General features: G+C 36.9%; 1 pseudogene across 1 annotated transcript; it reads right to left on the bottom strand.

Annotated features, from left to right (window-relative positions):
• Positions 1-12232: 12232 nt before the first annotated feature.
• LOC143598560 (naringenin,2-oxoglutarate 3-dioxygenase pseudogene) lies at positions 12233-56020 on the bottom strand (annotated as a pseudogene). The gene is made up of 3 exons (XR_013147132.1): positions 55664-56020; positions 13619-14047; positions 12233-12550 (listed from the first exon to the last, which is right to left on the bottom strand). The product of XR_013147132.1 is annotated as a naringenin,2-oxoglutarate 3-dioxygenase pseudogene (transcript).
• Between the last annotated feature and the right edge of the window lie 16069 nt (positions 56021-72089).

Genomic DNA, 72089 nt, shown 5'->3' with positions numbered 1-72089 from the left:
TCTTGCCACTTCTAACACACTCTACCTCTACTTGCCTATATCACACTTCATATCAGTTCAGTATTTACGTAATAATCAAGTCACATCATAACATTCATACACACTATCAACCACTTGGAATTTACTATCCTTGGCGATACGTGCAATATCCGAAGATCGTTCACGTACCGACAAGCATTATAAAATATATACCTCATATGACATCTATAGCATACACTTACCACTTAAGGTAAGTGTATTCACACTTCACATCGAGTATGCACACAGCCCCGAAAACATAACAAGGAAATGGGGCTAGAAACTCACCTGGATCCTGTTACGCTCGCCGTTGATCGTAATTCCTTTCTTTAACTGGGCTCGGCTAACTGTATAATATTTACACATATCAATTACTACTACTACTATTACTACTACTCATTTTCGATAACCGCCTTAACACATTTTCCATTAGGTTTTTAATTTATTTCATAAACGAACTTCACTTCAGGCGAATCTTGGAAACAACTTGGTTCTGGCTTGATTCGATCGAATAGGAACACGTTCGATCGAATAGGAACACGTTCGATCGAATAGGAACACGTTCGATCGAATAGACACACGTTCGATCAAATACAACACTCATTCGATCGAATACAAAACTCATTCGATCGAATGAGTTGGAGACCATTCGGTTGCTTCCCTATTCGGTCGACTGGACTTGTTCGATCTACACATTCGATCGAATGGACTGATTCGATCGACTGGTTCGATCGAATGAGTCTGATTCGACTCCTTCAAGCTGGGCGACGGAGAAAACTACGGGTTTTCCAGATTTTCCAGATTTTTTGACCCAAAATCGAAGTTTTTGACATGGAAATGCTCGGGATTGAAAGGGCTATCGATTCCTAGTACTTTTAAACACAAAAGCTTGCATTTTGACACCAAAACAAGGCGGTTTTTGACCCGAAAACTCAAGTTACGTTTTTGCTCGATTTGAGGCCGAAATGGTTATGAAAACGGATGATTTTCGAGAGGGACTTACCAAAAACGACTAGGAACAAGATTGTGAACTCGGATTTGTGATTTGAGAACTTTCTCTCTCTAGTTTCTCTCTCTAGAATTGAGAGTGTTTGGGTGTGGGTGTGAAAGGGAGTTGGTGAAAAATGGTGGAAGAGTCTTGGTTCTCGATTATATACTACGGGAATTAATCCAAGTCCAAGACCCATACCAACTCCTATTCTTTTATTTATTTCCTGATAACCCGAGTAAACTTTCCATCTAATAATAAGTAATATAATTAATATTACCTTTGAAATTTCGGGATGTTACAAAATCATAAGTCAAGTAGTTATCTTTATGAGTGCAACTGTGTTGTTCATAAACACATACTCTACTTCATTAGGTAAGCACACACCCAAACTTTGATAAGTCTATCAAAGTAAACTACTAGATCTCACCTCTAGTTTTAAACACTTGTTATTTGAGGTTAATTTTGTCTCTGACATGACGAGGAATTTCTCTTGTCGATGCTTGTATCCATATTTACCATCCTTCTAAGGTAGTCATTTAGAACGATGTTAGCCAGTCTTTAGACGGACTACGACAACTTTGTGCATTTAGCATCTTGAAAGAATATTTATGCAAACACCTTCTCTTTATATTGCTTCTTTCTATGATGAGTAGTAAAGAGTGTCATTATCTCTTTGAGTCTAAGGGATCTATTACACTTTAAGCATAAGCATTCATTCAGTAGGACATAAATGTAAAATGTCATTATACAGAAGAACCTAAACGTTTAGTATTTCTTTACCATGAATGGTGGGTACATGACGTATGATGGAATCAAATAGAATGACAACAATTACATCACAACATGATCAATAAATTTTAGACGAAGCTACAACGATACTTAAAGATCTTAGAATATTCCGGTTGCAAACACTGCACAGTATTCGAAGAATATGAAGTTGATAAATATACAAAGGATAACACCTTAACACTATCTTTGATTGACAAGAAGTTGTTACTCATTAACGTTTTTCAAGAATGCAATCGGGATCAATTATGGAAGGTAAGTCTCACACACAGTTCAACATCACTATATACAATTCGGCGTGACTATATATAGTTTGGCGTGACTGTGTTTATGAACATGGTTTGTATATATACTTTACCAAGGAATGGTATACGTGATCAACTGATTACATGAAGTTGTGTGTGAACTACTATCACACTTTGTTATAGCATAAGTACTAGGTATAACTTAATATGACTTCACAATACTAGCATCCGATTAAGATTTAATCTCTAGTGTCAAAAGTATTGTATAATACCCTTTAACATATGATTGGTTGTGCTTAAATATATATATATATATTATTTCTATCTAAGCACATCAAGCACGCATTTTCATTAGAGTGCTCAAATTTTCACAATGTTGATTTGTTAGTACAAAATACTTTGGAGTATGAGTCTTCGATTACGTAGCTTCCTAAGAAGTATATCACAATATAACTTTGAAAATTGTACTGATAACACATTCGTTCCATATTACTTAATGTTTCTCTAGCTAAGGAATATGTCGACCTACCATTGAACATTAGTAAATTAGACTTATTTTTTTGTGTTTGAGCCTAAGTCTTATGAGACTATACTCATCTTTAATTGCAAGCAAGCGTAGACAAAATAAGACGTTGATCCTCTACTGTCAACAACAACCATCATTATTTGTTGAAGTGGCAACATTATGAATGACAAAATTTTGTGTATATACGCAATACAACTGAAAAAGTAAATTCAATGGTGGTTAATAGGAACAAGGATGAGATCTCTTTACATTAGACCAATTTATTCATTGAAAGATACCAAATTAATGAGTGTTCAATTCTTTAAACAACACAGAGTTAGTGTATCATACAGATATACTGAGCATTAGTATGAATGCGCACGATTCATGTCACGTAATAATGATTTAATTTGAAGTTATGATAGATTCGAGATAACTAGGTAAGCTCAAATGATTCTTATTGAGAAGCTCGAGTGCTGTGAGCACCAATGATGTTCAATTCAATTTAACGAAAGGAAGGGTTAGTTATGATCCTATGTTGCGGAATTTTGTTACCAAGTAACGATATTAGTACTAACTGCGTGTTAGTTATCATTACTAAAGGAGGAAAATAATGAAATCATTGGCCATAAATCTAGATGAAAAAAATCATATATTTATTGCTCGTGGCAATTAATAAATCGACTGAAATTTCGGGTTGCGGGTAAGGTCTAAAAGTACAGGGTGAACAACAGTATAACTTGAAATGTATTACTACCAAGGATTAGTAAAACGATCACGTGTCATTTCAAATCCAGTAGCATGCAACACAATACGGTAATTATCCTACAAGATTGTTATCATATGCATTTAGAATAAACATTATTCCGATAACTTGGTTCTCTAGTCCCATCAATTTTTATTTGATCTTAAAGATGTCAAGGGTATCGAAATTTTCTTTTAAAGAAAATTGAAGATGGATACATTTTTCTTGAAGGCTTAATCTCACAAAATCTTTATTTTACTTCGAATTGGGGTCGACGTTTCTACTATGAGAACTGAGTTACAAATTGTTACTAGATGATGATCCTGAGTTTTTTTGGTATTAGGTTCGAGAGTTTGGAGTTTTAACGGTGTGATTATATTCATCATCATTACCGGTAGTGAGGGGTATACCGATTTGAGAAAATCACACTTTTCTTATTTCCGTCAAGAAATTTTTAAGACGACAATATATTCCATTTAATACAAATAGCATTACCATTATATAATATTTTATGGACAATTGATTTGTTGACGATAACTTATCTTTTGTCCATTAACAGAGAATTTGAAACATCAGGGTCGACAAAATTTTGCATATATGTGTAACTTTGGAGCTTAGTGAAAAACAATGAATATGCGAGACATGATAGTACACTCAAAATCTCCAAAGTGCCTCCAATCATAAAGGTGGTTTAGTGTTTGCTGAGGTAGTTACGCAGCTTGTTCTCTCTATATAGATTTGAGGTCACGTGTTTATAATAGGTGTATTAGAATTTTGACAAGAGCTACGATGCCGACTTGTCTTTGGTCTAGTCTTTACACCACATTTAGGTATCACACGTATATAAAGATAACGTTTCTTATTATACAAGAGGCGCATAAATGAAGTGTCAAATTGGAATAATAAGCGAAGAAGTCATTATGATTTCGCAAAGAAATAACTCATTCAAGCGTAATGTCAATCTCGGGTATGACAAATAGGAATATCATACTCACGCCTAAATTCCAACGAAGACAATTTCTTTAACAAAGATATGATATTGTCCTTTATGCTCAAAATCCTTTGATGCATCTATCAGAGTCGACTGCAATATCCAAAATCCGCAAAGTAATTTGTACATAATTGATCCTAATGACATGATCATCAAGATTTTAGATACAGAGCATAACTTGTTCAGGAAAAGAATTAACATGTAAGTCATCACAAAATCAATATAGTCATGACGTATGAACGCAATCATGGAGCAAGGATCATCGCAAAATATACATGCCTAAGCCCAAAGATGATAGAATGATCATGGGGGATCGAAAGAAAGGGTTCGCCGAAATCTTAAACTAGATCATTGTCTCAATAAACTCCTGATTAGAGAATCCATTTTTTTCACACTATTATACGAATGGATGGGTGACTTGATGATTACAATCGCTTCGTCAATAGTAATTAACTATCATATTATACTCATAGGTCATCACAATAGAATTTCCTAGAATTCTCTCGTATCTGTAAATTCAAAATTATGTGATATCAAGTGTAATTGTCAATTTACGTTACATGATCATTCTAGTATTCTTCTATTATGATCATAATTATAGACAACACAGGTTTACACATAGATACATCCATTAAATACTAATCACATATTCCACCCACTCAATTTTAGAATCCATACAAGAACTTTAATTTGTGTAACCGTGTACACTAAAGTCGACCAAGTTTTCACACCACATTTGGAATATTTATACTGAAATATTTGGCATTGGCTTTTTTTTCACTATTCTAAAACAATGTTAACGTGTCGAGAGATTAGTTGAGATAATCCTTCAGAGTATGTCGGTAATCCATATCTTCTACTAGAAAAATTATTTCTTGTTTTCAGTGGCATTTATCGTTTATGTTATTCTCGGATAACATCGATAAAACAACATTCATTATTAATTATTATGTGGGTGACTAAATATAGGAAATAATCAGTTTGCACAATAATCAATAAATCAGCCAAAGGATCATTGTGACATTTTAACTTGGAACATTATAATACTTGTTTAAAAATTAATAAAATAACTACTAAAATAGGTGTGAATACGCATCAGAACCAATCACAAGTTTTTAAATTTTCCACACCAAAATATCCAAGGCATGCGATGCCTATCTAGATCAACAAGAAAAAAAATTATTGGAGGTCCAAGTACTCCATCAATGGTTCTAACACTTGAAACGAAACAGCTATAGCACCCATGACTAAGTTACAAAAGCTCCAGAATCCATAGAGGTAGGGTCACATTGTCATCCTCAATCTGCTTATTACATGAGTTAGCTATAGAATAGCCAACAATAACAAATGCAAATTGACCTGTGTAGAAAGATGACATGTAGCCTAAAGCTAGTAAGGGAGTAGGTTATAGAAGTGCGTGCACGATTTCCAGCATAACAGAGGTAGGTGAAGGCGGTCCCCCGACTCGCTATTAATGCTGTGCATTTCGCTAATAGTGTGTGAATCAGACCTTTTTGACATAATCCGTACAAGGTAATCCTAATAACATTAATGTTTAAACAACATATAGAAATTTATCAATTTAATTTCACATTATACATAAACAAATTAAATGCACCATTTTCTTTTGCATTACTAATGAAAATTTTGTTTATAAAATCTTTCAGCTTCGTGAAGTGGGAAATGTTTGTTTCGAATACTTGGGTTATAGTCTAGAAAATATTTCATCAAATATTTCTAGTTCGCTATAACCATTGGCTCTGATACTATCTTCTGCCACACCCCAAAAATCGTTAACTTAGCAACGAAAGACTTAATTTTGTTAATTTGGGCGGTGACAGACGCTGTTCAGCCAATCATATTCAAAAATAATGAACCGTTAGTTGGACTTTATTAAATATCAGAGTTTTACACGTGTCATACATGCACGGTTCTATTTTAAATTACAAGTCCAACTATCATTCATTCAAATGCACAACTCCATTTTCCCGAATCCTTCACGAATCATCCATTTTCTTCATTTACCTAAAAAGAATGTTAAAATAATTTTGTCAACACGAATGTTGGTGAGTTTCTCAATTAAAAATAGGGATGTAACAGTTCTCGACTTTACAACCTTTTATACATCATTCCTTTCAATGATAAATTCTACTAAAAGTATGTTAAAATAATTTTGTCAACACGAATGTTGGTGAGTTTCTCAATTAAAAACCGCGATGTAACAGTCTCGACTTTACACCCATTAATTCAGCACTCTTATCAATGATAATTTTCATTATTCACCATTCTTATCAATGGGAATTTAATTTTCCACTTTTCCAAACATAGTTATATATTTCTTAAACAAAACGTGTTAGTTGTAAAAGAGCAAAGAGTACAACACATGTATGACTATCATTTATGATAAACCTGATACATACCAAAATCAATATATTCTCACCTTTTCAACCAGAGCAACTGGAAGAGTGGGGGCGTCGCCCCGATAGATCTACCAATATTTTTAGGCCATTTCTCTCTAGGTTAAAGGTTTTTCCTTTCATAATAACTCATCTCATTTAACACAATTTGTAAAATAAATAGCCCTTTTCTTTACATACTTCTCCCCCCCAAAAACATTTATAAATTATTAAAATATTTAAAGTGGGGATTTACGAGAAAACTCACCTTTGCCTCAGCTTAAATAACATTCAAGTGTGATAATATGTCAATCAACGTCAAGATCTTATTAATAGTCGTCCAAATGATAGCCGGATTCCTATGTTTAATACCAAGTATATTGACACATAAACATAGATACAAATGGAATCCTATCATAACTTAATTTATTTATCCTCACGCGTCTTATTTATTATAATTTTAATAACTAAATTACAAACTTTTATTGTTTAGGAAAAATCGTAACTAAATTGAATGTTTTAAAATATCTTATAAATATATTGAAACACCGTAATTTCAAATAATCGTTGTAAAACTAATATATGATTTCGAAACTACACTTGGACGTTATTTAATAAAAGTATATATATTTATTTTAAAATATAATATTCTTTTATTAATAGATACGTGTTTGAATTCTGACAAATATATTATATATCATTTTCTTAACAAAACATAATATAATTGTTATTATTATTTATACTGAAACGTGTTATATTAATATTCTTAATATGAAAACTTTGTTTTCATATTTTACATAAACATTTACATTTTCTAAAAGTATATTTTTGTTATACTAATATTAATTGTGTGCACTATCCGGATAAACTATTTCAGTCCAAATATCGTGTGTATAAATATATACAAACGCACGAAATCGTCCAAGTCTCAATTGTACCATTTTTATCACTCGATATTATCTAGAGGTTTTTTAAATAATTATTAACAACACTTTGTCCAAGTAATGTCCGATAACAATATTTATATTAATCTCTTGTAATTTATCTTTTTCAACACTTAAAGATATACCTCTTCGCGTATGGTTCGAGACTATAAATCTGCTCAAAACCCGCATGCAATGCGATCCGGATATACCAACGCGTTCGTTTTTGCGGAACGGACGTTTCTATGGTCTTGGATCGTCCGTACGACACCTCAAAACCTACATGCAACTCGTTTTAAGAAACTATTTTCGTTCTATAATCTAACCAGTAACTTACGAAGCTTATAACTCACCATCTAAACATCGGATCATCGATTCCTTCAGTGGAATCAAATATCTATATGTTAGGAAGTTTCACCGAAATTTTCAGCTCGATCTGATTGTCAGATCTCCGGGAATCCACATTTCTTTAGAGCTGCGTTTTTCAAAATCCGCCCAGCGAACTGAACACTAAAATGGGTTTAGAAACCCCACTTAAGCAACTCAAATCGTCATCTCCACCGTTCAAAATGATTATCTATGGGTTATAAACCCTTTATAAAAATATCAAGATGATCGGATCGTTAGATCTTTAGTTATAGACCGATCTTTGCGAACATGCAAAACTATTACAATCTGTCCAGATTTTAAAATGACCTTTTTAACAAGCTTAAGCTCAGATTTAGGACAAACGGAGCTTACCGTCGCGTTCGGAACGTTGAAAAATGGTTCCGGGTAGAAGACGGGCTTCGGCCGCCACCGAACCACCGCCGACCACCTTGCCGGAATCCTCTAGCCTCTTTCTCTCTAAAAATGCATAAATGTGTGTTAATAATGAGTGAATGGTGGGGTAACCCTCCTTATATAGGTGCCGGTTTTAAGCTAGTTTTTCGATAGCGTTTCGGTTTCTCGCTCCAATGATCCTGCTACTTCGAGTGACGTATTTTCCAAATACGTTTCGTCAAAATACTTATTCTTATTCCGTTCTCGAATGTCTCGTTAACTTATTATTTCCGTTAATAAGTTATTGACGATTGTTACCCCGGTGTCGGTTCCGTGTTACTCCGAACTTAATTGAACTAGTGTAGTTGTTTTTCCTGAAAACAACTTATCCAAACTTATGGTGTATATTTGATTTATTTTATCTAAATGCTAAACCTCAAATACGGAGATAATATGAACTTTTACACACCCATCAATGCATGTGCTTTAACGACCGTGTTCGAAAATACTAATTTGCATTTTCCCGCTTCGTTATAACTCTGATTTGAGCCACGTTTTTTCCTGTGTTCCCGGTTTTTTTATCCTCTAAAATATTCAAGTGGATTCACCCCTGGAAAATTTCTCGAATGTCGGGTTGAATTTTCACACGTTTAACCGAATACGTTCGTTTCTCCGTCAATCATCACCGGAATTTCTTTATTCTGTCTCACTTATCACATGTTTTACAATGTATATATTCCCTTCATTCGTAGCTTAAAATACTATATTTAACTTATGGGTCTTAGTCTTCACTTAATCCAGCCTGAACATGTTCTATTCTCGTTTATGGAATATAATAATACTTTTTATTTTCCGGGTATCACATCATACGTGTCTACGCCGATGCCGGAGGAGGATAATGAGGATGTGGATTTCGATTTATATATTCTTGCGGAGACCTATTTTATAGGATGGTTGCTCAAGTTTTATTGTACAAAACCTGCAAGAAAGCTTGGTGGCTATGGTGGTTTGTGAGGTGACTGTGTAGGTAGAGAAGATGAAATGAAACCATAAATTTTTTTAATTATATATTTATTATATATGATAAAAATCTTTTAATTCATTGTTTTATTTATATATAATAATAATATTTATGCTAAATTAGAAAAAATAGGTTATCAAAGGTCATATTCACAATTATATTCAAAAATAACAAGTTAAGGGACTTTAATATGCATAAAATAAATGAAGGGACTTTTGTAAGAAAAAATAAAAGTATATTAGTTTTTCATGGTATTTTCCCTTATTTTATCATCAAAATACGATTTGATAATAAAACGAATTGGGTAAAATATATTCATTTATTTTATCATTGAAATATGTAGTTAGCAAAGCAACTTATTTCACAATCAAAGAAAAAAAATTAATGTAAATGATATAATATTTGTAATTTTAATTATAACACATACTTCAAACAACCACAACGAATATATCAAATAAACCATAAGTCGTGAACTAGCATTATTGACATGACTCAAAACAACATCATTATTATTTAACCCTAGAGCATCAAATAAGAACAAGAAAATACACAAGCTTTTAAACAAATATATCTTCGATCGATTTCACTTTCTTCAGGATTGGTTGTGTGTTGTAACATCCTAAATATTATAATGTTAAATAAAGAAAGTTACGTTTAGTGATTTCGCGTTATTAATTAAATTAATATCGAGTAAAGAACGGATCATGGACTTAGATTAATTAAGATGGGTTAAATGAGAATGGGTCTTAGGTCCATGGGCTTTAAGGGATATAAATATCCCCTAAACCACCATAAAACCCTAAACCTCATTTCATTCCATCTTAATCTCTACACACTCAAAAACACACACATACACTTACACCTATATACGGCCGAGAGCGAGAGTGAGATCCAAGGCCAAGTAAACGAGATTCTTGATAGATCCTTCATTTCGCAAGATAAACACAAGATCTATGGTCCGTGACTAAGCCAAACAAACACGAAAAGGTACGTTTTGATCTTAAAGTTTACGTTTTTATAAACGTTTAGCATTGAAACTTAGAACGAGAGTGTATCGGGTATAAACGAAACATAAAGTTGTAAACTTGATGATAAATACGAGTGTAATGAACCCGAAAATGGAAACGGCTCGGTTAATGAACCCTTAACACTAGTATTGAACGTTTTTGAACTTAAAGGTCCAAACTTTACGTGTTTTCGTGTCAAACCATATCCAAAAACGACTATAGGATTGATCGCGAGTTGGTTAAATATCGTATCCAGGAGTTTCACGTTAAAACGATGATGATTTTAGGGATTAAGGATGAACAGCGGGGCTGCTGCACAACTTCGCCTACAAGCGAACTTCGCCTGCAAGCAAGTTCGCTTGCAAGCAAGTTCGCCTAACTGGACAACTTCGCCTGGCATAAGTTCGCTTAAGGTGTAACTTCGCCAAGTTAACTTCGCCTGGCATAAGTTCGCCCTTGACAACTTCGCCTGGCATAAGTTCGCTTAAGGTGTAACTTCGCCAAGTTAACTTCGCCTGGTGTTAAGTTCGCTTAATGTTAAGTTCGCTTATTGTTAAGTTCGCTTAATGATAAGTTCGCTTGAGTTATAGAAAATAAATGAAAAACCTAATGAAAAATGTGTTAAGACAGTTACTGGAAATAAAATTTTTCCAAGCTGACCTGGGGCTCTGGCCAGGGGCTCTGCCCCTTGGACCCTGCCAGCTCGACCCCAGCCAGGGGCTCTGCCCCTTGGACCCTGCTAGGGGCTGCCGCCTCTAGACCCCGCTGCCAGAGGCGCTGCCCCCGGACCCCCGTTCGTTGTGGGTTATATAAAGATAGAAATACAACATGAGTAGTAGTAGTTAATTGATACATGTAAATATTATACAGTTAGCCGTGCACAGCTCAAGAAGGGAATAACGATTAACGGAGAGCGTAACAGGATTCAGGTGAGTTTCTAGCCCCATTTATGTGTTATGTTTTCGGGGCTGTGTGCATACTCAATATGTTTGTTAATACGCTTATCCTAAGAGATAAGTGTATGCCTTATGTGAATAATGTGAAATGTATGAATGATTGCCTGATGGTACGTGAACGATCTTCGGATATTGCACGTACTGTCAGGTTGTGACGCTATGTATAAGGTAAGTATGATATGTATGCTTATGTGTATGAATGTGATAAAGTTAATAAAAGAAGGAAAGGATGGTTGTATGGTTGTATGGTTACGAAGAGGGTACCGGGCCCTAATAATACTCGAGGTATGATGTATGGTTGTATGGTAACGAAGAGGGAATCGAACCCTGCTAATATTCGAGAACTAGGGAACCGAACCCTACTAATATTCGAGGAAAGAGGGTACCGATCCCTAATAATACTCGAGGAAAGAGGGTACCGAGCCCTAATAATACTCGAGAAAGGAGGGTACCGAGCCCTAATAATACTCGAGGAAGGAGGGTACCGAGCCCTAATAATACTCGAGGAATGTAGGGCGTAATGCTCTTTATAATGTAAGATATGAAAGCAAGTTAGTACAAAAGAAAGTATGAAAGTATGAAAGTATGAATGAAAGAGTATAAGTTTGTGTGTATTGTATAATGTATGATTAACTAGAACTCACTCAGCGTAGCTAACTTTTAGTATGCACGCAGCTGAGTAGGATGAGGCAGCTCGCTTGAGGAGACATGTGGCACTGAATAAGAGGCTGGCATCGGAAGACTCAAGACGTTTAAGTTTAATGTTTCGTTTATTTTGAAAGACAAAATGATGTTTTAAGACAAGACGTATTTTGTTATGAAATGTTTTATGAAAGTTTTTATATTCCGCGAATGTTTTAATTAACTCTGATATTTAGAACTGCGTTTATGAGTAAATCCAACACGAAAGTAGGGCTACCGGTAACGGGGCCTTACATGTGTCCACTTCCTCCAAGGATTGTTGTGTCTCCTTGGCTAGCTTCTTGAGCCGAGCCAACTCTAGATCGGTACTCATCTTCTTCTTGTACAATTCCATGAATGTTATAGGTTTTTCCATGATTGGCTTCTCTCCTTCATTCACCTTCAATGGATACACTATTGCTTGTGGTGCAGGGTTTTGAAACGTTGCTATGGATAGCCGACTCATGTTTGAGTTGGCCACGGCTTGATGGTCTGCGTTCTTGAACCGACCATTGCTCAAATACTATCTCAATACCAAATTTTGTTAATATTTCAAGTCAAAATGTGATGAGAATAGCTATCATTAAAGAAACAATAATAGGTAAATAACAATTTAACTTGTATCGGTGGTTACTAGTATTTTGAAAAGCATATCTAAAAAGGGTTAGGCTAAACGTACCCCCCTTTTATGCTTGTCATGCCCACTCCCCTAGATTTCCATTTCCTTCAACAATTTTATTTTGACATATTATTACCCTATAATATTTTTAGTCATTTCAAGTCTCTCTTTAGACTATCAAATCAAATACTATAAAGTTTATTTTTTATTATTTGTTTTTTCTCTCTTTGTGTTTATTGTTCTTTATAATAATAATAATAGTTATTATCATTATAAATTTTTTTAAAGAATAATGATATAACGCCTTTATAAACTCGATAAAACATTATGCATATATTTATCTTATCATATGTCTCACACCCGACAAAAAAAGATCATTTAAATATTTTTTTGATAAGTTCGAAAGCATGAAATTAATGTCACATGAGAAACGAACCAACTTTTCGATAAGTCGTATGTTGTTTAATCTGTTTTATTAATAAAAAAATTTGTTTCTTTTTTAAAGTAAGCTATCTCTAAAAATCATTAAAAAGAAAAACACACCCTAAAAGTATTAAAACACTTGTAGAAAAAAATTTGTTTTATTCTTTTTAATTTTAAAAAACGTTTTTTACGTAAACAATTTTTTTGTTGTTTATAAAAAAATAAAAAAAATGTTTTATAATATACCATAAAAAAAGATTAAAGAAAAAGAAAACTCTTTAAATAATAAAAAAAAACTTTTTTGCACTTAATAATGATAATAAAAGATTACAAAATGACAAAGAATAAACATAAAGGTTTAAATGGTATTAATATAAAACTTGAGCGAGGGGGTATGTTTGATAAAAATGAAAGCCCCATCCAAAAAATATGTTTTGTAAAACCGGTGAAAAGATATAAGTAAATTGTTTCAACTAATTTTCAATGTTACCATAATTATAAAATGCGTGACAACATAATTGCATAACTACCCAGATAATAAACACTTACATGTCCATGATCACCAAGATTAACAACAAATGCACCTTCAACAGGCTCGACCGTGATCCAACTCTTTCCACCATCACGTGTTTCTTGAAGCCCGCCGACCTGGTCCTGAAGCAACATTGTGATTGTTCCTGGATCTGTATGTCGCTTCAAGCCTAATGTCAGGTCGGGTTGGGGACACTTCGGGTAATAATTCACCACCACTTTTTGGTCCATATCAACACAGGCTTTTGTCAGGGCCTCTTTTTCAAGGCCCATTGCCTCAGACAACACCTCTAGGAGCTTGCAGGCCAGATCCATTAACTCCTTGCTGTACTCTTCGGTAACAACCCTCCACTCTTTGGGCTTATCGGGTCACCGTGAGTAATCTCTGGCTTTTATCGGGTATGAGAAATAGGTTACAATCTCCCTCCAATCTTGCACAGTTTCACCCTATAGCATGCATCAAACGACTCGTAAATTAAATACGATTATTTGAGTTAGCATAGTCCAATACAACGGTGGGCTTAGGCCCAATATTTTTTATTGTCTTCCATAATTCTAGATTAAATTAAATACGGTTACTTGAGTTGGCATAGTCCAATACAACGGTGGGCTTAGGCCCAATATTTTTCTATTGTATTCTATAATTCTAGATTTCTATCTATTCAATATATATATATATATATATATATATATATATATATATATATATATGGTAGAGTTAATGTAAAAAACAATATTTTTGTAAGAAGAATAAGAGTAGATTTAGTCCCTTGGATCTATAATCAAGTGGTTGAGATTGGTAGTTTCTAAATAATTGTATTGTTTCGTATTCACATCGTATAATGTGGTATAGTGTCATATTTAGGTGGTTTGTTTTATTTTAAAACTCTTCTCACCCTTCTTACAAAACAATTGTTTTTTATTTGAATTCTTTTCTATATATATATATATATATGTGTGTGTGTAGTTGCCTATCATTGACTTTTACTTTTATAGCTATCCATAAGGCTATCCGTAATGGGTTGACAAAAATGAGCGATTTGGGGCTTTTTTTTTGTAAACACAGCCACCAGGTGATATTGGGGCAAAAGGGGGGGAGGGCGATGACTATTTGCCGTCTGGTGTGTGTTTGTGTTTGTTAATATATATATATATATGGCTACAACACCATTACACCCCTAAAAAAACTCACTATTTACTAACTGGGCATCACATGCCGCAAGACACCCCATTTTATAGCCATTCCACTACACATAGTTTAACAGAAATCAAATCTTACACCAATTTTATTGCAGTATTAAAATATTATCATTATTATTAAAGTAAAGTAAATATGGGGCTGTTAAACATCTAATCTTATATGTGAAACCCAAAGCAACCCAAAGCTACATAGTTTTGATAAAAAAAATAAACTAATTAGAACTTAATTTAAATTCCATTTTTTATCTCCAACAAATAGCACATACTGTTTTTAGAAACTAGATTCCATGAAATCAAATTCCCAATTTTCTATTCGATCTTAAATTTGCTAGAAACTTCTCTAGGGAATCAATTGTTATTGAACTCACATGTAGCAATTGAAATGATTAGATGTGAGCGCTAAATAATGTTTGATATCAATATTTCATTTTCCTAAGGTGCCGAACAAAACTATTTCTAAAATCATGTGAGCGCTCTCTTGGAATAACATGCATATGTAATAGATAGGATTTGTCAAATAAAAAAAAACTAATAAAGTCAACTATTTGAAATAAAATTACAAAACACAAAATAAAAGGCAAAAAAAGTAAATATATTATACAAATAATAAAAAGTACATAATCTGACATTTATATTCACATAAAAAACATAAAAAATGATAAAATATTGTTATAAGTTCAATACTATGGGTTGAAAGAAGCAGTAAAACGAATTCAAACAGACTCTAAACAATAATAAAATAAAAAATTATACGTACATAGAATGATTTGGTACGTGCCATATGAAAGTAACTGCCCTCAATAATTATCTTTGTATATGATCCTATTTCTTTTGTTGAAATTAAGTATGTGATAAATAGTTATGAAATAAAAAAATACGAAACTAATGGTTTCCAAAAAAAACAAACAACTTGTATTATAATTTTTCAGGGAAAAAACATGAATTGCGGGATTATAAAATTGTTAGAATTAACAAGCCCTTGTTGTTAAAAAATGATTTTTTTAATAAAAAGTAATGTACATAATTAGCATAATTATATTTTAAGTATTAAATTGTTGTAAATGATTATTAATGTGTGCGCAATATCTTGAAATATATTGAAATGAACTCATGGATCAAACTATTTTCACCCGTGATCCATGGCTATCATTGTTTAAGAAGAGGAGATATTAAAATATTAAAAGAGAATTTTATATTATAATTAAATATGACTAGAACAACTAAGCATCGTTATATTTGTACACTGCCATTGCCATTAGTATAGTAAGCTTTCTTTTTCTCTAGAGAAGGATATACAAAATGTATATAAAAAATTGATATGATAATTAGAATTTTGAAAGAATTGACTCCGGCACTGAACTTACGTATCAACACATACATAGATAGAATAGAAAAGGGGGGATTTGATTTCATGGAATCTAGTTTCTAAAACCGTACTATTTTGTTGGAGATAAAAAAAATGAAATTTAAATTAAGTTTTAATTAGTTTTTTTTATCAAAATTGCGTAGTTTTAAGATTTTCATATTTAAGTTTAGATGCTTAACGTCCTTATATTCACATTTTTCACATATTAGACCATTCGTAATGGAGAGTTATGGGGCGGTGCTATGGCCCATAACGCCGGGGAACACCGCCCCCCCACCCCCTGTGACATTCGTCAAATTCGGGCCTCGATTTATTTTCGTGTTGTAAACTTTTTTTATGTGAAACCGACTCAGCATTTTAGAAACTTACTTTATTATTACATAATATTATTATATATCTCGATCATCAATAAATCGACGCTCTGTCATATTATAGTGTCGTTAAGAAAAACATAAGAGGTTCAAACTAATTTTCGTTAAGTTGTTATAAGCTTTTAGAACCTTTAAACTCATTTTAAACGATGTCTGAAACTAGGAGGGCCTGTTATGAAAATATGCATACATATATAAACACACAAAACCCTAAACCTAACACACAAACAACACCACCGCCCACTTTCTTCTTCCTTTTCGTTTTCCGACGCTGATTTCCGGCGCCCAACGTCCACCGGCGATCCCCGGCGCAAAATACGGCCACCACCTACCGTCCCCGTGACTCCAACACCACCCCTCACCTTCTCTACCTCGGATTCAGGTAACTTCCGCACCCAAACCTCCTTCTTTCCTCTTCGGTTTCGTTTTCCGGCGACCTGAAAACCGGCCGCCGTGGCCCTCAACCTCTCTCTGTTTCTCCGTCTCTCTCTCTCACCGGTGTATCTCCGTCTATCCTCTCTCTGTCGCCATTTCTCTCTAACTCTCTTACTCTCTCTCACAATAACTCTCTCTCTCTCTCTCTCTCTCTCTCTCTCTCTCTCTCCGTCTCTCTCTCTCTCCGTCTCTCTCTCTCTCTCTCTCCGCCCGTCGCTCTCTCCGACTCTCTCTGGATCATTTTTCGGTGCACCTCCGGCGGCCGGAATCGGTCTCCGACGACCCCTGTTTCGTTTCTCAGCAACCTTTTTCCGGAAAGCCCATAGCTGTGGTAATCGGAAGCGAGTAGGTATTGTTAATTTACAGATTTTTGCTTGGCTTAACATAATACTTGATGTTTGATTATAAGATTTCATTATCGAGTTCGTTTTCGGATTCAATTAAACAGATTAAGGAAAAGGGTTATTGGGTGTTTATGTTGTGGGAAAGAGTTTGGTTTTAATTTGTTATATAAAATATGGAATTAGATTATTAACAGATTGTGTTTCGAGATTAGATTGTTGAGTCGTCTTGTCAAGACCCGAGTTCGAGTCCCACGTTAAAACCGATTTTGTGTTATCGTTGTTAAAAGTTGTATAATTAGTATAAAACTATTTAAATATATAAAACTCATTATTTTTAACGATTATTATTATTATTATTAACAAATTTATTATTATTATTATAATTATTATTATTATTATTCTGAATATTATTTCAAACGATTATTATAAGTATTATTATTATAATTAATATGATTATCATTTTATTTGGTATTACCATTATTATCATATTATAATATCGTTAAAATCGTTCTACAAACCAAACTCGTTAATATAGATTTAAACGCGGTTAGTTTCTATTTAATATTTGTAATCATTTAAAACTTATTAATAAGATATCATTTTATTTGATTATCAACTAGATATAAGTTCAAGCATGTAAACAAGTTATCCGGTAACTATTATAAAACTGAATTCCTCGATAAGGATTTTATTTACAATTTCAACTATAGTTTCATTTTGATTTCAAATTCATTAATATATATTATATTATTTATTTTAGTTAAGGTGTTTATCGTTTCAAGTCGGATCTGTTCGTTTACCGTTCGAGCTTCATTTATTTATGTATTTATTTCTCGGTTCATCAATCGAGGTGAGTACTTTCATACCCCTTTTTCCATCTTTCGTTTTGGGGTGACATTTCATACTTATCAAACTAAATGCTTTATTTGCTTGAAACTTTAAACCCACAAACGTGATTGTATACTTTACTTGAATAATTGCTCGATTTGGTGTTCTATGCTTACATGCTTATATGCTTATGTGTTTATCGCTTTTGGATGGTGGAACTATAAATCCTAGACCATTTGGCAACCCCTCATGGCAAGGTGTCGTTAACGTAATGCAGTTAACGATAACTATAAAATCCTAGACTATTTGGCAACCCCTTGTAACTAGGTGGTGCTAATGTGTTTAGCAATTGTCAATAAAACCCTAGACTATTTGGCATCCCCTTATAGCTAAGTGTCGCTAACTTGTTTAGCGATAACTATTGTATCCAAGTTGATGCTTTTATTTATTGTTTTGTATACAAGTTTTGTAGGTTTTTATTACTAGATACTTATATGCTCAAACTTATGAATTGCTCACCAACCTTTGTGTTGACAAACTTTATTTTATGAAATGTTACAGGTTTGAATTTTGTTGACTCGAGGACTTGATGAAAACGTTACCAAGACTATTAGGATATTAGTAAAACGAACAATATAATTGTTACTTGTATTGAAATTGTTTGTGTGAACGAGATGTGTTGATTATTGATTTATGGAATAAATGAGCTGATTAAATATTGTCACTTTAAATAGTGTCTTGTTTATTTGTCCTATCACGTTGCACCCCGACATGTTCCGCCGCCTTTGGTCGGGGTGTGACAGATTGGTATCAAAGCCAGAAGACCATAGGATAGGTGGTTAGACGTGACGACCTAGTATCGTCTTTACATTAGGGTCCTTATACGTGTTGCCTATACGTGTTTACCCTACTTGATTGTTCAATGCACTTGTTTATTTATATACTTATTTATTTTATCAAGTCATAAACATACACACACTTTCATAGTACTCCAAGGTATCCTTAACTTAAAACGCAAAAACATTAGTTTTTATTGTGTTTTTATGGATCACGAGCTTAACTTGGATCCCGTGGTTTAAAATCTCCTTACATATTGTCTCATATGAGATGACCATTTTAAGTAGTCGAATGCGAGCGTTCCGCTAGCCATCCTAATTTCCGGTGTCAAAACAATAGAACTGCGGTGGTACGTGGACTAGCGTTTTGACATGACGTTGTATTCTGATTTATTATTTTGTTACAATCGTTATTTGAGTCGAACACATCAAAAAGACGCGGTGGTACGTGCACACGTTTAGAATCCAACATGGTATTTTTGTAATAAAGGTTTTTAGTGTCGGAATATCAAGTCATGGTGGTTCATGCACGATTTTTCCGCCTTTAAATCTTAAAACATTATTATTACGTTTCAAGAATTTTAACCATTTGTGACACTCGTCAATTTCAGGTTAACTCCGTTAATCCAAACTTCGTCAATTCAAACTTAAGATCACTTGATCTATAACGCGCATCTCATTACATTTAAACTAGGGTTTTAATTGACGCTTGACAATCACTACACATGTAGTCTTTCGGGAATGCACCGAAACGCAAACGAGTTGACGTAAACCATTGGTGAATTAACGACAAACATCCAAACAATAATTAATAATTATGTGTTAGGCATATGTGTTATGTGATAATATTGTGTAGAACATTAAACTCAAGATGCAAAAAGCTACTTTATGCTAGAAAAGTAATAACTAAAAGTTGAGGGGCCTTTGTGTAACATATTTTTATTAATAATAATAAAAACCCTAATCCCCACCCCTCCCTCCTCAAACCCAATCGGCCCTCACCCCCCCCTTGCGACGGCAGCCACCACCAACACCATATTACTTCCGTTTTGGCCTTGTTTTTCATAATCGGAGCATCCCGCACTTGTTTCTAGGCATCTCTCACTTTCCTCTTGCTCGTTTCTGCGTTTTTAAGGTATAAACATAAAACCCTAATTTTGTAAATCATGTGTTAAGTGTTCATATGCTTTGTTTTGATTAGATGATGCTTGATTATGCTTCGGTTATTGATTTAGATGATCATGTGTGATTTTGAACGGTGAAAGATTGTTAGATCATTGATTTTTCGTAAACCCTAGAGGGTTTACTACTGATTTTTATGGATAATTATGTTTATTGCATGATTGGAGATATGTCGTATGCTTAGGATGCATGCTAGACGATTGTGTGTGCTTGCTGATTTTTGACAGCAGTGATAGTTAAACTTGAACGAGGCGTAACTTGTTAAATATAAAACCAAACTGGAATATTTATGAGTCTAAAAGGTAGTTCTCTGAGTATAGTTTTCAGAAAACCCAACCACGCCTGATTTGGAGGTGTTTTGGTTGCTCAAACGATTTAAATGTGATCAAAGGTCAAAACTGGTACTGGACAGATTGTAAGTTATATTTAGACAACTGTAACTGAATGTTAATGTGGTAATTGGTCGATATTGTTAAAACTACAGTGTACTAGGTTGAGTCTAGTTTCTATAAAGTCCAAGTTTGTAATTTTTGGACGAGTAAAAGTTAACTTTTATTATTTTACAAAACTGAAGTGCAAGTCTGAATTGTGAGACCTGCTGTTAGGCTGTTTTGTAATTATCATATCTCATGAACTACAAGAGCAAATGGGTTGGTTTCACTTCTGGAAGTTAACATGTTGAGTTAAGAACCTAACCCAATTGGTCTTGCATTAATTGGAATTACCATTTAACAGGAAAAACAAATATCATTCTGTTGCGCATGATTCTGACTGCTGTGAGTTTACTGTAATGTTTTGACCATTGTGAGAAATCTATGTGGAATAAAAATACAATAAAAACAGTTCTGGAAACCTAACTCATGTGTGCTTTTGTGTCGATTTTTGGTGAATTAATTGATATGTTATGATCTGTTGAAAAGAGTAATTTTTCAAGTAGAAATCTGTCTTGATAGAACTAGCTGCTGAACTATATGAAAATACATGAAACGTGCTTGTTGCTAGATAATTGCTATGTTTTTGACTAAATTGCCCTTGTGGGTAATGATTGCTAGTAATGTACAATATTAATACTTGACACGTAAGTAGTTGTTCACACATGTAACGTATCACCAATGTGTTTGTTGAGTCACACACAATTCACAAACGAAACACGAAACGTATCTCACGCATAGGTATTATGTGCCGAGTCTAGAGACTCAATAATAGTTCCAACACTTAGAAAATCTCATTCTTGTTTTAGAACGCTAGTGAGGATTTTCTGTGACGCGCATCTCTTGGTTGACTTGTTTTTGAATTCTTCGCAAACAGTGAGTTTCACGTTCCCCTTTTACTCTTTTAAACGCTTTTACTTGGAGGAGATAACATACTCCAAAACGCTTTAGATTTTGTTATTAGTTATATATCACTTGTAAAGGCTAAGTGGCAAACAAAACAACTAAAGTCCTTCATAACATCGAACCGTTTAGTATTTGTATAATAGCGAGTCATTGTTGAGTAGTACTACTGGGTTTAACAAACCCCACCCAACGCTAAACTCGACTGGAGGTCGAGTGGGTGTAATATTGGCTAACACATTTTCCATGGTCGGGATAGATATGGTGGCAAGGCAATTGATAAACATTCAGCTTCGGTGTCGAACACTTAGTAATACTTGTTGTATAGGCTAGCTACCTATCGATATATAATTGACTTAACATTATCTGGTAACGCAAAACGCAAACGCATAACGCAAACACTTAAACGCAAACATTTTCTTTATTTATATATGTGAACTCACCAACCCCGTGTTGACACTTTTAGTATGTTATTCTCAGGTGGCCGAGGCGGGCGCGCGGTATAGAAACATGCATTACATTGAACTCTATCGTTTTTGCAAACTCGTTTTTAAACTGTTATTAATTGGGTTTTAAGTCGTCCTGCGTGACGCAACACTTGGTTTATGATTTTACGCTTCCGCACTTATTTACACTTAAATGTTTCGTGGTTTGAAAACTTTACTTATGATGTTTGATTATAACTAATGATTCCGATCCCGTTAGTTCACACCCTCTGACGGTAAAACTCCTTTAGTGGATTTTGAGGGTGTGACACCATTTTTCTTCCATTTTGTTATAAATTCTTATCACAAGTCTTCATTTATAAATGTTATATTTATTTTATTTTTATTTGTTAATAATTCTTGTATATCTCGATTTTATATGGTAAAGTTTTACACCAATTTTTCCATTTTGATTTCACAATGATTTTTATTACAAATTTCGTTCATTATGATCTCTTTGATATAAGTTAAAAATATATGTATGTATGTATATATATATATAGCTAGTTTGATCTATTCATAATGATTTTAATATGCCATTTATTTTCATTAAAACGATTTACAAACAAGAATCTTATTATATAAATTTCATCATATTAAGAAGGTTTTATAATAAATTTCACCTTAACTTTTCAAGTAAATTTCCTATGGCATAAACTTTAAATTGCCTTTAAAGTCCTTGTGCAAAATTTTTATAAAAAATTTTATTTTTATTACTATTCTGTTTATTTGGACGATCACTTCAAAATTTTAATTATTTAAATTTCTCACGACATTTTTAATTATATTACATTATATAATACACGTGGTAAAAATTTCGTTACCCAAATTTATTTACATAACAACTTTCATCATGTAATCTTTGGTTCATTATAAATTTTCACAAAATAAGAATTTACATCATACGATTTTTCCGCATTTAAAATATTATATATATATACACTTGTGATAGTTTTGCCATGATTTTTCAAGAAATTCACAAACTTATAGCTTGTAATCTTCTTGAAACTCTCATGCACAACTTCATAGAAATTTTACTTTAAAGACCAAAAATCGTTTACTCGTGATTTCTCGATTTACAATGCCGGTCATTCTAACTTACCGTGATATTTTCGTTACACGATATTAAATAATGAACTTGGTAAAAAAAATTTACGCAACTTTGTATTCCCAAAACGACATTTATCTTTCAATACAGAGACCTCATAACAAATTTTAACATTCAATTTACGTATTTTAAATTTCCTAAGCAAAAAATAAATAAATTTATTTTAATCTTTATAAAAAAATTTGTGTGATTCACACGCTCGGATCTCAAAAATTTTATTTATATAATATAATGTATATATTTATATATATTAACTTGCAATTTCAATCATCAAAATTTTAATGGACATTTCAAACATTATTTATAAATTATGATATTTCCACTTTAATAGCTAATATTAGTCAAAATCTCCCTAAACGCAACCACAAGTTCCCAAACCCCCGTACCCCATCTCAAACTACCGCCTTAAAGCAAACCATCCTTACACTTCAAATTTTTTCCCGCTCACTCAAATCCTCCCTCGGTATGAACGAAACCTAACACATCAACGTTATATCCTCACCTACCCAAACCCCATGCAAGTCCAAGATATATATATATATATATATATATAGGGGATGGATCTTACGAGTAGTGATATTACAGCGAGAAGTGCGAGAAATGAATGTATAACTCCATTAATCCTTAATTTCACTCATTTTCATTTGATGTTACATACATATATGTAGGTTGGTTGTATTTATGTCTTAATTACATTTTCAAACCAACCTACAAACATATAAATCTATCGAGCCACATTCCAACCTATGTACCTACACACATACAAACATACATACACATATACAAACATACGTACACATATACAAACATATGCACCTACACACATACATATGCACATACACAACGCACCTACACATAAGAAAAGGTGTGAAATCAGGATTAATGGAGTTACACATTCACTTCTCGCACTTCTCGCTGTAAAATAACTTCTGAAATGATCCAATACCTATATATATAAATATATAGAAAATGGTTTAAATAAGAATAAGGAGTTTCCTAAGAATGGTAAGAACCAACAAATTTTTGACATTTGGCATTACAAATGATGGTGAAAGAACAATTCTAGGAAACTATGTCAGTTATAATGCTTAAAGAGTAATTCTAGGAAACTATGTCGGTTATTGGTGATTTTAAATCTCAACCACTGATTAACATGATTCAATGGCTATGATTTATTCTTAGTCTTCCTAGGAAACTACTTATTTTTAGGATAACCCTCCCCTATATATATATATATATATATAATCAACCCAACAAAATGCCCTAACTACCGCCACTTCTACGCCACGAAAACCTATCAAACTCACCATCCTAATACTTCAAGAACACCGACAAACGCACTCACGAATGCCTTGAACATATACAAACCAAATCTTACCCAACTATGACTCAAATTCTTCGACCCATGCTATGTCAATTCACCGAACCATATCGCCGCACCGTTTCCATCCAACCATAGAGTTGATGTCAAAATAGTAACCCAAACACTCCCTACAAAATACATGTATAAACCAAATCTCAACCAAAACTAACCAAGATCAAAATTATCCAACCCATCAACTTAACCCGAGCTCAAATAAGCCAAACCTCACCTATTAGCCCAACCGCTACTCATACTAATCATCCAAGCCTAACTCACTCAAAAGACCTAGACTCAACAAACCCCATCGATTCAACTCAAGAAAACTCAACTACCCAAGCCGACCTAAACACTCCCACTTACTACTACATTTCCAAACCATTCACCGTACGAAGCCAAAAACCCCTCCCTACGCATGCAAGCTTCACTGTTCCCTATATATATATATATACAACTAGTGTATTTATAACAACCTCATATGTTCAAATAATCACTTTTAAATTATAAACCCTTTCAAGGTTAACGATTTACGTATTTTTCTCATATTTTATAAATCACCTTTGTAGAAAATAAATATTGTCATGACAAATAAATTTGATTATGAGGATTCGTTTTCAAAGAGATTATTTAACGGTTATATGTATGATTTCAAGATTTTAAATATTGTCACCTAAAGTGATAAGCCTCTTAAGAACTTTATAAATACGAGGTTTCATTCTGAATGTTGAATGTAAGTTTTATTCAATAACAAATTACAACTTTCATCATTTTGCATAAACTCAATGACATTGGCTACGAAACTTTTTGGGACGCATTTATAAATACTTTATGCTTCATATTGTGACCTGAATCTTGTTTAATAACGAATTACGCGACTATTACCTCTTATTATCGCAAACATCATCACTTTATATAATTTATTTTCATCACAATAACTTTATGTATACAAACTCTTTTAACAATTTGGGTTACAAGATTTACATTTAATAATGATTTAAATATTTTCCCTAACAATGCGTTACCGCGATGCTTTGATATTATGTACATTTCTTAGAAACAATAAAAAGGCCTTACTTAAGACCTCATTCTCAGTTTTTGTCTATTATACGCTACGCGATTTATATTTTTCGACATTAAATTCGAGTCTCACAATTATTGCGATTTTATTTTCATTTGATGATATGTTTCGATGACAATATTATGTACATGAGATTTCATTTTTGTGTTTTGATTTTCTTGACCGAATGCAAACTATTCAATAACAATTTGTGTAATACTTTCAAAACCTTAACTTCGCCAAAAATCTCGTTTATCTTTTAAACTATATTTTCATGACTATGTTATTTATATTTGAGCATTTATGTTAACACGATTTTATATCTTATTCTATATCATTTCATCTAATCTATTAACGGCCTATGTGTGGCTGTCTACAAGTTTTGGCGCTATTAGAAAACGTTATTATAATGACGATTATATAAATGGATTCACAATAGTGGCCATATTCACGTTTTATCACATGTCATTGATTGTTTTGGTTGTTAACTAAATACTATTTTATTTATATTGATGCACGTATGCGTCACCCCAAAGAACTCACCTCATTCTCTTGATACTTAATCATTTCATGCAATCATAACCTCAAGTTTGTTCATGTGTGAAACTCATCATACAACGTTATTGCAAATTGTATAATCGTTTATCCTAACCTTATGTGTTCATTTATTGGACTTTTCATTTCTATTTATCGGGTTTCATTTTATCAATTTTATATAGTACCTCGATTTATAGACTTTGGCAATTATCTTGATCACTTTTGACTTCAATTCTCGTTTGGTAATTACCTACCATGGTTTGTATTTATTCGATCGTCTTTACTTATCTAAACCAAAATAGTTATTTTCACTTTGGTTATACATTAAGATTGTAATTTTTTCAATTATTTATTCCACTTTCCTACTTATTTAAAAAGGTCAACCCCAAAAATTTCCAACTGCTGGTATTGTTTTATCAATATGTGTAGAAATTCGACAGATATATGTACGTATTTAATGGTTGAGGTTTCAAAATAAATATGTCTTTTAAACCACATAATGGGACGAACAATGTGGACCATACGACGATCGAAATAATTATGGGTGTACACTTAATTATCGAAATCCTTGTATGGAAGCCAATAGTAGGTACACTTGTGTGCGATAACTTAGGTCCGAGGATGATAGCAGAAAGACAGTAGAAATGCGAGTTATGATAAGGGCATGGTAGATATGCCGTTGGTACTTCCTATACATAAGTGCCTTTATTATGTTCTCATTTGTGGCGTTTTTCGAGCCATCCAAGGATTTGACGTTATTCTTTTGTCAAAAGTTTTTCCTGCAAATTATTTTACTAAAGGCAATATTCGTTAGTAATTATTTTTTATTTTATTTTAATTCGAGACGAAATTTCCAAAAAGTTGATGATACTGTGACATTCGTCAAATTCGGGTCTCGATTTGTTTTCGTGTTCTAAACTTTTATTATGTAAAACCGACTCAACATTTTAGAAACTTACTTTATTATTACATAATATTATTATATATCTCGATCATCAATAAATCGACGCTTTGTCATATTATAGTGTCGTTAAGAAAAACATAAGGGGTTCAAACCAATTTTCGTCAAGTTGTTATAAGCTTTTAGAACCTTTAAACTCATTTTAAACGTTGTTTGAAACTTGGAGGGCCTGTTATGAAAATATGCATACATATATAAACACACAAAACCCTAAACCTAACACACAAACAACAACACCGCCCACTTTCTTCTTCCTTTTTGTTTTCTGGCGCCGATTTCCGGCGTCCGGCGACCACCGGCGACCCCCGACGCAAAATACAGCCACCACCTACCTTTCCCGTGACTCCAACACCACCCCTCACCTTCTCTACCTCGGATTCCGGTAACTTCCTCACCCAAACCTCCTTCTTTCCTCTTCGGTTTGGTTTCCGGCGACCCGAAAACCGGCCGCCGTGGCCCTCAGCCTCTCTCTGTTTCTCCGTCTCTCTCTCTCACCGGTGTATCTCCGTCTCTCCTCTCTCCGTCACTATCTCTCTCTAACTCACTTACTCTCTCTCACCGTATCTCTCTCTCTCTCTCCATCTCTCTCTCTCTCTCTCTCTCCGTCCGTCACTCTCTCCGTCTCTCTCTGGATCATTTTTTCGGCGCGCCTCCGGCGGCCGGAATCGGTCTCCGACGACCCCTGTTTCGTTTCTCAGCAACCTTTTTCTGGCAAGCCCATAGCTATGGTAATCGGAAGCGAGTAGGTATTGTTAATTTACAGATTTTTGCTTGGCTTAACATAATACTTGATGTTTGATTATAAGATTTCATTATCGAGTTCGTTTTCGGATTCAATTAAACAAATTAAGGAAAAGGGTTATTGGGTGTTTATGTTGAGGGAAAGAGTTTAGTTATAATTTGTTATATAAAATATGGAATTAGATTATTAACAGATTGTGTTTCGAGATTAGATTGTTGAGTCGTCTTGTCAAGACCCGAGTTCGAGTCCCACGTTAAAACCAATTTTGTGTTATCGTTGTTAAAAGTTGTATAATTAGTATAAAATTATTTAAATATATAAAACTCATTATTTTTAACGATTATTATTATTATTATTATTATTATTATTATTATTATTAACAAATCTATTATTATTATTATTATTATTATTATTATTATTATTATTATTATTATTATTCTGAATATTATTTCAAAAGATTATTATAAGTATTATTATTATAATTAATATGATTATCATTTTATTTGGTATTACCATTATTATCATATTATAATATCGTTAAACTCGTTCTACAAACCAAACTCGTTAATATAGATTTAAACGCGGTTAGTTTCTATTTAATATTTGTAATCATTTAAAACTTATTAATAAGATATCATTTTATTTGATTAACAACTAGATATAAGTTCAAGCATGTAAACAAGTTATCCGGTAACTATTATAAAACTGAATCCCTCGATAAGGATTTTATTTACAATTTCAACTATAGTTTCATTTTGGTTTCAAATTCATTAATATATATTATATTATTTATTTTAGTTAAGGTGTTTATCGTTTCAAGTCGGATCTGTTCGTTTACCGTTCGAGCTTCATTTATTTATGTATTTATTTCTCGGTTCATCAATCGAGGTGAGTACTTTCATACCCCTTTTTCCATCTTTCGTTTTGGGGTGACATTTCATACTTATCAAACTAAATGCTTTATTTGCTTGAAACTTTAAACCCACAAACGTGATTGTATACTTTACTTGAATAATTGCTCGATTTGGTGTTCTATGCTTACATGCTTATATGCTTATGTGTTTATCGCTTTTGGATGGTGGAACTATAAATCCTAGACCATTTGGCAACCCCTCATGGCAAGGTGTCGTTAACGTAATGCAGTTAACGATAACTATAAAATCCTAGACTACTTGGCAACCCCTTGTAACTAGGTGGTGCTAATGTGTTTAGCAATTGTCAATAAAACCCTAGACTATTTGGCATCCCCTTATAGCTAAGTGTCGCTAACTTGTTTAGCGATAACTATTGTATCCAAGTTGATGCTTTTATTTATTGTTTTGTATACAAGTTTTGTAGGTTTTTATTACTATATACTTATATGCTCAAAATTATGAATTGCTCACCAACCTTTGTGTTGACAAACTTTATTTTATGAAATGTTACAGGTTTGACTTTTGTTGACTCGAGGACTTGATGAAAACGTTACCAAGACTATTAGGATATTAGTAAAACGAACAATATAATTGTTACTTGTATTGAAATTGTTTGTGTGAACGAGATGTGTTGATTATTGATTTATGGAATAAATGAGCTAATTAAATATTGTCACTTTAAATAGTGTTTTGTGTATTTGTCCAATCACGTTGCACCCCGGCATGTTCCGCCGCCTTTGGTCGGGGTGTGCCACCCCCCCCCCCCCCGCCCCCGGCGTTATGGGTTTTTTTTTGCGCGTTATACACAAAACGTTGTAAAATGGCTCCAAAATCAAAAAAAGTATCCGTTAATATTACCGTTGGGAGCCGTTGGAGATTAAAAAAAAACTCTTTAAAATATTAACTAAACTATACTTTATAAACAAACCTAAACCTCATTTTTTTAAATATTCATTTCTACCACTTCTTTACCAAATATATTTTTACACAATTATTTCTATTACAATACTACCATAATATTTTTGAATCACAACCAAAATGTTCTCGGTTTCAGTCAATTTGCTCGTCAAGGCGACGCAAGCAACCAAAATCTACAACCGAACCCATCCACCGCCCCTATGCCAACCGAACCCGTCCCTCAATCCCCGTATCCTTTCGACAAGCATATGGCCTCGTACATGCAATATTTTAGTTCAGGAGCCCCTTTACCAAATACGGTGCCCGGTTTTCAAAACCCAACCACAAACATTTTTGCCGGTTCGGGTTCCCAACCACAACCCGACAACGAGTTTGTGCCGGAGACATAAATAAACACGAAGCCACAACCCGTCCCGGAGACTCGCGGTGGTTCGAGACAACGGATGTCCGAGAAAACACAAAAATATGCCCGCCGAAGAAGCTAAGTGCTAAAAAGAACACCATACCGTGGAGTATCGGTGAGTGCGAACTATGTGCTCGTGTTTGGTGCGCGATATCGGAAGATCCCGAGTGCGGTAAGTTTTAAAAAAATATATACATATTTTAAATTTCTTAGAAAAAAATTGAACTTGTAATGTTTTTATTTTTCTTAGCGAACTATCGACAAGCGGGCTTATTTTGGCACAAAATTAAAGAGTTGTTCCACGAACTTGATGGGGACTCGCGTCGAGAAAAAGATTCGGTGCAGTCGAAATGGAACGACATCAACACCAAATGCACGGGTTACCATACGGTTCACTCTCGGATGACTCAAACGCGGAGTAGCGGTGTCTCCGACGCTAATAGAAAACGCGTTGATAGAGTATCAACATAAGGTCAAGAGGACTTTGCAATACTTTGGCATTTGAAAACAACACCTGAGTTTTCACCCGAAATGGGGCCCGGTTATGGAGGCCAATACCGAAGGTGGTCCGCCTAAAAAAAGTTCTAAACATCGTCTTCGGTTGATCCGGACACGCCCCGTTCCGAAGCTCAAAACTTCAACTTAAGCTATAATGAAGCCGGGAATCCTTAGGCAGATATTACCGAGACACCTCGACTGGGGGTTGAAGAAGTAAGGGAAAGGGGAAGGGGTCGCGTCGTCATCGGCAACGGATTTGAATGTCGAAATGGAAACCGCAAAATTACATTCGCTTCGTCGTCGGCAACGGCAACGGCAACGCCTCGACCCGAAACACATTTGATGTAATTGTTGTTCACTCATCTTGAATGATAACCGCAAACTCGCAGTGGTACGAACAAAGTTAACAATTAAACCATAATATAATATCCTTTAAAAAAAACATAATATAATAATAAAAGTTCAAAAAAGAATAAAGACAAAATCATGCTTTTGATATATGTGATTTCACGCGTATAACCTTTCAGTTTGAAAACGGCAGGGCAGAGGCGGATTCAAGGTTGACCTATGATAGCATAAGTATCCCCTTAAATATATTTTCTTTAATAAACTTTTAATATATCATATTCAAAAACCCTAAGTGTCTCTTCTATAGTTTTTTAAGTGCCTCAAACTCAACTTTCAAGCCCAACTTTTCAAACGTAAATATAAATTTACGTTCTGAAAATAACTAATTAAGTGGAGTGTTTAATTGTCTAACGACTTCATCAATTATTTATTAATATAGTGATATATTCTTGAGTTTATTTGGACCTTTAAAAAATTAGACCAAAATATGATAATATTCAGAGTATCATTTCTTTTTATAATTCTACACTATTTAATTTTGTATTTTTTTTAATTTGTACATAATATGACGACTATGGAAAGGTTTTTGTCAATTTTAATATTTATTTCGTTTATTGTGTTTTGACGAAACTTAATGCTCACATGTCTATACATGGTTTATTTAATGTAATTTCTTTTGACGCGACCCATTTTGGTTTGACCCGTTTTAGTTTGACTTGAACCGTTCAAGGTTGACCATTTTTGACATCCACTAACAAAATTTCTAAATCCGCAACTGGATAGGGCCGCTTCGAGAAAGAGAAAAAAATTTGGGGCCGAAGGCGACAATTTTTTGGGCCTTAACTAAAATAAGTATTTTGTTTGGTTTAAACAATTTAATTTTTAAATGGTCTTACTTGGTTATAAAGTGAGTTGTATAAATACTTTTTTTTTAATAAAAATAGACTTAAACATGTTTCAATGAGACTATACCTCTTGATTGGGAGTCATATCTGTTTGTCACTTGACCAAGCTAATTGTTATGTAATTGAGTTTAAACATTAAATACACATATTGTTTTTTATAAAAATATATATACTTTTTTAAAAAACAATCGGATCTATCCGGATGTCGGGCCGGAGGCAATCGACCACCTTGCCACCTCTAGGGCTGGCCCCGTAAAAATGGAATTTTTTTACATTATGCATTAACTTTAAATTCTATAAACCTTTCGGTCAATCGTGTTAACCGTATGTCCGCATTCAGTTTTTGTTGTTAAATATAGGCATGTGTTATTCACATATGAGGCATTTAGCCTTTTTCTTGTTGGGAGACAGTTTCTGAACCAACGGAATGCTTCCACCTGAGAAAATTCACAAATAGTATCGGCGTCGTCGCCAGGTTATGGTGGCTCGTGTTACAGTCGGCCGACGTTTTGACAACGACGTCCCCGTTGTCGGTGACGTATAGCAGGCTGAAAGTGTCTCTGTTTTCACCTTCCTACCCAGGCACGATTTCCGGCAGACAACCATCACTTTCTTCATTTTTTTACCGACGACGACGACATATCCAACGGAACCGGTTCACACAAATTTCGCCGATTTTTGGCTCTGATTTGCAGTTGTAGCTCCGATTTATGGTCTTGAAGTGGTCATTCTCGTGTGAGATTTACATTAAAATGGTGTTTTGAGAAGATGATGGTAAAAACTAGTAGGTGTGGGGAATATAGGTCAACAACTCTGTAAAATCGAAAAATTGACTGTTGATGCCGACTTTTTAGAAACCATCGTTCCATGTGAATAAACCGTCGGAGACGCCATTATTAGGACATTTTGGGAACTTTTTCAGGATGGGGACAATCCTCGACACAAGGGTATAGAATGGATATGGGGATTTTTCAAAAAAAAACTAAGTTGATAATAAAGTAAACAAACAAAAAAGAAAAAGTAAATATTATTTCTTCTTCTTCTTCTTATTATTATTATTATTATTATTATTATTATTATTTTTTGAACGGCCAACAAAACTTTTATTCCCGACATACTAGCAAGACGCTAGCAAACAAGATTATACAACCGAGAAGACATCAACCGAGTACATATACAAACATCAACGAACAGCCCCACAAAGAGGCAATACAAAACAGAAAACCTGCACTAAGGCCGTATACCCGATCTGTCCATCTTGCACGTGTCGAATCTCCGCCAAGCTTCCCATGTCATGTTTCCCATAGTCGCCCGATTTCGAATCCACAAGAAGCTAATAACCTTTACCTCTTCTACGATCGCCTGAACCGAAGGCTCTTTGTGATTGAAAACAGCCTCGTTTCTGGCCCGCCAAACGCTCCAGAAGGTAGTTAAAACCACCGCGTACAAAGTCTCTCTTTGCCGTTGTCCTGACATGGCTGACTTATGAATCCCCAACAAGTCACTGACGTGGAAAATAACTTGAGCCGGTATATTGCACCACCTCCAAACCTGTTGCCACACTTCGGAAACAAACAGACAGCCCGTGAAGACATGTTCGGTACATTCCATTTGCAAATGACAGAAGTTACACAGATCATTCACAATAGGTATACTTCGCCTTTGTAGTGCAGCCGCCGTAGGAAGTCGATCGAGGTTCGCTCGCCACGCCACTACGCAAACCTTTTTTGGAACCCATCTAGACCATACGAAACGTGACTGCAGCTGGTACTGTCTGTTTTCGGAGATCAGTAGTTTGACTGTACCTACAGAGAAGCCGCACAACCCATTAGGAGTGAAAACCCATCTATCCTTTGACTCATTCAGCGCCACATCCCCCTGAAAAACCAACATTTCTCTCAATTCAGTAGCTTCATCATCGGACAACCCAACCCGCTTCCAATTCCACAAAAAGCCCACACCCGCAGGGCCATCCAGACCCGGTCTGCGACAGTGCAGCGATGGTTTCTTTCTAGTGCGAATAAGGCAGGGAACGATGTGGATAATAATTCATCACCAATCCAATAATCCAACCAGAACATTATACTAGAGCCGCACCCAATTCTCCCTTTGAACCAAAGACGGGTATCGACATTTAAGCTCTCGAGGATCCCTGGGACAGCAGCGATTTGTTTACACGGACCGCTAATAGACACCTTTGCTGGAATATTATTCCAGGCTCTAGATCCCCCATGAACTGCCCAAATAACCTTCCGCCACATACCGGAGTCATCAACTTTGAACCTCCACCACCATTTAGAAAGGAGACTAAGATTAGCGTCTCTAAGCGAACCAAGACCTGCTCCGCCATACTCCGTTGGGGCAATAACGTTTTCCCAAGCAATCCAACTCAATTTATCCGCATCGATGTTACCACCCCAAAAAAACGTCCTATGAATCCTTTCCAGGCTCTTGATAACTTGTAAAGGCGCCCGGAAAATTGAGAAGTAATAAAGGGGCAAAGAATTGAGTACCGACTTTAGTAACGTGATCCTACCCCCATATGATAACGACTTCGACTTCCACAAGGACAGCCGATCCTTAAACTTGTCAATGATCGGGGTCCAATTTCGGACAAGGTTCATGTTTGCGCCTATTGGGATACCAAGATGTAAAAAAGGAAAGGAGCCCGCACTGCAGCCAAGGATACTTGCCATGTCCTGCACCTCACCATCCCCAACACCCACTCCATAAACACAGCATTTACGGAGATTAATCTTTAACCCGGAGACTAGGAACAAACAACGGAGAATTCTCTTAATATTTTTTGCATTAAAGGCGGACCATTCACCACAAAAAACCACGTCGTACGCATAAATGAAGTGTGATAAGATTGGCCCATTTCCGTTTACCCGCAAGCTGTGAAAAACTGTAACACCCCGTAACCGCAGCGGAAACGTACACGGGATGCAACAGACACATCTGATATCAACAGCATTGCTTATAAAGAAAATACCACTACATTAATTTATAACATATTACATTGTTGCGAGTTTCATTACTGTCTAGGTGTTACACACATATTTTACCGATAAGACATTAATAAATTCATTACAAAACAAAGAGCAGCAAGCTTCCAACAGGTAGCACAGATAGTTAAGCACACATCAATCAATCCAACTTGGGCATACCTAGAAAACATGTAAAGAAAACGGGTCAACTACGAATAGTTGGTGAGTTTCACTAATTTAAATAAACACTGACAAATCATTTTAATAATCATTTATTAACAATATAATCATGCTGGGAACTATGTTACCCCAGAACATTTCCAATAACTTTCTGGGAACTATGTTACCCCAGAACAATAATAACCCCTGGGAACTATGTTACCCCAGAACAATAACAACCCCTGGGAACTATGTTACCCCAGAATAATAATAACCCCTGGGAACTATGTTACCCCAGAACAACAATAACCCCTGGGAACTATGTTACCCCAGAACAATAATAACCCCTGGGAACTACGTTACCCCAGAACAATAACAACCCCTGGGAACTATGTTACCCCAGAATAATAATAACCCCTGGGAACTATGTTACCCCAGAACAATAACAACCCCTGGGAACTATGTTACCCCAGAATAATAATAACCCCTGGGAACTATGTTACCCCAGAACAACAATAACCCCTGGGAACTATGTTACCCCAGAACAATAACACATTATAAACATTTTATATATTCTATGCATCAGTCCATATATATATAAATGTACAAGTATTTCCATACGATCGGTATGTACTTAAATACTTTAAATAAGACATGTTTTCCGCCCCGGGAAAATATAATTAAAACAATTCATTAAAAGGGGCTCGTGAAAACTCACCTTGTTGTGAGTTGGTGAGTAATATAAGGAACAGCTACGTGCCTGGATCTGTAATATAATATCTAGTCGTTACTATATAATTCCCATAACTTAAATACATATCAATCGGTACATCTGGGAACATTGTTAACCCAGTACTGTACTCGATTCGGGGACAATGTTAACCCCGTGACACTTCTAAGGACTCAGATTGACATTGCTTAGAGTTTGACAGTCAATTTAGTTAAGGCGATGAAATTATAGCTCGGTTTGACACCCCGTTTGGCCGCGGGGCCCGTTTCCCGGTATTTCGGTGCCGGAAACGGTAAAATCGGGTAAAATTACCCAAATCATCCGAATTATTTTCGGATGATTTATTTTTACTTAATTTACTTAGATTTATGAAATAGTCTATTTTTAGGGTTTTCATGTACCAGTCAGCTCGCTTATGCGAACTTTGCCGGTTTACACGTTTTAAGCTTTAAAAACTTGTTTTTATGTTCTTTTTAGCACCAATAATTACCCGATTAATCTCGGGTCTTGAAATTTTGCACAAAACTTAATTTGACAGTAAGGAATTTTATAAAAATTTTCCAGATTTATTTTCTTATATTTACATTTATTTATCTATTTTTAAATCTTATTAAAATACTAAATATATCAAAAATACCAAAACACTTTAGAAAATTCCCAAATTTTTCTGGGATGATCTTTATCATCCTCATAACTTTCTGGAATTTTCCCAGATTTATTTTCCTACATTTACATTTATTTATCTATTTTTAAATCTTGTTAAAACACTAAATATATCAGAAATACCAAAACACTTTAGAAAAATCCCAAATTTTTCTGGGATGATCTTTATCATCCTCATAACTCCCTGGAATTTTTCCAGAATTTAAAACTTATTTTTCAAGCCATTTTCACCCAAAACCGAGCTAGAAAGCCCTAGAACTCGTTTCACCGAAAAGCCTACTTAGACTTTTCCAACTGAGCTCAAATTTTGTGGGTGACTTTTATATGTTATAAAAAGCTTATCTTAAATTTTCCGGAATTTTTCATCATGTTTTGCTATTTTTCACTATTTTTGGCCAAAACCGAGCATTAAATTCACCAAATATTCATCTTTTATCCAAAAATTACCAAAAATTCACAGATCTCATATTTTCATGTGTAGATCATCTCTGTGAAATTTCGTGACCCGACTCTAAGCACACGTAAATCTGTCCATTTTTTCATAATACACGAAAACCGAACTATTTTGTGTTTTCTAGCTTTAGATCGCAAAGATCTCGGTTTCTAGCCTTTGCTAGCCGCTAGATACAACACTTACAAGCACATCAACACCACACCAAGCAAACTATACCAACAATCAAACCATTTCTTTCAAATTGTCGGTTTTTAAGTAAAAACAAAGGTTTTAACCGTAGAAATCCATTCCCGACTCTTTTTACTCATTTCTTGGACCAAGATCCCTTGTATAACTTGTATACATCTCTTGATCATACAAGAGTCGGTTTCATCTCGGATTTTCACCCATCTTTCACTTGGAAACTCATTTTAACAAGATTTTAACCGTAAAAATTCGTTATAAACTCTTTTAACTCATCACTTGGATCAAGATCCTTTGTATAACTTGTATACATCACTTGATCATGCGAGAATCGGTTTCAACTCGGGTTTTCACCCATTTTTACATTTGAAACCTCCTTTTCTCAAGATCATGAAGTTAGAAAACAAGATTCAAGCTTCAAAACATATGTTATACCTTGTGTTCTTGGTTGAAAATGAGGATCTTGAAGAACACTTGAATGTAGGAAAAGAGTTGAGAGAGTTTTTGATAATGAAAAAAAAAAAAAATGAAGTGATATGGTAATGGTTAGGGCCGATCGGTCCTTGTAATGGGTGGGGGTGGGTCCCACAAATCCATTCTAAGCCACATATTCGGATTACACAATCCGGATAATGTTGTGGATAATCTGGTTCAGTTCGTTTCTCGTTTAAACTCGTAATTCGGCTTAAAACGAGCATAAAATGGTTGTTTTTCGGGTGAAAATAAAATTTACATAAAACCGACTTAAAAACTTTAAAAACTTAAACCATGACATTAAAACATCATATTATTAATAATTACGCATCTTTTTCGGCTTGATTGATCATCTCTTGCTTGGTTTGATGTTAAAGGTTTCGTTTATCGTACCGACGTACCAATAAATCGAAATCCTTTTTCTGTGCTATAATTCACCTATCCCGAAGCATTAATACTTCGTATATATCACTAAACATTATATACGTCGTCTATAATGTAATTCCCGATCCGTTCGGGTTTCAATAACCGATCATTGATTAATTATAATTCCAATACTATTCACTATATAATTGAGTATGATTCATACTGTGTACCATATATATTCGTGTCAATGTGCTATAACTCATATAATCAATATTAAATAACACGTAAATAGTATATTCCGGCTAGGGTATACCTGGAGTTGCCGGAATCGTTACATTCTCCCCCCGTTATAAAAATTTCGTCCTCGAAATTTTACGCGTCAACTACTTCCTTTTGAGGAAATAGGTGGGGGTATTTCTTCCGAAATTCGTCCTTTCGTTCCCAAGTAAATTCTGGGCCTCGTTGCGAATTCCATCTAACCTTGACCAACGAGATCTTATTGTGTCTAAGTTGCTTGATTTTACCGTCCACTATTTCGACGGGCTCCTCTACGAAGTTGAGCCTATCACTTATTTGCACACCCTCTAAGGGTAACACCGATGTCTCATCCGCCAGACATCTTTTCAAATTCGACACATGAAACACGTTATGAACTGCACTTAGTTCCTCAGGCAGTTCTAGTCGGTAAGCTACCGGACCGATCTTTGCAGTAATAATGAATGGTCCAATATATCTAGGGGCCAACTTCCCCGCCTTTCCAAACCTGACCACTCCTTTCCAGGGTGATACTTTCAAATATACTTTTTCACCCTTCTCAAATGACAACGGTTTTCGACGGGTATCAGCATAACTCTTCTGCCGATCCCGCGCGGCTTTCAGGTTGTTCTTAATCTCAAGAATCTTGCTGGTCGTCTCCTGGACCAGATCCGATCTAATGATCTGCGGGTCTCCCACTTCAGACCAGCAAAGTGGTGATCGGCACTTCCGCCCATACAATGCTTCATAAGGTGCTGCCTTTATACTGCTATGGTAACTGTTATTATAGGAAAATTCAACGAGTGGGAGATGTTGATCCCAATTTCCCTTAAAGTCCAGTACGCAGGCACGAAGCAGGTCCTCCAAAGTTTGAATGGTCCTCTCAGACTGACCATCGGTCTGAGGGTGGTAAGCTGTGCTTAGGTCAATACGTGTTCCCAACGCTTCTTGGACAGCTTGCCAAAGTTTGGAGGTGAAATGGCTATCCCTATCGGAGATGATCGAGATGGGGATGCCATGACGAGACACTATTTCATTTATATAAATTTGCGCAAGTCTCTCAGTGTTATAATTATTCCTAATTGGAATAAAATGTGCCGATTTGGTTAATCGATCCACGATTACCCAAATCGCATCATGACCTCGGGGTGTCTTGGGGAGATGTGTCACAAAATCCATTGTGATCTGCTCCCACTTCCATTCGGGAATTTCCGGCTGTTGCAACATTCCCGAAGGTTTCTGGTGCTCCGCCTTAACTCTCGCACACGTCGTACACTTGCCGACGTATGTGGCTATATCCTTTTTCATCCCTGGCCACCAGTAAAATTCTTTCACATCCTTGTACATTTTATCTGATCCCGGATGTATGGAATATTTCGATTTATGAGCTTCGTCCATGATTAAATCACGAAGGTCATGGAGGGTCGGGATCCAAATCCGATTTTTGAAATAAAGAATTTCGTCCACACGCTGTTCGAAATTCTTCTCATTCCCGTAAAGTCCTTCTTTAACCAATTGGCCCTCTTTCAACGCCTCGCGTTGAGCGACTCGAATTAAATCTGAAAGGTTCGACTGGACTATCATCCCCAACGCTCGCACACGTAGTGGCTTGACTCGATCCTTTCTACTCAAGGCATCGGCTACAACGTTAGCCTTGCCGGGGTGATATCGTATGTCACAGTCATAGTCACTCAGCAACTCGACCCATCTTCGTTGCCTCATATTCAGTTCTTTCTGATCGAATATGTGTTGCAAACTTTTATGATCAGTGAATATGGTGCACTTTGTACCGTAGAGATAGTGTCTCCAGATTTTAAGTGCAAAGATGACTGCTCCCAGTTCCAAGTCATGAGTAGTGTAGTTTTTCTCATGAACTTTTAACTGTCGAGACGCATAGGCTATGACCTTTTTATTTTGCATTAACACGCACCCTAACCCTTTACGGGATGCGTCACAATATACAACAAATCCATCGTCTCCGTCGGGGAGACTTAAGATTGGCGCTTGGCACAATCTTTGTTTTAGCGTTTGAAACGCCGTTTCCTGCTCTTCACCCCATTCATATTTCCGATCCTTTTGAGTCAGGAGGGTTAAAGGTTGGGCGATGCTGGAAAAGTTCTCTATAAATCGACGATAGTATCCAGCTAAGCCTAAGAATTGGCGGATTTCTTTCGGAGATTTAGGCGCTTGCCAATTCTTAATAGCTTCAACCTTACTCGGATCAACGTGTATTCCTTTGTGGTTTATAACATGACCGAGGAATTGCACCTCTTGTAACCAGAAGTTACACTTGGAGAATTTTGCATATAACTTCTCCTGATCCAGGAGCTCTAAAACTAACTTTAAGTGTTGCTCGTGCTCCTCTTTACTCTTCGAGTATATCAAAATATCGTCAATAAATACAATGACGAACTTGTCGAGATAGGGTTTACAGACTCGGTTCATGAGATCCATGAACACCGCTGGCGCATTTGTTAGCCCAAAAGGCATAACTAAAAATTCGTAGTGGCCATAGCGAGTCCGAAACGCGGTTTTTGGGATATCCTCCTCTTGAATTCTAACTTGGTGGTATCCCGATCTAAGATCAATTTTTGAGAAATAGCTCGCACCTTGTAGTTGGTCGAACAAATCATCGATTCGGGGAAGAGGATATCTATTTTTGATGGTTAATTTGTTCAATTCCCTGTAGTCAATGCACATTCGAAGGCTTCCGTCCTTCTTTTTCACAAATAGTACAGGTGCACCCCACGGGGAATAACTGGGACGTATAAATCCCTTATCCAACAATTCCTGCAACTGGTTGGATAGTTCTTGCATCTCGGACGGTGCAAGTCTGTAAGGGGCCTTAGCAACAGGGCCGGCTTGAGGTAATAAGTCGATTCTGAATTCGACTTGTCGGGTTGGCGGTAATCCAGGAAGTTCCTCTGGAAAAACTTGTGGAAATTCGCGTACCACGGGAATATCGTCCACCCGTTTTTCCTCAGAATCAGCGGCCGTCAGGCTCGCTAGATACGCCACACATCCCTGACGTATATATTTCAACACCTTGAGGTGGGATATAAATGGTATCATGGTGCCGGATTTTTCTCCCTGCACTAATACCTCCTCGTCATCCGACACCCGGATCTTGACGGTTTTCTTTTCACAGTTTATTTCTACCCTATTACGTGCCAACCAATCCATTCCCACTATCACGTCAAAACTACCCAATTCTACCGGTAATAAGTCAATCAGGAAGGATTGTTCGCTTAGAATAAAAGGGCAATTCCGAACAATCCGATTAACTATCATGGTTTTACCGTTAGCGACCTCTACGGTGTAGGGTTCTATGGTTTCACCAATAGGAAGGTTTGCTATCGAAAGGAATCTAACGGAGACAAAACTTCTATCGGCGCCTGTATCAAATAATACAGAAGCGTACTGATCAGAGACGAGGAAGGTACCTGTCACTACGCTGGGGTCCTGGCGCGCCTCGTTCGCTCCCATCACAAATGCCCGGCCTCGCGCCGGATTGGACGACGATGGCTGACCCGCGAGTTGTCTCCCGTTTCCTCCCTGATTCAGTTTCGGGCAGTTCCTTTTGAAGTGATCCGTGCTGCCGCATTCGTAGCAAGCACGGCTAGTGGTCACCATCTGGTTTCCTTGCGGGTTCTGCTGTCGGGCTGGTTGAGTTCTAAATGGTTGCGCCCGAATAGGTTGTGGTTGACGGTTCAGGTTGTTCAGATTTGTCTTACAATTTGGTGCGTAGTGTCCAACCCTGCCACACCGGTGGCACACCACCTCCTTGCACACGCCACTATGGTGGTAACCACATTTCCCGCATTTAGGAAACGTTCCCCTCTGCGGTTCTTGCCTTCCGCCCGAACTAGTCATGGCATAGCTCTGGGCAGCGGGCCTAGCTCGTTTGTTTTGCTGCTTCTCTCGGATCCTATTGTCATACGTACCTCGCTTTCCCCCAGCCGACTCTCCCGTCGCCTTTATCGATCCGCTCCTTAAGAAATCATACGTGACAATACCAGCCTGTGTCACTGCACCCTCATACGTCTGGTGCCCTCCCGCGTTAACTATGCTCCTCACTACTGGAGTAAGTCCCCAAATATAACGTTCCACCCTTTTTGACTCTGGGGTGACCAACCACGGCACTAATCGTGACAGTTCATTAAACCGGTTGGTATATCCCAAGTGGTCCGCCCCATGCATCTCTAGGTTCCACAACTCATGTTCCAGTTTCTGCAATTCATTCTTTGGGCAGAAATGTTTCAAAACAAGATCCTTAAGCTCTGCCCAGGTCATGCGGTTTGTCACCGCCTGACCTCGAGTCTGTACTATGGTGTTCCACCATGTCAAGGCATGGTCTGTGAACGTACAGGTGGCGTACTTAACGACACAATCCTCGGGACAGTTGCTGATATTTACCACTGATTCTATTTTCTCTAACCATTTCACTAACCCATTCGGTCCTTCCGACCCGTTAAATTCTAAAGGCTTGCATAACATAAAATCCTTGATTGAACAACCCCTGGATGGTCCAGTGCGGTTGGTCTCTACAGTAGGGATAGGGCCATTACTGTCGGTAGCGACCACCGTAGGCGGTGCGTCAGTACTCGGCATAGTGTTATCGGTAGGTGGAGGATTAGCATTATGTTCCCCGCCATTATTTATGGGCGTTTGATTGCTCGGAGGGGTTGGATTAGACGAATTATTAATGCTGGCGGCGATGCGCGATACTATATCCGGTATCGCCGCCTCCAACTGTTGAGCAATCAAACGGCTCACATCTACTTCCGATACTTTCGTTGATCGTTTCGGTGCCATTCTACACAACATCAAGGAAACACATATAATTAATACCATTCCAAATTATGAAACACAAACACATTCCATACATTAATAAACATTAGTACATATTACACAAACATCCATTTACATACTTCCCAGTCATCATTACACAACTAAGTTTTAATACAAAGGGCCTATGTTGGTATCATCCTCGACATAACCCGCAATGGGTCAGTGCTTGAATGATACCCAAAAGTATCGATAATGATATGCCCTACAAGAGACCCCCTATGGGCCAGTGGTTGTACTATAACTAAACAAGATTCACTCCGTGTTAGTATCACCACTAACTACTTACACGGAGTATCAAAAAGCGGTTCAAGATTCTACCATCCAACACGTCTACACATGGTGGTAAACCAACCCCACCAACACCGCCACCAGCACCACCAGCACCGCCATCATAACCCGCATTCGGGTTTCCATCTGGTCGATCAACCAGTGGGAGTATGAGCACTCCCTTTTTAACTGGTTAATAGCATACTGGTGGTCCAGTATGCTGTCCCCGAGGTACGCCCGCCTCTGTACCCCCACGACCAGGGCGGCAGAGTGCTCGTTCACCTGCTCGGTGAGAACACGTAGCCAAGCCGCCAAGTCCCGCTCCTGCCTTGGCAGACCCCACACAGGTAGGGTTGCAGGCTCGGGTTGGGGGCGGGAAGACTCGCCCCGGTGGTATGTGGATCTGGGTGGGGTAACAGTGGGCGGAACATACGGGGCACTGATCCGCGCCGTGAGGCGGGGACCGTGTCTGGGGGGAATCGGGGTGGTCTGTGGTGCGGGCGGGGTAGGAGACCTGGTAACCCTAGCAGGGGAGGGTACACTAGCACTCCTAGCTGGGGTGGTCTGTCTAGAAGTACTATGACTAGCCTCCGAAGGCTCGGAGCTGGGTGCTACACTTGGGCTTCCAGAGGCCCCGGAACTAGCCTCTTCCGGGTCCTCTTCCGTCGACACACTAGGTGTTCTTGCCATTATACCTGCACACAAGTTAACAAACATATAGTCCTTTTCGTAGTGTAATTCATAATTAAATTAATCATGCACTTACTTATACAATTTTGCCACATAATAGTATTATTATACATTTACACATATGTTGCCAATTTTACCTATTTAAGTCCCCCGTGACTTCCCCTGAATTCCCTCGTGCAGACAAGTCTGTTATTATATTCCGGACCATAATAACCCACTTGTCCATCCAAGTTCATCCCGATCTCGTCACAATATATTATTAGTTGATATTCAGATCCTATAATACTTGAGCTACTGGTTATATTTTAGGTATCTTTTTCAGACATCCTAATTCTTTATAACCAATGGCTCTGATACCAAGTTCTGTAACACCCCGTAACCGCAGCGGAAACGTACACGGGATGCAACAGACACATCTGATATCAACAGCATTGCTTATAAAGAAAATACCACTACATTAATTTATAACATATTACATTGTTGCGAGTTTCATTACTGTCTAGGTGTTACACACATATTTTACCGATAAGACATTAATAAATTCATTACAAAACAAAGAGCAGCAAGCTTCCAACAGGTAGCACAGATAGTTAAGCACACATCAATCAATCCAACTTGGGCATACCTAGAAAACATGTAAAGAAAACGGGTCAACTACGAATAGTTGGTGAGTTTCACTAATTTAAATAAACACTGACAAATCATTTTAATAATCATTTATTAACAATATAATCATGCTGGGAACTATGTTACCCCAGAACATTTCCAATAACTTTCTGGGAACTATGTTACCCCAGAACAATAATAACCCCTGGGAACTATGTTACCCCAGAACAATAACAACCCCTGGGAACTATGTTACCCCAGAATAATAATAACCCCTGGGAACTATGTTACCCCAGAACAACAATAACCCCTGGGAACTATGTTACCCCAGAACAATAATAACCCCTGGGAACTACGTTACCCCAGAACAATAACAACCCCTGGGAACTATGTTACCCCAGAATAATAATAACCCCTGGGAACTATGTTACCCCAGAACAATAACAACCCCTGGGAACTATGTTACCCCAGAATAATAATAACCCCTGGGAACTATGTTACCCCAGAACAACAATAACCCCTGGGAACTATGTTACCCCAGAACAATAACACATTATAAACATTTTATATATTCTATGCATCAGTCCATATATATATAAATGTACAAGTATTTCCATACGATCGGTATGTACTTAAATACTTTAAATAAGACATGTTTTCCGCCCCGGGAAAATATAATTAAAACAATTCATTAAAAGGGGCTCGTGAAAACTCACCTTGTTGTGAGTTGGTGAGTAATATAAGGAACAGCTACGTGCCTGGATCTGTAATATAATATCTAGTCGTTACTATATAATTCCCATAACTTAAATACATATCAATCGGTACATCTGGGAACATTGTTAACCCAGTACTGTACTCGATTCGGGGACAATGTTAACCCCGTGACACTTCTAAGGACTCAGATTGACATTGCTTAGAGTTTGACAGTCAATTTAGTTAAGGCGATGAAATTATAGCTCGGTTTGACACCCCGTTTGGCCGCGGGGCCCGTTTCCCGGTATTTCGGTGCCGGAAACGGTAAAATCGGGTAAAATTACCCAAATCATCCGAATTATTTTCGGATGATTTATTTTTACTTAATTTACTTAGATTTATGAAATAGTCTATTTTTAGGGTTTTCATGTACCAGTCAGCTCGCTTATGCGAACTTTGCCGGTTTACACGTTTTAAGCTTTAAAAACTTGTTTTTATGTTCTTTTTAGCACCAATAATTACCCGATTAATCTCGGGTCTTGAAATTTTGCACAAAACTTAATTTGACAGTAAGGAATTTTATAAAAATTTTCCAGATTTATTTTCTTATATTTACATTTATTTATCTATTTTTAAATCTTATTAAAATACTAAATATATCAAAAATACCAAAACACTTTAGAAAATTCCCAAATTTTTCTGGGATGATCTTTATCATCCTCATAACTTTCTGGAATTTTCCCAGATTTATTTTCCTACATTTACATTTATTTATCTATTTTTAAATCTTGTTAAAACACTAAATATATCAGAAATACCAAAACACTTTAGAAAAATCCCAAATTTTTCTGGGATGATCTTTATCATCCTCATAACTCCCTGGAATTTTTCCAGAATTTAAAACTTATTTTTCAAGCCATTTTCACCCAAAACCGAGCTAGAAAGCCCTAGAACTCGTTTCACCGAAAAGCCTACTTAGACTTTTCCAACTGAGCTCAAATTTTGTGGGTGACTTTTATATGTTATAAAAAGCTTATCTTAAATTTTCCGGAATTTTTCATCATGTTTTGCTATTTTTCACTATTTTTGGCCAAAACCGAGCATTAAATTCACCAAATATTCATCTTTTATCCAAAAATTACCAAAAATTCACAGATCTCCTATTTTCATGTGTAGATCATCTCTGTGAAATTTCGTGACCCGACTCTAAGCACACGTAAATCTGTCCATTTTTTCATAATACACGAAAACCGAACTATTTTGTGTTTTCTAGCTTTAGATCGCAAAGATCTCGGTTTCTAGCCTTTGCTAGCCGCTAGATACAACACTTACAAGCACATCAACACCACACCAAGCAAACTATACCAACAATCAAACCATTTCTTTCAAATTGTCGGTTTTTAAGTAAAAACAAAGGTTTTAACCGTAGAAATCCATTCCCGACTCTTTTTACTCATTTCTTGGACCAAGATCCCTTGTATAACTTGTATACATCTCTTGATCATACAAGAGTCGGTTTCATCTCGGATTTTCACCCATCTTTCACTTGGAAACTCATTTTAACAAGATTTTAACCGTAAAAATTCGTTATAAACTCTTTTAACTCATCACTTGGATCAAGATCCTTTGTATAACTTGTATACATCACTTGATCATGCGAGAATCGGTTTCAACTCGGGTTTTCACCCATTTTTACATTTGAAACCTCCTTTTCTCAAGATCATGAAGTTAGAAAACAAGATTCAAGCTTCAAAACATATGTTATACCTTGTGTTCTTGGTTGAAAATGAGGATCTTGAAGAACACTTGAATGTAGGAAAAGAGTTGAGAGAGTTTTTGATAATGAAAAAAAAAAAAAATGAAGTGATATGGTAATGGTTAGGCCGATCGGTCCTTGTAATGGGTGGGGGTGGGTCCCCACAAATCCATTCTAAGCCACATATTCGGATTACACAATCCGGATAATGTTGTGGATAATCTGGTTCAGTTCGTTTCTCGTTTAAACTCGTAATTCGGCTTAAAACGAGCATAAAATGGTTGTTTTTCGGGTGAAAATAAAATTTACATAAAACCGACTTAAAAACTTTAAAAACTTAAACCATGACATTAAAACATCATATTATTAATAATTACGCATCTTTTTCGGCTTGATTGATCATCTCTTGCTTGGTTTGATGTTAAAGGTTTCGTTTATCGTACCGACGTACCAATAAATCGAAATCCTTTTTCTGTGCTATAATTCACCTATCCCGAAGCATTAATACTTCGTATATATCACTAAACATTATATACGTCGTCTATAATGTAATTCCCGATCCGTTCGGGTTTCAATAACCGATCATTGATTAATTATAATTCCAATACTATTCACTATATAATTGAGTATGATTCATACTGTGTACTATATATATTCGTGTCAATGTGCTATAACTCATATAATCAATATTAAATAACACGTAAATAGTATATTCCGGCTAGGGTATACCTGGAGTTGCCGGAATCGTTACAAAAACCCCTAAGAAAATTTCCCGATTCATAATACATGTTAGCGCCTCCATAGCAAGGATAAAAAGGAACGGGGAGATAGGATCTCCTTGCCGAAGGCCCCGTTGACAGTCAAATTCATACGTTGGTGACCCGTTAACAAGGACCGAGGTGCGAGCATTCTTCACAATCGACATAATCCAGCCCCTCCACTTGCTTGAGAAGTTCATTTGGTTCAACATGTCATCAAGAAAGTCCCAGTTAAGCGAATCGTATGCTTTTTCGATATCAACTTTAAAGAACATTCCTTGCGATTTATTTTTTTTCATGCACGCAATGGTTTCGTTTAGCATAATGGGACCGTCTAATATGTTTCTGTTGCCTAGGAAAGCCGTTTGTTCGTCCGAAATAAGCTTTGGCATTACCGATTTTAAGCGAGCGACAAGTACCTTGGACAACACCTTGTTAATACACCCCACCAAGCTAATCGGCCGGTAATCCGCAAACGATATTTGGTCTTTCCCTTTTGGGATGAGTGCTATAAAGGCAGAAAAGCACCCGTTTGTAATCTGACCAGTATCATAAAATGACTGGAATAAGCGTAAAAATCCTGTTTTAGACCTTCCGAAAAGTATTTTATGAACTTGAAGTTGAAACCGTCTGGGCCCGGTGCTTTGTCACCGTCACACTCCCAAACCGCGCTTTTAATCTCATCCAAAGTAAATGGTACTTCAAGTCTTACTCGGTATTCATCGTTGATCTTTTTCACTCCTGGACAAACGAAAACAGGCCTGTGACCCGTGTTATTCATAAACTTTGAAGCGAAAAACTCCACGGCCTTCTCTTTAATTACAATCGGATCAGCCTCCCAAACGTCTCCAACTTTCACCCCGTGTATTCGGTTACTAGCCGTGTTAATGCGCATTACATTATGGAAAAACTTGGAGTTTTCATCGCCATCAAAGGCCCATCTAGTTCTCGACTTTTGTTTCGCATCCAAACTTTTTAGACGATCAAACTCGAGCCGGTCCTTTTTGGCAGCAAGCCGGACATCAATTTCATTCGGACTTAAAGAGCGAGTTTCACCAGTCCTATCAATCGACATGATTATCTTCTTACATTCCATACTTCTGTTATCCGTTTTTGCCCTTTCCGCCGCGATCCACAGCTGGATTCTTCCTTTGAGCCATTTCAATTTCGCTGCCAGCGCTAGGTCTGCGGGACCATTAAACACAAATTTAACGTAGTCAGCGAACCCGGGAAACTCGAGCCAGAAGTTGAAGAATCTAAAGGGTGTATGGCCAAAGTCCGAAGCTTTACAAGAAAACAAGAGCGGGCGGTGATCCGAGCGGAAGCTTGTCAAGGCGGTCAGCTTAGCCCCCGGCCAGCGGTCAAGAAAGTTTCAGCATACAAGGAACCGGTCTAATTTGCTTAATTTCTCCCCAGCCCCTATATAAGTGAACCGATGTCCACCCATGTTATATTCGAACAACTCGGCTTCCCGAATAAAATCATTAAACGCGGCTGCATACTGAGGAATGAAATCAGAGTTCATCCTTTCATACGAAGTGCGGACCTCATTAAAGTCGCCCAACATAACCCAACACCCCGAAAGTTGTTGTCTGAATTGTAGAAACTGAACCCAGAATTCCCTTCTACGGACTGCATCATTAGGTGCGTGTATATTGGCGATATTGACAATCAGATCATGATGAATCAAAGTACCGGAAAATACTAAACAATGTCTCGTCTTAATAATATCCGTCATTCGAAAGCTTGACGGATCCCACCAGCAAATTAACCCACCCGCATTTCCTTCCGAGTTAACAACAACAGCCTCATACCTCGAAATTCCCCAGAATTGTGATAAGAACCAACCCGTTGGGTCCGCAATCTTCGTCTTCTGTAAAGCAATAAAATCAACTCTGTACGATGACCTCAGTCCCTTTACCCACCCTGCTTTACCAACACCTCGTGCTCCCAGAACGTTAAGCGATAAACAATTCATGAGGACCCCTCGGAGACCAGCTCCGAGACAACTTCATTTGCAACCAGGCCAATACAATTACTCAAATTAAACCCAACCATTCCACCGACTTGAATCGTAGCATCAATTTCCCCGTTAATATCCACAGCCTCCAACTGGACATCAACAGGTACCTGGTTGAGATCGACACGATCAGTCAAGACATCTGTGTCCTGCTCTTCAGCAACCGGTTCTGTAGCTGGGCGAGAATCATCGGTTTCTTGGTCACTGTTCCTGTTGTTCGGTACGCCAAGCTCAGGTGAGATTAAAGGGGTGGTTTGAAAAAGTGGTCCGGTGTGAGGTTCAGCCATCGTAGGAATTTTCCGATTATTATCAGCAATCTCATCTGCAGAGGAAGTAATTAAAATAACTCTTGGCCTCTTCCTGTTAATTGTAGTATCAACCAAAGTGGGCCGGCCCATGTTAGCGTTTGGTGTTGGCTGATCCATATCGTTTTGATTGGGCTGGTCAATATTGTCACATGGGACAGAATTATCCAGGTCTGCTTGTGGGACCCGACCTTGCAGAGAATTAACCGAATCAGTACAAGGAGCCGAATCGTTTCCCATCATTGTGTTTAATACAATTAATGCGTGGTTGCCATCCCCATGCACGTTACCCGAATCGGCCAGGGACCTTTCGTCTTCACCGGAGGAGTCCCTTCGATCATCATTTTCCGAGCAACTATCGTCATCCGAATCCTCACTATCCGACTCGTCCCTTATTTCCCCTTCTTAAACGTCATCGTCACCGGAGGAGTCATCCGAAGACTCAAATTCCAGTACCCAAGAGGTGCATTCTTCAACTACCCAAACGTTGTAGTCTCTACCTTTCCACGACACCAAAATAACCTCGTCAATCCTGGATAACTTATTAGTGAGAACAAACACGAAGCCGACAGAGTTGTCCATGGACAGCCATGAGAAATCCGAGGGCCATACCACCGAGCCAAATAGCCTCCCAACCTTGTCAAAGCTTTCACTGTCGCGTAGGCTAACCGGCATGCCGATTACTTTAAGCAAAGCGATTCTATCCACGTCGATATCTTGCCCAACCCATGGCCGGACTGACACAAGACATTCCTTCCTCGATTCTACCCGGTTATTTATGAATACGTCGACCTCCTTTCTAACCCTGAAGGTAATAAGGACAGTGAGTGTAACACCCCGTAACCGCAGCGGAAACGTAAACGGGATGCAACAGACACGTCTGATATCAACAGCATTGCTTATAAAGAAAACACCACTACATTAATTTACATCATATTACATTGTTCCAAGTTTAGTTCCCGTCTAGGCGATAGCACATAAGTTTTACCAACATTACATTATCATATTTAATACAAAATGATCACTAAACTTCCACAAATAGCACGCATCATCAAGCATGTAGCACTTATTCCAGTTTGGGAGTACCTAGAAAGCATGTAAAGAAAACGGGTCAACTACGAATAGTTGGTGAGTTTCACTAATTTAAATAGACATTGACAATCATTATGATAAATCATATATTAGCGATGTAATTATGCTGAGCCCACAAGCGAAACCTCTGTCTGGGGACACTGTTAACCCAGTACAGTACCCATTCCGGGGGCAATGTTAACCCAGAAACACGTCTAGGGACATCTGGGGACACTGTTAACCCAGTATAATACTCATTCCGGGGGCAATGTTAACCCAGAAACACTTCTAGGGACACCTGGGGACACTGTTAACCCAGTACTGTACTCATTCCGTACGATTCCCATACAATCAGATATTCATAAATACACGCAAATCCATGTGTTCAGTATGTATTTAAACATTTCAATAATAACATGCTTTCCGCCCCGGGAAAATATTTAAAAACAATTCAGAAAAAGGGGCTCGTGAAACTCACCTTATCGCAAGCAGTAACACAGTACGTGAGCTATTAATCCGGATCTGTAATACGATTCCTAAATTCGTTACTATACATTCACTATTTATATAATTTTAATCGTGTTAACCGGTACATCTGGGGACACTGTTAACCCAGTACTGTACCCGTTCCGGGGGCAATGTTAACCCAGAAACACTTCTCAGGACTCAGATTGTGATATCGTTTAGAGTTCACTAGTCAAAATTACTACTAGTCGTTTTTCTCGTTTTGCGTGCCTAGCACGGTTATCCGTTTTCACGTTTCAAAAATGAGTTTGGTCACACACGACCCGAAAATAGTTGTTGACTGATAATTTAATTAAGGTTGTGAATTTAGAGCTCGGTTTAGACGCCCCGATTGGCCGCGGGGCCCGTTTCCGTTTTTGGCGTACCGGAAACTGTTAAATCGTTTAAGATTACCCAAATCATCCAAATTATTTTCGGATGATTCATTTTTACTTGTTTAACTCAATTATATGAAAATGGTTCATTTTTAGGGTTTTTATACACCAGTCAGCTCGCTTAGGCGAACTTTACCGGTTTACGCGTTTTAAGCTTTAAAAGTTTGTTTTTATCTTCTTTTTAGCACAAATAAATATCCGTTTAATCTCGGATCTTGAAATTTTGTACAAATCACTTCTTGACAGTGGGGATTTTAATAAAAATATTTCCAGAATTAATTTTTATATTTAAAATTTATTTATCTATTTTTAAACACCATTTAAACACTAAATATGTCGTAAATACCGAACGATCTTAGAAAAATCCCAAATTTTTCCTGGATGACCCCTGCCATCCACATAGTCCCCTGTAATTTTTCCAGAACCAAAATCTCATTTTACATGCCATTTTCACTAAAACCGAGCTAGAAAACCCTAGAACTCGTTTAACTGAAAAGCCTACTTAGACTTCTCCAACTGACCTCAAATTTTGTGTGTGACTTATAAATGTTATAAAAAGCTTATCCGAAATTTTCCAGAATTTTTCATGATATTTAACTATTTTTCACCATTTTTGGCCAAAACCGAGCATTAAATTCACCAAATATTCATCCTTTGTCCAAAAATTACCAAAAATTCACAGAACTCATATTTTCATATATCTAACACCTCCGTAAAATTTCATGACCTAACTCTAAACGAGTCACAATCTGTCCAAAACTTAATCATCACACAAAAACCGAACTACCTTGTGTTTCTAGCTTCAAATCGCAAGGATCTCGCTTTCTAGCCTTTGCTATCAACTAGATACAACACCTACAAGCACAATAACACCACACCAAGCAAGTTACACCCACAATCAAGCCATTTCTTTCATGGTTTCGGTTATGATATAAAAACAAAGATTTAACCGTAAAAATTCGTTTTTGGTTCGTTTAACCCCTTTCTTGGACCAAGATCCCTTGTATAACTCGTATACATCACTTGATCATGCAAGAATCGGTTCCATCTCGGGTTTTCACCCTTTTTCACTTGGAAACCTCATTTTCTTGCAAGAACACTCAAGAAACGAAGATAACACGTACATAACACGATCTTTACCTCGTTGTTCTTGCTACAAAACTCGGTTTTTAGTTTATGATCTTGAGAGAGGATGAAGATTTGTTGAATGTTGTGTTAAAAAAAGAAAACAAAGCATAAGGGGCATGCCCCTTATTCCGATCGGACTAGAGGAGAGGTGGGGTGGGACCCACCTTTCCATTCTAAGCCACACATTTGGATTTCCACAATCCGGATAACGTTTTGGATAATCTGGTTCAGTTCGTTTTTCGGTTAAATGTTTAATTCGGCTTAAAACGAGGCTAAAACGGTCGTTTTTCGGCTTAAAAATGAAATTTATATAAAACCAATTTATAAAACTTTAAAAACTTAAACCATGGCATTTATTATCTTAGAACATCATATTATTAATAATCGCGCATCTTTTTCGGCTTGATCGATCGTCTCTTGCTTGGTTTGGTATTAAAGGTTTCGTTTAACGTACCGACGTACCATTAATTGAAATTTCTTTTTCTGTGCTTTAATTCACTTATCCCGAAGCTTTAACACTTCGTAAACATCACTAAATATTATGTATCTCGTCTATAATGTATCCCCGATTCGTTCGGGCTTCAATAACCGTTAATCGGTTAATCGTACTTCCAATACGATTAACTGTATAATCGAGTATAATCCGTAATGTGAATCATACATACTCGTATAAACGCATTATAATTCATATATTCATTATCAAATAACACATAAATAGTATATACCGGCTAGGGTATACCTGAATTTGCCGGAATCGTTACAGTGAGACCTCCAAGGTAAGAAACAGCCACCTCCGAGTAATCACTAGAATGCAAAAACTTCTTAATCTCGTGGAGTTTACCCATATCTTTAGCTACCCCCACCACCGCCCTACCCATACAGTGTTTCGGATACATCGCCCCCAAGTCATCAAAGGAAAGCTTCTTTTTGGATGGTGCCGGGGGGCGGTTTCTATTCCAATCAAACAACGCAAACGCCGGTCCCGGCAACCCTACTACCCATGATGGTAATATTGTTCAGAGATGGAAGCAGCAGCCTGGGGTTCCTGATTCTCTCACACCTGACGAAACCGAACACACTGCCTTTAGCACTCTTCCGTCTTGGTACCCAGGCATCGATAACATTAACATGCGGTTGGAACGCGTCACGTAGTTGGAACCCCGTAGTCCTGTCCGAGATGTTGGTGATGTAGAAGGTTGTTGTTGTTGCCGGATCATCCTCGTTTTTTTCCCGTCCGTTCGCAGCCGACCTTTCATCTCTCATTTCTCTCTACCTCTTAAATTTGTTTTAATGTTATTATTATTATTATTATTATTATTATTATTATTATTATTATTATAAAAGTTATAATTTTGCATATACACTTAAAACAGGAACCATGCTAAAATAATTGAGCGACTAATTAACAACGTGAAGTTGTAAATTTTATGTTAATATTAGTAAGATAATATTAATAATAATAATTATTATTATCATGTTACTAATAATAAAAAAAAAACACATAGTTATGATGTGTGCGCATATATGTGTTTGAAAAAAAAAACAAAGAAAAGAAAAATGAGTGTTTGGAAAAAGGATGCATAATAAATACAGGAAGGATCTTGAAAGAATGAGTAGATCGAATCATGATACAACTTTGTAGTTGATGACGTTTCACGTTCATGCATCTCCTCCACCTTAGGAATATGGTGTTAAATGTTAATTGCCAGTTAGCAAGAACGCGCCAAGGGCACTGACGCCACTCTGATGGCATGGCGGACATAGATTTGGGGTTTTCCAACCGATCATTATTTTGCGCCTCCCACATTTTTATACCATACAAAAATAAATAAAAAAACAATTTTTTGTTTATTTAAACCATTACGCTTATTTGTAAGTAAAGTTAGTGAGAAGAGCTCTTCTATGAGCATATGTTTTTTACTATTTAGTTAAATAGTTATATAGTTTAACTAAATATGAGAAGTTGTATCTTAACAACAAACACGTGTTTATACTTTTTTACTTTTAACATTTTTGGTTTCCTCACGTTTTAAGTCGTGGAGTTACTTGGTCGAGTTTAACAATTCTGGTCATACATAGAGGGTGTTTGGCCTGGCTTTTTTATTTTGGTTTATGCTTATATTTTAAATTAGCTTATAGCTTATTTTCTATTATTTGATAGGTTATTTTAAGTGTTTGGATTAGCTTATATTCTACAAGTTAATTATGTGTCTTAATAAGTTGTTAAATTCATCATTATTTAATTTGTGAGAGTAATAAGTTGTTTTAATAATTACAAATCCATCACCATTTGAGAGAATGAGTAACATACAATTTTAAACAAATAATTTTATTCAAATAAACTAAAAAACCATATTCACATAAGCTTCTCTAAATGAGCTTATATAAGCTCATAAGCACAAGCTTAAAAAGCTAAACCAAACACTAAATTAAGCTTATTTTATAAAAAAAAGCTATAAGCTTTGTTAAAAAAGCTAGGCCAAACACCCCATAGTACTATTATGACTTCAAGATACGGAAATGTAGATTTTGACAGATTGCGTTTTGCAATTTGAAAAATGTAATCACTCTTATTTGTTGTTAAAAAGTCATCAAGCAGTAACTAGTTACCTTAAGGTGACTAGAGACGATGAATCCGCCTTTCTTCCCACCGGTCATGTCAAACCGGAGCTTCTCCTCTGGCGGCATGGCGAAGAACTCTCTCGCTAGCCTTGTCATCTCCGACAACAGTCTGGTGTCGACACCATGATCCACCACCTGAAAAATCCCCCAATCTTCACAAGCCTTGACAATCTTTTCACAAATCTCCGCCCTACGAGATTTCGAACCAACATCATCGATCCCTTCAAGGGAGATGACCGGGATCTCGTTGCTAAACTTGTGCACCTTCGGGCGTTCGTCCTCGTCTCGGACGAACCGGTTTTCATGCAGGGAAGTCTCGTCCCATTTCAAGGATACCGGTACCATTAGTGTAAGCGTTTGGGTTTGGTGTTAGCAGGCCGGGGTGGGTGGGTGGTATTTATCTATTTATAGTAGTGGTGAAGGTATTTGACTAGTAGGCACGATAGAGTTTCAAGACTTTTAACTATCACACGTGAATGGGGGTTGCATATCACCCCTACCAACCACTCTTGTTGGGAACTTTAGTTGAAAGTTAAAGGTGCGGGGTCAACCGAATTCGTTGTTTTCCATTTCCCATTTCAGTTTTTTTTAACGTATACTATCCTTTTTGCTGGCTTTCAAATTTTTTGAACACCGACACTAAAAAACTTTGAACTTATAGCTATTGTTTTACTGGTGGTACATGCTGCGTAAGTTGGTAAAACTCAGATGATGATAAATTTAATTGTTGTTGGTATCGGGCGTTGAGGCGGTAACTAGATGCAAATTCGGTCAGTTTCGGTTATATGCGTTATGCTACCGAAACTAAAAACCAAAAAGAAGAGAAAACCATATAAAATTTGAGGTAGACCAATTGCGTGATGTCGGTCGGTAAAACTCAGGCATTGGAAAGATACGAGCGGTGTTGATCCCGGACATTAAGGCCGTGAGTCTACGAAAATTAGTCGATTTTCGTCACATTTATTACGGTACCATAAATAAAACAAAAAAAGCAAAACTGACGTCTAGTAGGTTTTCGTTAAGGTACCAGAAATAAATAAAACAAAAAATTGCATTCGTTTGATTTTCGTTGCAGTACCGTAAGTAAAAAAGGCGAAATGTTGTGAAACCCCAGTGTTGAAACCCACATGTAAACCCGAACGTTACGACGATGAGTCGACTGGCGTTTAAACATTATCAGTTACGCTCGTTAAGATATATAAATCGTTGGCAAACCATAAGCCTTAAAACCCAAAAATTATGTAACATCCCGAAATTTCTAAGAATAAATAATTGACATATTATTTATTTAAGATGGAAAAGTTTACTTGAGTTAATAGAAAAATATTAAAATAATAAAGATGAAAGAATAATAATGCTAACGGTGATTCGGGTGGTGCTGGATTTTAGGAAAAAAGTGGGTTACCGGAGTTACAGTCAGAGTTATCTCCGGCGAAATAATTCAATGAGGAAGCGAGATTCTCGGAACCTATGGTTAATGACAATAATGATGAGTAAATGCCCGAGAATATTGGGGAGTTACCTTTTTTAAATATGGAAAAGTCAATTCCTGATTTCAATGATGATTTTGGTCAGAAGGAAGGTTCTATAGGGACTTAGAACGTTTTAAAGAGAAAAAAGGATAAAAAAATACAAACAGGGTTTGGGCTCTTTAAGGGTTGGTGAATACTCTAGTAGCAACGAGCGGCCCGTTAAGGAGCCCAAAATAGGTGAAACCGATTTGTTTAACATTGGGCCTGTATTATTGGGTTTGGATTCCAATGTAATTAAAACTAGAGGCCCACCACCGATATCTGTGTCCAATCCCTTTGACTCGCTTCTGGACGAGAATGTGGAGAATTTACCGTTTTCTGAGGATGTTGATTCCGATGGCTAGGACGAGGAGGAGTCGTCAGATGATGAAATTTCTCAGACGGATGAGTTGCAGTCCAAGAGGGAGATTTTCTAGTCGAGCAAGAGATCAATCGAACTAAAGATGTGGGGGTTAAACTGGGCGTTAATTTGGAAGGCTATGATTCTCTCATCATGAACACTATCCAAGGTGCAGGTTTACAATCAGGTTTGTCATGAATTGTCTTTCCTTAAACATTCGTGGGTTTGGGTCTGTTGGAAAAGGTTCTTGGGTTAACAACCTTGTTCGAAAGTATGGGGTTGAGTTCATAGCTATCCAAGAATCGAAGATTTCTGATTGTGATAAGTTTGATTTTGGTAAAATTTGGCCGAGTGGTAATTGGGATGTTGATATGGTGGCTGCCTCTGGGAATTCGGGGGGTTTGGTTAATGGGTGGAACACTAGAATATTCAAGAAGTTAAAATCAGTGGAGGACATGAACTTTTTGATCACTACGGGGGCTTTAATTGAGGACGGGACGGTGATAAACTTTGTCAATGTTTATGCTCCGCAAAAGGTGAGAGATAAAAGGTTATTGTGGGAGCGCTTGAAAGGGCATATGCTGGATGATAATGGATTGTGGATTATATTGGGCGATTTTAATTCAGTGAGGTGGAAGGAGGAACGAAAAAATTCCAAATTCAATGTTGGTTCGGCTAACGATTTTAATTTGTTTATCGATGAAGTGAATTTGCAGGAATATAAGATGAATTGGAGTAGATTTACTTTTCTGACAGGTTCAGGAAATGACGTCAAGATGTGTAAGATTGATCGGGTGTTGGTGTGTCAGGAGTTCTTTAATAGGTGGCCTGGTGCTTGTCTGCAGGCGCTTCCTAGAGAGCTCTCTGATCACTGTCCTTTACTTCTCTCTATGGCTGATTGTAACTACGGGCCAAAAACCTTTTAAATGGTTTAACTCGTGGTTGGATAGGGAGGGGTGTGAGCAGGTGGTTATTGCGGATTTGGAGTCGAGTCGTGGTAATGGTCCAGCGGATATTTTGTTACTTAAAAAATTTATTGCCGCCAGAAATGCTATTAAAGATTGGTGGCAAAGGGTCGGGAAAAAGGAAGAAGAGGAGTTATGCTTGATTAAAGAAGAGATTGCGAGTTTAGAGAAGTGTCTGGAGGAGCGAGAGTTTGAGGAGGAGGAGATATGGGTATGGGAAGAGAGTAAAAAGGAGGTTGAGAAAATATTATTGTTTACAAACCGTGATATGCAGCAGAAATCTCGTGTTAGCTGGGCGGTTAATGGTGATGAGAACTCGGGATTTTTTCACCGGTGTATCAAAGGGAGGTTGGCGGAGAACACTATTCCGGGGTTATTAGTTGATGGGGCTTGGGTCTCAAAACCTTCTATTGTCAAAAGGGAGGTATTGAGATTTTATAGAAATTTGTTTAAGGAGGATTGTTTTAACAGACCTTCTTTGGTATGTGACAATTTAAAGCAGGTCCCGGATGATTGTATTGATGCGCTGATTAATTCGTTCTCTAGGGAAGAAATTAAGGAGGCAGTCTTTGATTGTGGTGCGGATAAGGCTCCGGGGCCTGACGGATTCAACTTCAGATTTATTATGCATTTCAGGAGATACCTGGAAGATGACTTTATGAAGATTTTTGAAGAATTTTTTCACTCTGGGTCGATAAGTGCAGCTTGCAGTACTTCTTTTATTACTTTAATTGCAAAATCTAAAACCCCGTTAGGTCAGATTATAGACCTATTAACTTAATAGGTGTGATCAGTAAAGTTATCTCTAAGGTGTTGGCAATTAGATTGAAGGAGGTTATCGGGTTGGTGATTTCGGATTCTCAATCGGCATTTCTGAAGGATAGGTATATCTTGGATGGGCCTTTAGTGCTAAATGAGATTGTTGGGTGGGTTAAGAGGACCAAGCAACAGGTGTTTATGTTAAAGATTGACTTCGAAAAGGCCTATGATAATGTTAGTTGGAGTTTTCTGCTCTCTATTATGTCTTAGATGGGGTTCCCGATTAGATGGTGCAATTGGGTGAAAGGGATTCTTATGTCGGCTCGTTCAGCGGTGCTAGTTAATGGCTCTCCCACTTACGAGTTTAAATGTCAAAAAGGTTTAAGGCAAGGAGACCCGATCTCTCCTTTCCTTTTTCTTATTGTCATGGAGGCATTGGCTTGTATGATTGATAGAGCCGTTGATATTGGTATATTGGAAGGGGTGAGCGTGGCTAGTGGGGGCCCGGTTGTTTCTCATATGCTCTACGCGGATGACGCCTTGATCCTTGGGAAATGGAGTAAGGAGAATGTGGAAAATACAAATTCGGCTTCTTCGTGTTTTTTACCTATGCTCGGGTATGAAAATTAATATCCATAAGTCTGTTTTATATGGCTTGGGAGTGGGGGATACGGAGGTTAATAGTATGTCGAATGTGTTGGGATGTAGAGTTGAAAAACTTCCTTTTGTTTACCTTGGGATAAAGGTCGGGGCTAATATGAATGGAGTTTCTAATTGGGAACCGGTTGTAGATTCGATTCGGAATAGATTAAAGTCTTGGAAAGCTAAACTTTTATCTATGGGAGGTCGCCTTACGTTAATTAAATAAGTGCTTTCAAGTCTTCCGGTTTACTACCTATCCCTTTTTAAAGTTCCTTTGGCGGTAGTGGAGGATATGGAGAAGATGATGAGAAAATTCTTGTGGACCGGGTGTAGGGATGGTAGAGCGCTTCATTGGGTTTCTTGGGAAAAGGTTACTACCTAAAAAGAATGGCGGGTTGGGTGTTTCCAAGATTGTCGACGTGAATACGGCTCTTCTTGCTAAATGGGCTTTCCGATTCAAAAGTAGCAAGGCTGGATTGTGGCGTTTGGTTATTCAAAGTATTCATGGGGGGGGGGGGGAGGACGATGGTTGTTTCTTCCTTTAAAACATATGTACACCGGGTGTTGGAAGAATATAGTGCGTCTGTTGGATAGTTTGGTGGTTAGCGACTCGTCTTTTAAGTATTGTATCAGGGGCAACTTTGGGAATGGGGCTGGTATAAAATTCTGGAAAGGCTTGTGGTTCGGCAATATTCCGCTTATGCTTCGATGGCCAACTCTTTATGCGCAGGATAAGTTTAAAAATGCTGCAGTGAACGATCGGCTTCTGCAGGTTGGAAACCAAGCTGTTATTGCTGATTCCTGGACTCTGAAGACAGATTCTGTGGCGGTGATTTCTGAATTTCAAGACGTCTTGTTTGTCATCTCCCAAGTTCATTTCAAAGAGGCTGCAGATAGTTGGAGTTGGGCTCCGAATAAGGATGGTTTATTCTCAGTTGCGGAAGTTAAGAAATGGCTTATTAAAGATTGTTTTCCTCCTTCGATCCAGTGTATGAAGTGGGAGAGTTGGGTCCCTTTGAAGGTTAACATTTTTACTTGGAGATTGGAGTTACACCGCATTCCGACTCGAATGGCGCTTCTGAATAGGAAAGTAAATATTCCAGATCCCTTATGCCCTTTGTGTAATGCTATAGACGAAACATGTACCCACCTTACGATCAATTGCGGATTCTCTTTTGGAGTGTGGAATAACATATGGAATTGGTTTAAACTATATGGGTGGTGGCCGGGTTCGATATCCGAGTTGTTGGAGCTGCAAGTCATGGTTAATAATTCTAAATGGGAAAGGAAGATATTTGCGAGGCATTATTATGAATACTTGTTGGATGATATGGAGGGAGCGAAACAAAAAGGTCTTCCAAAATTCGACACCTCAAGTGATGGAGATAGTCGCTAGTGTGAAGACTTGTTCCTTTTTTTTGTTGAAATATCGTTCTAAACTTAAGGATGTTTATTAGATTGAATGGGTTAAATAGCCTATGTATATGTTGTAATTGGTGTGGCGGGTCTTGATTAGAGGCCTTGCCGTTTGTTAATGAAATTTTCTGTTAAAAAAAAAAAATTAGATGTAATTAATTATAGAAAAAAAAAAGATGGGCCTAAGGTCCATGGGCTTAAGGAAGTATAAATACCTCTTAAAACCCTAATCCTTTTCATTTTCATACATCTTTACACCATAGCCTACACCATCAAAACACACACTTAACTCAATTCCCGTTTTTGAGAAAACCACCCATAAAGACACAAAGATTCCCGGAGATCTAGCCGTCGGATGGGTCTCAAATTTTAACTGACTGTTCAGGGGTATATAAATGAAGTTTCCCACCGATTAGATCTTCTATCAGAGGTCGGGAGTTACGGTTTTTATCAGCAAAACCATAGCAGCTCAAAAGTGAAGATTCCGGCGACTGTTCAGCTGTTCCGGCGACTGTAGCGGCGGTTTCCGGTGAAGGTGAGCTGATGGGTTTGTAGATCGGGACAAGACAGTTCCTTGGCCGCTTGAATCACTCAAATTGGAGTTCGTTTGATATGGTTTTGAGCCTCTCGAGTGATTTCAAACAAAAACCTCAAAGGTACGTTTTTGTTAAAAAGGCTTACTTTTCACGAACGGATTTACATGAAAATTTGTAGGATGATAGATCGGAGCATGATGGTTGATAAAGTAATGAACTTGATAGTAAACGGGTTAGTTGGTTCGTTTCGGGTAAAGTCATTCCGATGATAAAAGCTGAAGGTTTGTTAAGACGAGGGTGCAGTGCCCACATGACATATGTTGTCAAAGCTACGACCGAGATGAAAGAAGTGAAAGATGTTCCTATAGTGTGTAACTATCGATAAGTGTTCCTAGAGGACCTTCCAAGGTTACCACTGGAACGAAAGGTAGAATTCCAGATAGAGTTAATACCAGGAGCACAACCCGTCGCGAAAGCACATTACTGCCTGGCGTCTTCCAAGATGAAAGAGCTAATGTCCAAACTGGAAGAACTCCTCGACAAACATGTTCTATGCCGAGTATTTCCCTACATGGTGTACCGGCGATGTTCATGAAGGAAAAAGACGGGAGTATGAGAATGTGTATAGATTTCTACAAGTTGAACAAGCTTACTGTGAAGAATAGATATTCGTTTCCACAAATGGATAATTTGTTTGATCTAATGCAAGGTGCGAGTTGATCCTCGCAAATATACCTCATAGCAGGCTATCATCAGTAGAAAGTGAAAGAGGCAGACATCCCTAAGACAACATTTCAAACGCGATATCAATACTACGAGTTTCTCGTGATATCGTTTGGATAAGAGAATGCTCAAGCAACATTTATGGTTATGATGAATAGGCCATGTCATCTGATATTAGGACAAATATGTCGTTGCCTTCACAGACGATAGTTTTGATTCCTCAAGGGATAAGTCCGACCATGCTAAACACTTGAGATATGTGTTGGAAACGCTGAAGAAAGAGTAAATGTATGCTAGGTTTTCAAGGTATACCATTAATACATGTCATAAGAGTTTGGATATCTCTTCAAGCGGAAAGAACGGAATACGAGGCAAGATGATGGCTAATGCTGATAAAGGATTATGATTGTGAAATCAAGTATTTCCCTGGTAAGGCTAATGTGGTCGATGACTCACTAAGTCGTAAAGGAGGAGAGGTTATCACGACGATTAAGTCATATAAATTAGTTAGCACTTTGGATATCATGAGCGAGATCTGTGAGGCACAATAGAAGTTATAAAGGATGAAAGAAAGATGAAAGAGAAATGAATTTTCTGATTACACCAAGATTTAGAAGATAATACTTATGAAGTGAATGTCAGGATTTGGTAACCTGAGGATTCCACGTCATTGAGATCTTTGAGGCCAAATCCTAGATGAAGGTTATAAGTCTAGATACTTGGTTTACATCAAAGCATCAAAAGGAGAGATGTCGGTTACAATGAAGGCAGATACTAATGAAAGTGAAACGCTTAAGTAGAATTCAAATTAAGATGAGTCCAGGGCATGTGACAGCTATAGATAGACATGATACTTTGCCTACACGGATAAGAACAACCACAAGTGTTGAGGCCAAATCCTAGATGAAGGTTATAAGTCTAGATACTTGGTTTACATCGAAGCATCAAAAGGAGAGATGTCGGTTACAATGAAGGCAGATACTAATGAAAGTGAAACGCTTAAGTAGAATTCAAATTAAGATGAGTCCAGGGCATGTGACAGCTATGGATAGACATGATACTTTGCCTACACGGATAAGAACAACCACAAGTGTTACGAATGTGGATCCGGAAGTCACACCACAAGAGGATGCTAGAAACCAAGGACAAAAGATGGAAGACAAGCAAGGAAAGCATAGATATGGTTTAGACTTACGTTTATTTGAATTGAGTCTTAGCACGAATGATTAGTGTTTTGTCAGATAATCATGTGATCATGAGAAGGGAGTAATCTAGAATGATAAGAAAAAAATGGTATTGCAAATGCCTATATGAAGGTCAAGTCATGCTCGGAAAGGAAGTAGGTTAAGACGAATGTTTTTGATATATCAGACGGCCTGATATGCAGCAACGGACAACAATGGATTCATAGTACAAGGTGAGACTTGATTAGTCAAGAAAAGGAAGATGTATCACCATGGATTTCATGATCAAGCTACCTTAGACAGCTATAACTCATGAACCCTACGTGTTGATACAAAGCTGAGAATGAAAGAAGGTTTAAGTGGTAACTTAAGGAGTTCTCCAACAAGTTATGCATTGGATGTACTCAAGGACTGCAAGAAGTGTTCTACCTTAAGGGATGGACAAAGGGATTTCAAGAAATAATCATCAAGGAGGAACTGGGAGTGCTTCCTTACGTTTTGAATGCATTGCAAACAGTATATTGGCTAAAGGTTGCAATCAGACAGAATGGCCATTCAGTGCTCAGTGTAATGATAGTAAGTGCAATGTTTCTATTTAAAGGACAAGAAAGAAGAGTATGCTTGTGGAAGTGATCTGCACTAGCAAAGTCTGGATAAGGAAATGTATCATCAAGGACTTCATGGACAAGCTACCTAGAAAGCTAAAACTAATTAACATCACTCGATGATTGTGAGACAAAGGATAAACCGGTAAGTTAGGAAGCTAAGCTGGTTCAAGAAAGAATGGGAATACATGAAGTATTCCTTTTACAAGGACTAAGCAGGTTTCGAGGACGAAATCTCTTATAAAGAGGGTAGACTTGTAACATCCCGAAATTTCTAAGAATAAATAATTGACATATTATTTATTTAAGATGGAAAAGTTTACTTTAGTTAATAGAAAAATAGTAAAATAATAAAGATGGAAGGATAAGTAGGCTAATTAGATGTAATTAATTATGGACCAAAAAAAAAAGATGGGCCTAAGGTCCATGGGTTTAAGGGAGTATAAATACCTCTTAAAACCCTAATCCTTTCCATTTTCATACATCTCTACAACATAGCCTACACCATCAAAACACACACTTAACTCAATTCCCATTTTTGAGAAAACCACCCATAAAGACACAAAGATTCCCGAAGATCTAGCCGTCGGATCGGTCTAAAATTTTAACTGACTGTTCATGGTATATAAATGAAGTTTCCCACTGATTAGATCTTCGATCAGAGGTCGGGAATTACGGTTTTTATCAGCAAAACCATAGCAGCTCAAAGTGAAGATTCCGGCGACTGTTCAGCTGTTCCGGCGACTGTAGCGGCGGTTTCCGGTGAAGGTGAGCTGATGGGTTTGTTGATCGGGACAAGAAGGTTCCGTGGCCGCTTGATCACTCAAATCGGAGTTCGTTTGATATGGTTTTGAGCCTCTCGAGTGATTTCAAACGAAAACCTCAAAGGTACGTTTTTGTTAAAAAGGCTTACTTTTCACGAACGGATTTACATGAAAATTGGTAGGATGATAGATCGGAGCATGATTATGGATAAAGTAATGAACTTGATAGTAAACGGGTTAGTTGGTTCTTTTCGGGTAAAACGAGTAGTGTTCGGTTTATGAAAATAACGAGTAAACGAAGTCGGTTTTGCATGAAACTTATTAGGATAGTAAATCGGACCTTATTATGTGATAAAGTTGCAAACTTGATATTTAAAATGGACTTAACGAACTTATGGACATATAAGGCTCGTATAAAGAAACTCTAGATCTAGTTTTGAGCATCTTAGCCATAAAGATCCAAGCTTTACGTTCATTTGGGTCAAGTTAGGACCGCAAACGGTTAAGTGAATGTTTGGGGCTAAGGCCGAATCATAATAAGTGTATTAAGGTCGCGAAACGTGCGATGAAACGAACCCGTGGACAGCAGCCCAAGCAAGTTCGCTTACAAATATGTTCGCGTGCATATAAGTTCGCGTGCGTATAAGTTCGCTTGCAATTAAGTTCACATGCATTTAAGATCGCTCACAGCAGGTTCGCTTACAACAAGTTCGCTTGATGTAAGTTCGCTTAATGTAAGTTTGCTTACATATCCAAGATTTGATTACATAAAGGCTCGATTACTTTGGATTACCTGGATGGTTCAAATGCAAGGGTATGACAAAAATATTAACAATGAAAGACAAAAATTAAAATAAAGGAAAACTATATATATGCCAAGTAAAAGTAATTTAATACAAGATCGTTAGATTAGATCAGACGAGTATTGATACATTTAATTTATATACAGTTAGCAGAGCTCAACTAAAGAAAGGATTAACTATTAATAGAGAAAGAAACAGGATCCATGTGAGTTTCTAGCCCCACTTCCTTGTTATGTTTTCGGGGCTGTGTGCATACTCGATGTGATAGTTAATACACTTACCTTAAGTGGTAAGTGTATGCCCTGTATGAATTATGTATGATGATTGCTTGACGGTGCATGAAAGATCTTCGGATATTGCATGGACCGTCAGGTGGTAGTTAATGATAGATTGATATATATGATGTATGAATGTTGTATGTATGAATATATATGATGTATAAATGATGTATGAATGATTAAGTATGATGTAAGTATGATATGTTGCTGGTACGTGAACGCTCTTTGGAGATTGCACGTATTGCCAAGGAAAGTATGTAAAGGACAGGTATGTTATAGTAGTACGAAACAAAGGGACCGGACCCTTTATAATATCTGTGAAGTTGGGGACCAGACCCTTTATAATATCTATGAAGTTGGGGACCAGATCCTTTATAATATATGTGATGTTGGGGACCAGACCCTTTATAATGTCTGTGATGTTGGGGACCAGACCCTTTATAATATCCGTGATGTTGGGGACCAGATCCTTTATAATATCTGTGATGTTGGGGACCAGACCCTTTATAATATCTGTGATGTTGGGGACCAGACCCTTTATAAAATCTGTGATGTTGGGTTCCAAATCCTTTATAATATCTGTGATGTTGGGGACCAGACCCTTTATAATATTTGTGATGTTAGGGACCAGACCCTTATAATATCTATGAGGTTATAGGGCGGAAGGCTCTTTAAATAGGATGGATAGTTATGTATGAAGAGTAAGCATGATTAATGTACACCCCTTCGGGCATGTGTGCAAGTATGTGACAGATTGTGTATTGTATGATTAACTAGAACTCACTCAGCGTAACTGACTTTTAGTATGCACGCAGGTGAGTAGAATGCGGCAGCTGGCTTGAGCAGGGACACATGGTGGAAGGATAAGCGTTTGGCATCTGAAGACCCGTTATGTTTTATATGTTATGTTTGATTTGGAAAGACAAAGTGCATGTTTTAAGACATGTTATGAATCTATTATGCAACGTTTATGAAATTTTTATATTCCGCGTAAAGTTTTAATTAACTCTGATTAGTAGAACTATGTTTATGAGTAAATTCAACGTCCAAATGTGAGGCACCGGTAACAAGGCCTTACAAGTTGGTATCAGAGCAAAGTTCGAGAGATTTAAGCATTGGTAAAACCCGAAATTTTTCGGTCCCGGTTATTTAGGTTGGGAGTCTACGGGAATTCGTTTAGTTTCCATTCTTTTCGTCGTGGTACCAGAACTAAAAAACAATTATAAAAATAAAAAAATTCATTGGCCAACAAGGTAACGCCAAATGGCTCAATTGGTACTTAGCGACACCAAACTTTGTAAATATTATATATAATAATTCAATGTATTCATGTTGCATGTAAAAAAGTAAAAAAGATAAACAAGTATTAAATTCGATTAATTTGCTCAATTATTATTTCCAAACAGTAAGTGTTTGTAGTTTGTAGAGTTTGTAAAAGCCTATGGTCTAGAGTATTATCTTGTAAACTTTGTAACTGCAAAGTTGCGTGTTTGTATATGTACAATTTGTTAAAAGGTTGTAACCCTATAATCACACTTGTTTGTGATCTATATAAAGGGTTTAGCATCATCTTTAACAATTATCTAAGCAAGTTAATCAATAAATGTTTGTTCATCAAATTCTCTGTTTGATCATCTTTACTTTCTGTTCAATTGTGCAAAATCATAACCTGGATAACAACAATTACTAAAGGGTGTGTTATATCCGTTTGAGGTAATGATTATCTTGTAAACCTTATTGTAGCTTTTAGTATTATGGTTGTAACGAAGTTAAGAGATGCGAAAGCAAAAGGAAACCGCCTTTGGCAAAATATTTATTGTGTAAGGGTCACATCGATCTAATGTTTTGAATGAAGGGTCCGATATAAAAGGTTTCGAGGACGTTTGGTACGTTAATATTAATTCATTTCTTTAATTAGTTTGCGTATAAAAGGTGAGATGTGAGATACGTGTGTCTACTAAAACTTTATATTTATTATAGACAAAATGGCAAAAGACGTCCTTTATGTTTGATCGGTTTTTCAGTGGATGTCCTTTATTGAAACAAATAGCAGAAAACATCATTTATGTTTCAAAATCTTATCACGTTATGTCCTTTAGCCTTAACTCCGTTAACTTTTCTTATTAAATATGGTCATTTGCAAGACACATGAGGGTATTTTGGTCATTCTACTGTTAAAAATAAAATAATATTTAAGTATATGTATATGCATTCTCTCTCTCTCTCTCTCTCTCTCTCTCTCTTAATATCCGGCTGCCCTTTAGCCATCACAATAATACACTGAAACCGATTGTAAAACTGATCCTCCGTTAATCTCATATACGCATCATCCTTCTCAACCAACAAAATAAACAACGCATCAGGTGGATTTGGTTAAGGAGATGGCTAGGGTTAGGATTTTGTTTTGGACGGGGGATAAGGGGAAATCGGAGACTTCACGACAGGTGGATGCGAATGAGAGGTCGGCTAGGGTTAGGGTTAGGGTTAGGGTTTTGGAAGTGGCAGCTGAGGGTTTGGCGGATTCGGTTAAGGATTTGAGTGTGGAGAGGATGACAGAGTCTGGTTTCAGGTGGTTTTTGAACGGGAGGTGGACGGAGTCATCGTCGGAGTCGGAGTCGGAATCGGGAAAGTGATTTGAGGAAAGTGGTCAACGGGAGTTCGTTTCGGTGTCCGGAGTGACTCGGTGAGTTGGGGAGAGACTGGAGAGGTTCGTTTCGTTGTGTCAGCCAAAGCTTGAAAGGGTTAAGATGAAAAATCAGAGTGGCCGAAGGGGAAGGAGCCGCCAGAACTGGTTTGGTGGTGATTGATGGGTGGTTTTGGCTCTAAGCGTGAGTGGGGTGATTCCGACGACGGTGGCTGTGGTGTTGGATCTGACCGATGGTAGTGGTGGTGGCTTGAACTGGGAGTGTGGATTAAGAGAGAGAGAGAGAGAGAGAGAGAGATACAGAGAGTTATATACATTTTCTTTTTTAGTTTTAATTACTAAACATAATAAAATTACAATTATACCCTCATATGCAAGGCACATGACCAGATTTAACAAGAAAAATTAACTCAGTTAGTGCCAAAGGACGTAAATTGAAAAGGATTTGATACATGAATTATGTCTTCTGCTATTTGTTTCGATAAAGGACGTCTACTGAAAATCCGATCAAACGTAAAGGACGTCTTTTGCCATTTTGTCTTTATTATATGATGTAAAAGGAGTTGTATTGAGTTGTGTTGTACCATAGTTCATTAGGCTAAGGGTAATGGGGCTTGGTTGAGCCCCAAGTGATCCAAACAAAATCCGACACGTAGGCGATGACATGGCCCTGGATCAAGCCCCTTACCAAGCCTCAGAGGGTGTAGTGATTCAGGTGATCTAGGGCTTGATTGAATTTTTTTATGTATTTTTTTATTTTTTGTTATGCATACAATTTTAAATTAAAATACTTCATTAAAACATAAATAAAAAGGAAAATAAAAAGAAAAATAAAAAGGAAAATAAAAAATACATATAAATAGCGTTTTTATTTTTGTGTCGCAAATTCCTTCCAAATACGATCTTTTTCTTCCTCCATTAGCGCTTGGTCGGATGGCGGTAGGTGGCTAAAGTCTTTGGCTAGAAAAGCCAAACTCTTGAAACAGTTTCTTTTATTTCAAGCTTCACCAATCGAGAAGAGGTCACTTGACAATTTCTTAATTTCTTTTTTATAGTCGTCATCAACAACCGTTTTTTCTCACGATCCTTACCCGGAGGCGGCTACAACCTTGGTCTTTCAAATGACCTTAGGGCAAGTTTAGGTCGAAGTCAATTTGATTCTCCGACCCGCTCGAAGAGACGTATGTGCCGGACCCACTAGTTTTTGTACGTTTTGCCCCATCGGCCACGTCCTCCGCACATAGTTCAATCCATTTTGAGCACTTTCTTAACACCTCCCACAAGTAGCTCTCGTCAAACGTCTTCACCACCCCATACCTCCTCAACACCTCTTGTTTCCATTCATCACAAGTGAATTGGTAACCGCGAGATCATCGGACCCACTCGGCCGCATTCGGTTAGCATTGCGGTTATGTATATTGGTAAACAATTCTACATATTAATGAGTATCGGTCCACCGACCCGATATCATATTATCGGTATGAGCCCTACTCCCCACTTGATCATAAAAACATTCCCGAACCTTGGCTCAAAAATCTTGAGCTGTTTGAAAGTCGGCTACAAAATAAATAACAAAAAATGTAATAAGTACACACAAAACTTAAAAGATATATTAAACAATAAAATTCACGAAATAATTTACCCGCGTTCCGATCTTGGAATATTTCAATCCAACCTTTCGCCAACGCAAGTTTCTCTTCTTTAGACCACTGAGTAGACTTCCACTTCTCCGGTGCCGAAGGACCATCCGTTTCGCCGGTTTTCTTCCCCTTCTTTTTGTGGGATCCTTTTGCCGGCTTCTCCGGTGCCGGCTCCGGTTGTGTTTCCGGGATCCGAATAATCGGATTGTGACATATCCATGAACGCTTGAAATGATTCATCGTCAATGTAGTTCAATTCCTCGGGAAATTGATTGTCGTTTGTCACACCCCAACCTAAGGCGAAAATGTCGGGGCGTGAGCTGATTGCCACAGCTCACAAGGTTACTATCATGCAACATTATAAGTTTCAATATCTATTTAATAATTTCAAATAAAACAATTATTCATTGCAATATCTCAAAGCAAACACAAATCAAAATCATAAAATTAATTGTCTCATTTAATTCTTCTAGCATAAGTCCTTAAACGATCTTCTAACTTCAACTAAATCATACGATGACCTGCATATGCGTTGAAAATAAAATAGTTTTGTCAACACAAGGTTGAGTGAGTAAAACACCAGATTTTCATTATTTTATATAATAATAAATGAGATAGTAAACTGTGTCAAGTGAGATAAGCAATTTAACCATAGGATATAAACAAATCAAGCAAACCATAAAGAAAGGGCCAAACCGCTGTCATGCGAATGGGCATTGGTTACCAAAAATAAGGTGTCGGTGAAACCATTGTCAATGCGTCGGACGCCGGCCACTACGACGGTCGTATGATCATACTAGACTGAGATTATGTTGGACCTCTCCGAATGCGAAAGCATATAAAGCAAGTAAGCACATAACAAGTAAGGTATAAATTGTTAAACACAAGTGACAACAGTTGCAATTTGAGTAATATATAGTAATAAAATAAATAGAACGCATGTCCCCAAAACGGTTAAAAATGAGTTAAAAAGGGGGAGTGAGATACTCACCTGATCGGATGAACGAAAAAACAAGTGATGATGTGAGAATGATGAACCATTCGGGATTTACCGCCAAGGATTCCTAATTAAGTAATATAATATTATGAATTAGTTAATAATGAAATAGCACGTATAATGACTTTAAGATTTCGATGTGATTTAAGTTATGATTGGAATTATAGTGTTTATTGATTGTTCGATAAAAATCTATTGTTATTATTAATGCAAACAAACATTATTGTCATTTATTTATAAGATGATTATTTGCTTTATTAATTATTAAATACCACTAATACTCAATATAATACATTTATATAAATATCTAAATAATATAATTAAATATATCAATTAAATAAAATGATTTGAACAAATATATTTGAGATATAATATTTAAGTAAGATAAATATATAATACTATAACTAATTATTTATAACATAAGCGTTTTTAAATAAATATTTATAAATATTTGAGAAATTATGCACTTTGAATCGTTAACGAAATTTAACAATAAAAATATATCTAATACGTTTGTTATATATTTGTTTAAAAATATACCTATATAATAAAGATAAAAGTTTATAAAAATGTTTAACGACAAGAA

The sequence above is a fragment of the Bidens hawaiensis genome, unplaced genomic scaffold, assembly GCF_021521415.1.
Source record: "Bidens hawaiensis isolate Kalapana, Puna unplaced genomic scaffold, B.hawaiensis_p1.1 tig00050497_1, whole genome shotgun sequence".
Lineage (NCBI taxonomy): Eukaryota > Viridiplantae > Streptophyta > Magnoliopsida > Asterales > Asteraceae > Bidens > Bidens hawaiensis.
This window is presented reverse-complemented; position numbering and strand designations above follow the sequence as displayed.